At 38.1% G+C, this 72,089-nt stretch overlaps 2 protein-coding genes across 7 annotated transcripts in view; both read right to left on the bottom strand.

The window, feature by feature from the left end:
- Positions 1 to 20,186: 20,186 nt before the first annotated feature.
- LOC121375967 (guanylate cyclase soluble subunit beta-1-like) lies at positions 20,187 to 57,682 on the bottom strand. The gene is made up of 8 exons (XM_041503712.1): positions 57,247 to 57,682; positions 56,203 to 56,276; positions 36,864 to 36,964; positions 34,945 to 35,917; positions 33,266 to 33,503; positions 32,111 to 32,254; positions 31,080 to 31,234; positions 20,187 to 21,064 (listed from the first exon to the last, which is right to left on the bottom strand). The coding sequence occupies exons 1-8, from the start codon at positions 57,247 to 57,249 to the stop codon at positions 20,899 to 20,901; spliced, it is 1,854 nt and encodes a 617-aa protein (XP_041359646.1). The 5' UTR covers positions 57,250 to 57,682; the 3' UTR covers positions 20,187 to 20,898.
- Positions 57,683 to 65,880: 8,198 nt separating this feature from the next.
- LOC121374137 (transcription initiation factor TFIID subunit 1-like) overlaps positions 65,881 to 72,089 on the bottom strand; it is an 83,311-nt gene continuing 77,102 nt past the window's right edge. For all 6 annotated transcript variants that reach the window (XM_041501093.1, XM_041501091.1, XM_041501097.1 and 3 more), the window contains 2 exons: positions 70,494 to 70,593; positions 65,881 to 69,682 (listed from right to left, as the gene is read on the bottom strand). In XM_041501093.1, the coding sequence (XP_041357027.1) occupies positions 69,303 to 69,682; positions 70,494 to 70,593 (480 nt within the window). In that variant the 3' untranslated portion in view covers positions 65,881 to 69,302. The remainder of the gene's footprint in view (positions 69,683 to 70,493; positions 70,594 to 72,089) is intronic.

Genomic DNA, 72,089 nt, shown 5'->3' with positions numbered 1-72,089 from the left:
TGAGATTGGAAATCTATTGACATGTCCATATCCACTGAAGGTTCAGGCACGCCCTTCCTGGACTCAACCTCTCACTTCGCCAGTGGCCAGTTCCGGGACGGGAGGAGTCCATGATTATAAAGTGTCAGTCTCTGTGACGTAGGACCAGCCTCGGTGGTGCAGTGGTTAAGACACTGGACTACAGGCTGGTAGGTACAGGGTTCGCAGCCCGGTACCGGCTCCAACCCAGAGCGAGTTCTTAAAGGAACATTCCTGAGTTTGATCCATTGTAAGATGTTTCCGACTAAACAAAATATTTCTACGATTAAACTTAACCTAGTACTAATATTAGAACGATCAGAAACACGTTTAATATACCGCCACTAATATTTCATGCAGAAAAATGTATTTGATATGCAATTACAATTGTTAAAAAGTCTCTGTTGGTCGATAAAAAGAGAGAAAGGTTTTATTTAACGACGCACTCAATACATTTTATTTACGGTTATATGGCGTCAGACATATGGTTAAGGACCACACAGATCTTGAGAGGAAACCCGCTGTCGCCACTACATGGGCTACTCTTTCTGATTAGCAGCAAAGGATATTTTATTTGCCCTTCCCACAGGCAGGATAGCACAAACCATGGCCTTTGTTGAACCTGTTATGGATCACTGGTCGGTGCAAGTGGTTTACACCTACCCATTGAGCCTTGCGGCTGTTGGTCGATAAAACCTTTAAAGATGTAGCAAACTCAGGAATGTCCCTTTAAGGGTTCAGTGGGTAGATGTAAGGCCACTACATCCTCTTCTCTTTCTCACTAACCACTAACCAACTAATAACTAGCTGAGATAGCTGAGGAGTGTGCCCATGACAGCGTGCTTGAACCTTAATTGGATATAAGCACAAAAATAATTTGAAATGAAATGTGACGTAGGTTTGGGAGATAGACGGCCGTTGCAACCTGTTGATTACGTCATTCTGTAAGCAAAGGCAGTACGTGATACTACGTATAATTTTATATCAGCTGAGAAGGAGTGACACCATGTAACAAAAATAAAATGCAGTGAATTATATAATAATTATATTAAAGGGACAGACCATAGTTTTTAAACACTACAGCATATTTTTTACTATTAGATCCGTCTATGATCACTGAAATCAAACATTACTTATATTTTATTCTTTAGTTTATCCATTTCCGTAGAACCGAAGTGTTTCTGGTCATCCTGGTGTTTGTAGTTCCGAAAATAGCTATATATATATATATATATATATATATATATATATATATATATATATATTTAAAACGCACGTGCGTCTGAGAAGTAGCGCTATATTGATTCGAGTTCTAGTCTATTTTTAAGGATATTTCCCGTTTTAACGTCACAGACTCTTCTTTTACTCTATTGTAATTTTTATCCAAATGAGTTACAGGTTTGTAAATTAACTAAACTTAGTGTTCATTTTTTTACGGGTTAAAACTACGGTCTGCGCCTTTACAATTATAAGACATATTCAACTAGAAAATATTTCTGGGACTCGTCCTTTTGTAGATGGTTTTTGTGACACTCGTCTAAAAAAATCAATCCTTGGAGCTCGCTAAAGCTCCCAATTGTTACTTAATATCATAATGTTCTTTGACATCATTCAACTCTGGTATTTACGGGAATCTAAATATTGTTACATCGTACTGAATTAAGAAGGTGGCGGTTTGGGACTAGGAATTCCAAATTTTCCTCTCTTATTTGCCATTGTCAATCTTTCTCTTTTTTTTTTTTTTCTTGTTTTGGGTTTATTTTTAGGGGGATTGGGTTATCTTTTGAATGGGTGGGATTTTTTTTTGTTATGATTTTTTTTTAGTTTGTTTTTGTTTTGGTTTTCCTTTTAGGGTGTGTTGTGGTGGTTTGGTTGGGGGTTTTTTTGGGTTTTTTTTTTTTGGGGGGGGGGGGGGGTGGGGGGGGATTTTTTTTTTTGTAGTTGTTTAGTTTTGGGAGGGTTTTTTATTCTTTGTCTCTTTTTTTATTCTTTTTATTTTTTGGGTGTGTTTGGGTCGGTGGGAGCACTAGTTGGCAGTGACTGCATTAAAATATACAAACATATAATAAGTATAGTGATTATAGACATAAACCCGTTGAGGATTAATTTATTAGCCTGTATCATACAGTCGTGTTTCTATATATATATATATATATATATATATATATATATATATATATATATATATATATATATATATATATATATAAATGACAATGTTCACAACGAGATTATCATGTCGATAGAGGCTAAACATTAGACACATCGATTACCATAAGCTATATTTGTTTTTGGAAACGATGGTGTTGTCATGGCAACCATTCTATACGTGATATTAACATTTCACTTCTACATAGTACATCGAGTGTAAACATTGCAATCCCGGGGTTAATGGAACGCGTTTGTTTGTGAGTCGGACGGATTTGGCAGCATAAAATAATGGCGATGTGAATCTTCCTTCTTTTTGAGGATTATTGTCCATCTTCGTTATTAATAAATCGATGTAATTAGTTACAGCAGCGAGCGTCAATGATTTTTTTTGTAGTTCGTCTCACAAAGCATTGTCTAATCTAGAGATCGTTTGACATCGAAATATGGAGATTGCTTGCCATTGAGATATAGAGATCATTACATATCTCACAATGAGTTGTTTCAAAATGTATCCAACAAGCAAATGCCAGTGAGAAACGTCTTAAAACAACGAGTTGTGAGATACATGTTATTATTATTATTAATATCATTATTATTATTATTATTATTATTATTATTATAATAAAAACAACGAGTTGTGAGATACATGGTATCATTATTATTATTATTATTATTATTATTATTATTATTATTATGTATTTATTTACACTTGATGCGCAGCACAGGAATAGACGTTAACAAATGCGATATATTGCAACAGTGACAACTTGCGACCAGTCTAACTTAAAATCCCATGTATAGAGTCGAGCCAAATGGTTTGAAGAAATATGCAAGGATTGTTGGTTGCGGTTATATAATTTTCTACTGTTTCATTTTTAAAGGAATATATTTAGTAATAAAATTTGTTGATGATAATTTTACAAATGTTCAAAACAGTTTAAATGTATACAGTAATCCAGAAGTGTAAGAAAATTTGAAAAATACTCACATCGCAAAATGAACTTTTTAAAAACAAAACATTTGGAACATCACTGTATTATATAACCGCTATGATATTCCAGGAAAGTGAAAATAGAATGGCAACATCGAAACGAAAGAAAGATTCTTGAAGTATTTACAAAACTTAAAATTGTTTTTGTATTTTGTTTCATCTTTATATTATAAAAGTTTTATTTTATTTAGAAGTATTATAGTAAAATCCTGCACATTTTTTGTATTGGGAATGAGACTAAACAAAATGCGTCAAGTTATTATTGCGTCGATGTCTTCGCCGCATTTTTCGCATTAATTACTTGCTCGCATTAATTTCATGATTTACAGTATTTATTTATTTATTTATTTTATCTCACTGCCTCCTTTCCATTCTCGCCTTTGAATTCAAATCTCATTTCTTCCCGATCTAAAAACTCCACCTATCTTTCAACTTCTTTCGCTGTCCACCTCCACATCCCAGTCCTTGTCTCTCCAATCACAACATGTGCTTGTCTTTTGTGACTATCCGCACCACACGCCTGCCATTCTATAGTCTGACCACTTCGGAGAGATACATGGTATTTAATGGATACAACTGCACTGTGTGATAACACAAATCTCACAAACTATTCACTCCAACTTCATGACATAAACTGTTCAACCATCCTCCACCTTATTTAGAATAATATTCGAACACATGGATCTCATTTCATCTTATTTGCATAATGCGTTTCCTCCAAGACTATCAAAATTATCAAATACTTGATGTCTAATAGCCGATGATTTGAACAAAAACCAGTGTGTTCTAGTGGTTTAAAAATAAAACAAAGTTTTACCTTGGTCGTGTTATGTTAATTACTATTAACTTTTCTACTGACTATGCAACTGTCTGCACATGTGTGTATTGTATGAGTATTACATAACTCGTTCCAGACAGTACACAACAACTGGTATATCAAAGGCCCTGGTATGTGCTATCATATATGTGGGATAGTGCAATTTAAATACCCCTTGCTACTAATGGAAAAAAATAGCAATTTGTGAAAATATCAAATGCCTGTTATAGAACACACTGGCAATGAAACCGCCATGACGTCATTCCTTCCTGGTGTTTCAACTGAGGTTTAACAAAAATACAAGCATTAAAGAGAGACATCACTTCAGTTCCTGGAAAGTCAGCTTTCGCGGTGTAGTCTAAACAGAGAGTATAAAGTCAATACCTCCATACTGACATCTCGTAACGTGAATAAACTCAGTATCTCTATACTGACATCTCGTATCGTGAATAAAGTCAGTACATCTATACTGACATCTCGTAACGTGAATAAAGTCAGTATCTCTATACTGACATCTCGTAACGTGTATAAAGTCAGTACATCTATACTGACATCTCGTAACGTGTATAAAGTCAGTAGCTCTATACTGACATCTCCTAACGAGTATAAAGTCAGTACCTCTATACTGACCTCTCGTAACGAGTATAAAGTCAGTACCTCTATCCTGACATCTCGTAACGAGTATAAAGTCCGTACCTCTATACTGACAGCTTGTAACGTGTATAAAGTCAGTACCTCTATACGGACATCTCCTAACGAATATAAAGTCAGTACCTCTATACTGACATCTCGTAACGTGTATAAAGTCAGTACATCTATACTGACATCTCGTAACGTGTATAAAGTCAGTAGCTCTATACTGACATCTCCTAACGAGTATAAAGTCAGTACCTCTATACTGACCTCTCGTAACGAGTATAAAGTCAGTACCTCTATCCTGACATCTCGTAACGAGTATAAAGTCCGTACCTCTATACTGACAGCTTGTAACGTGTATAAAGTCAGTACCTCTATACGGACACCTAACGAATGTAAAGTCAGTACCTCTATACTGATTTCTCGTAGCCTGTATAAAGTTAGTACCTCTATACCAATATCTTGTAACGAGTATAAAGTCAGTACCGCTATACTGACATCTCGTAACGAGTATAAAGTCAGTACCTCTATACTGACATCTCGTAACGTGTATAAAGTCAGTACCTCTATACTGACTTCTCGTAACGTGTATAAAGTCAGTACCTCTATACGGACATCTCGTAACGAGTATAAAGTCAGTACCTCTATACTGACTTCTCGTAACGTATATAAAGTCAGTACCTCTATACGGACATCTCCTAACGAATATAAAGTCAGTACCTCTATACGGACATCTCCAAAACGTATAAAGTCAGTACCCCTATACTGACATCTCGTAACGAGTATAAAGTCAGTACCTCTATACTGACGTCTGCTAACAGTATAAAGTCAGTACCTCAATACTGACATCTCGTAAAGAGTATAAAGTCAGTATTTTTATACTGTCATCTCGTAACGAGTATAAAGTCAGTACATCTATACTGACATCTCGTAACGTGTATAAAGTCAGTACATCTATACTGACATCTCGTAACGTGTATAAAGTCAGTAGCTCTATACTGACATCTCCTAACGAGTATAAAGTCAGTACCTCTATACTGACCTCTCGTAACGAGTATAAAGTCAGTACCTCTATCCTGACATCTCGTAACGAGTATAAAGTCCGTACCTCTATACTGACAGCTTGTAACGTGTATAAAGTCAGTACCTCTATACGGACATCTCCTAACGAATATAAAGTCAGTACCTCTATACTGACATCTCGTAACGTGTATAAAGTCAGTACATCTATACTGACATCTCGTAACGTGTATAAAGTCAGTAGCTCTATACTGACATCTCCTAACGAGTATAAAGTCAGTACCTCTATACTGACCTCTCGTAACGAGTATAAAGTCAGTACCTCTATCCTGACATCTCGTAACGAGTATAAAGTCCGTACCTCTATACTGACAGCTTGTAACGTGTATAAAGTCAGTACCTCTATACGGACACCTAACGAATGTAAAGTCAGTACCTCTATACTGATTTCTCGTAGCCTGTATAAAGTTAGTACCTCTATACCAATATCTTGTAACGAGTATAAAGTCAGTACCGCTATACTGACATCTCGTAACGAGTATAAAGTCAGTACCTCTATACTGACATCTCGTAACGTGTATAAAGTCAGTACCTCTATACTGACTTCTCGTAACGTGTATAAAGTCAGTACCTCTATACGGACATCTCGTAACGAGTATAAAGTCAGTACCTCTATACTGACTTCTCGTAACGTATATAAAGTCAGTACCTCTATACGGACATCTCCTAACGAATATAAAGTCAGTACCTCTATACGGACATCTCCAAAACGTATAAAGTCAGTACCCCTATACTGACATCTCGTAACGAGTATAAAGTCAGTACCTCTATACTGACGTCTGCTAACAGTATAAAGTCAGTACGTCAATACTGACATCTCGTAAAGAGTATAAAGTCAGTATTTTTATACTGTCATCTCGTAACGAGTATAAAGTCAGTACATCTATACTGACATCTCGTAACGAGTATAAAGTCAGTATTTCTATACTGTCATCTCGTAACGAGTATAAAGTAAGTACCTCTATACTGACATCTCGTAACGAGTATAAAGTCGGTACCTCTATACTGACATCTCGTAACGAATATAAAGTCAGAACCTCTATACTGACATCTCGTAACGAGTATAAACTCAGTACCTCTATACTGACATCTCGTAACGAGTATAAAGTCAGTACCTCTATACTGACTTCTCGTAACGAGTATAAAGTAAGTACCTCTATACTGACATATCGTAACGAATATAAACTCAGTACCTCTATACTGACATCTCGTAATGAGTATAAAGTCAGTACCTCTATACTGACGTCTGCTAACAGTATAAAGTCAGTACCTCTGTACTGACTTCTCGTAACGAGTATAAAGTCAGTATTTCTATACGGACATCTCGTAACGAGTATAAACTCAGTACCTCTATACTGACATCTCGTAACGAGTATAAAGTCAGTACCTCTGTACTGTCGTCTGCTAACAGTATAAAGTCAGTACCTCTATACTGACATCTCGTAACGAGTATAAAGTCAGTACCTCTATACTGACATCTTGCAATGAGTATAAAGTCAGTACCTCTATACGGACATCTCCTAACAAGTATAAAGTCAGAACTTCTATGTTAAGACGCCAAAATGCCTGTTGAAACAAGACAAAGTAGTTTCATTTCTTATTGATATTTAACTTAAAATACGTTCAAATGTGAAAGTCAAAAGCGTATTTAGTAAATACAGAACGCCGTGTATTTTATTCTAGTATTAGTAGTAGTGGATTTCTTCTCACTAACTTTATGATGCAGCTAACGTTTTACTTCTTATGTTCTTCTTGGTGAACGTAATATTTTTTTCGTATGCAGTTTGATGCGTTAACACCACAATACTGCAGAACTACATCGGGGCTACGCGTATGCTTCATAGTAAACCGATAATTTATATACGTTACGGCATAAGCAAAATCTCAAATTCAGGCTAAAATTATACTGATATTCGGATAAAATGTGCTAACCAGGGCCCCGTTCCACGAAGCGATCTTAGCACTAAGATCACCTTAGTGCATAAGGTAGCTATGCACTTAAGGTGACCTTAGGGCTAAGATCAATTTGTGGAACGGGGCCATGATACCTTTTTTTTACCGTGTATTTCCATCATTCTACCCTCAGAATTAGTTGTAATCCATGTAAAAATGTCTAGTGATTCGTCTGCAACTCTATTATGGCTGTTTGGTAGTAATGCGTTAAGGGACATGCAAATCAGATCAGAACGAATAACAGACTGGAACATGACTGAAAGCGGTTATCGCCGCGCTTCGTCAAACACTAGGAGACTGAGAAAGGGACCCTAATGCTACGTATTTGAATGCCAACAAACGCGAAGTGCAGATCTGTGTTCACTAACAAGAAATACGTCAAAGAGATGGATGCTGGTGCAAAAGAACAGCAAACATAATTCGCCCTGAGAGACCGCGCAATTTCCGACGAGCCTGATAAGGAAATGTCTGTGGAATTGAGACATATTGGCAGCGTCATGGCGAACAGACCGCAGGTCAATCTTATTTCACCGGCGCTGCAGCTGTAAAATACTGCATGAAACGAGCACAGTGCAGGATTGAGTTGGAAGGCACGGCTATACAGAAGATGTTTTGAAAGACAGTTTTTGTTTCAATTGTGCATTTTTTCTTTGCTATTTTACTCTCTTTCTATCCCTCCCTATCTCCATTTCCCTGTATGTATATATGCTACAGTGAATCTGTGAAACCAGTCATTACGTGTAATGCCTAAATAAATCAGTCACAGGCACTTCTCGAAATGACTGATACATGGATTACAACTAATTCTGAGGGTAGAATGATGGAAATACACGGTAAAAAAAAAGGTCTCTCTCTCTCTCTCTCTCTCTCTCTCTCTCTCTCTCTCTCTCTCTCTCTCTCTCTCTCTCTCTCTCTCTCTCTCTCTCTCTCTGTCAGTCACTATCCCTTTTACCACCCACTCATCCAACTTGTTTGAAACCACTCCAGACTAATCTAGTTAAAAGCCTGTTTTTACCGAGCCATGCTACTACTGCTGATGTCGGCTCACTTACACTAAAACGTACACACCGAGCTGATAAAACTATCCGTCTTCAACATCGCTTCATGACACGAACCATAGAACGTCATTTCCGGATGATTGAAGAACCAATCGTTCGTGCTCATTCCATCATCCTCTTAAATTAAAGTGTATTAATTCTAAATCTCCTGTCAAAGGATGTGTAGTTTTTAGTTTTTAGTTTTTAGTAAATAAATGCAGTTTTTGTTGCTACATATTAACCGGTGTTAAATGATTTAATGCCGTTAAATGCTCTTAACAGTTATTTTAACTAATGCGAATTTGATTCGAGAGACGAACATTATCAGTCATTATTCACTGATTTATTTTTAACACATGAATAAAATACCTAAAGTAAAACATATTTGTTAGTTATAACATCTTTTGTTCATAACTTTCATTTCAGAAATCAAGATAACAACGATCATGCCAAGATATTGGATTTCGGACATAAGATTGGTAGGTACAGGGTTCGAAGCCCGGTACCGGCTCCCACCCAGAGTGTTAAAGGAGACCGGACACCAAAAGACATGTAGTGTGTAATGGATTAAGTTAGCGTCAAAGACCGCATTACTCTAACGCCCAGGTCGCTGCGAGGCACCGGTCAGCTGCGCGCCTTAGGTTTGGGGTAAAAACAGAAGTGGGCGGGATTATGCATAGATCTGAGCGAAAGCGAGGCAATACGTCATCGGTGAGAGTTACCAAGTAATACCGGTACACGTGTTGATTCTTTGGTTGTGTCTCCAGGTTTATCGGAAATTTAATTTACAAGACAATTAGTGTTATTATATACTGTCGACATAATTCTATGATGGTTAACTGCGCAGTGTTTAACTGCAACAGTAACAGCAATGCATCCCAAGAAATGGCCAACATCATGGTTTCGATTTCCAAAAAACCGAAAGTTGTTTTAAAACATGGACGCATTATTGTCGTCGAACGGGCTTTACACCAACTAAATACAGCAGGTTATGGTACATTTACAATGTGAAAATTAAAACAAGTATGTACTTAAGATATACATTAATAAAGGTATTGCAATTTGTTCAAATACCAATATTTAAACTTCACATTTATTTACCTATAATTACCAAATTAATTTTCACCGACAGCCCATAACGACTCCATACTAATGTCTCTTAATCTAGTTGGTTTGTTAACCTCATAACAAAACACCTTCAAAACGTGAATTATTACGTTAGTTAACAATGTTTATCGTCAGTTCAGTATATTGTCTTTAAAATTAAAATGCTAACACTTTGGCAGGAACAACATATGTACTCTGGCCAGTTTTAAAGCTAATGTCGATTATTAAAGCATAATAAAATTGTACTTTTCAATGCTTTCTGTATGTCATATTAAAAATACTCTACACCAAATAATTGTTTTAATACCTACCCTGGGTTTCTGCTAGAGGGTGCGGAAGGTAAACTTACATGTATGTACTAAAAAATCTCAGAAATTAATATATATAAATAATGTTTTATTTTTTCGATAGATTATAGTGCATGAAATAAAATGTGCAATAAAAAACATTTCAAACCTATAACCACCCAATATACTCCTTTGAATATATTTAGTTTTTACAGGCCCGTAGGAACGACTTTGGGAGGTGGGGAGGGGGGGGAGGGGCCGGACCGGGTATAAACTCTACATCAGATTTTGGTTACAATGGCAAAAATTAATGTGATTTAAAAAAGCTCACAAGTAGGGGGGCACCCCCCCCCCCCCCCCCCCCCCGTACCCTCAAGTTATTTTCTGGCAGAAAACCTGGTATCTTTGACAGAGGTTGAAACAATTGGTCGTCTAATTTTCGACTGTTACCATAAAATAATATAATTAATCACTTTTGGCATCTAGCAATTTAAAGCAAAATTAACAATAATTACCACATGGAATAAGCATCATATATTATTTTGTTTTACCTGTAATATATTTTCATCAGGACTTCCTTCTTCCTCCATGAATGATTAAAGAAAACAACACTGGATATATTGTAATTATTTTTATTTTATTCCAATATATAACAAATGTGTTTTATGTCAGTATGTGGAGCAAACTACCTGAAACAGTTGGTTTGAAATCATGATTACAAAATCCTAAAGAACTGGTTCCTAACCTCACCCTCTACATATTATCTACATTTGTACAGACCTGTAGGAACGATATTTGAAGTGTGTGTGTGTTGGGGGGGGGGGGGGGGGGGGGAATACAGTCTCTAATGATGGATACAAACTAGATTTTTATCTTTATATCATCTTTATTTATGCAGAGTAGTGAAAATTTAAAACATACATTTTCATCCTAGAGTGTGTGATGGAGAACAAGCCCCTAGGCCCGCCCCTCCCCAGTTCCTACGGGCCTGTTGTATTTTATATTAATAAATACAAAGACTATATAATAATATTGTCAATATTAGTTGTAAAGTGATTGTCAGTATGTGGCAACAGTATAATATTTTCCAACATTTCTGTGTTTCTGTACCCGGCTGTGGACAGTTTCGGCAGACTGGTAACACATTTTCTTAATTAAAAATACACGGTTTAACCAAACACATTAAAACTTGGAGGATAACTAGTTAAGAGAACAAAGTGTTTTGTTAAATTATTATATCTTGCTTTGGTGAGGAGGGGACGCTTTTTGCAAATTTGCGAAATCGGCCTATGGAATATCCACTGACGTGTCATATTTACATCTAGATGCTGAACAAGATTTATGATGAAATATTATTACATTTTGTGTGCTTTTCTTCTAATTAGGTCCATTTGCTTCAGTTTACATTTAAAATATCATAACAAATTATGTTTAAAAAAATGCTTGTATGCTAGTCTATGACCGTGTGGCTTCCTCGTCTTCGTCGGCAGTTGATTCATCCGAATTTTCGTCTAAGACATTTCCAGGATTAGGGACAAAGTCTCTGATAAGTGGTTCAAACTGATACGGTTTGATGCCATTAGCACAAGCTGGACACAATTCTTCGTCACTCGAATCGCTAAGTTCGTCCATGCTGCTTGGTAGTTTCTTCAGTTTTCCTCTCATCGATGACGTCACGGGTCTAGCTCATCAGTTTTCGACAGTTTCCGGCAAACATCGGAGATCGGCGAAAAAAAAACCCAACCAAGACTGGCACGCTTAACTTGGTCAATAAGGGGAGCGCGGTTGTTGCGTATTGTAGTTTATGACGGCAAACAAATTCATTACGACGTATATATGATTTGGTGTCCGGTCTCCTTTAACGACTCAGTGGGCAGGTGTAAGACCACTACACCTTCTGCTCTGTCACTAACCACTAACAACTAATAACTAACCCACTGTCCTGGACAGACAGCCCAGATAGCTGCGGTGTATGCCCAGGACAGCGTGTTTGAACCTTAATTAAGCATGAAAATGAAGTTGAAATGAAATGAAATTAATTCAGCCTTCGGTATATAAAAGCTATGCACACGCCATGTATGTATAATAATGCGAGGTTTGGACTGTATGATTGATGATGATACGAATAATAGGCCGAGGTCAAAGACGGTTTAAAAGCTAAGACTGGTTCTCGTGGGAGGAAGGCGGCGTAGTGCACGTTAGAACCAGGTGTTTATACTGACTTCGCACGGTAATTCGCTTGTATATTTATGTAAGTTTAGTGTACGTCTTCCATCACTGACAACAATTAAATACAATCAGAACACGGTCACATTTATAATTAATAGCGCGAACTGGCGATAAGGACATTCCCTCGTAAAGTCAGCGTTAAACTGAAGACAGGAAGGACAGTGTCCAGTTCTGATTTGTTAGAATAATGAAATGATTTTCTTTATTGGAGTAGATAATGCGACATCAGAGACATAGGGAGTTATGTGAACATAAATCAGCAATGAACCCAAACACAGAGTAAGTAAACAAATAAATATTTTATCCTGGGTAAGTTACGTGATTGGGTAAAATGCGTGTTTCCGTCACTGTGGTAGCACCTCGGGGTAAAATGCGTGTTTTCGTCATTGTGGTAGCACCTCGGGGTGAAATGCGTGTTTTCGTCATTGTGGTAGCACCTCAGAGTAAAATGCGTGTTTTCGTCATTGTGATAGCACCTCAGAGTAAAATGCGTGTTTTCGTCATTGTGGTAGCACCTCGGGGTAAAATGCGTGTTTTCGTCATTGTGGTAGCACCTCGGGGTAAAATGCGTGTTTTCGTCATTGTGGTAGCACCTCAGAGTAAAATGCGTGTTTTCGTCATTGTGGTAGCACCTCGGGGTAAAATGTTATGTATTTTAATCACTATGTTGACACCTCTGGGCTCTATTAATATGGCACCGCGTGTGTTCTGCATCCTGCCTATCAGTGGAATAGTTTTCACCTGCTGTGCGTAAGATCCATTAGTGGGCTTGGTTTTTCTCGTTCCAACTAACGCCTCATGACTAGTACATCAAAGGTCGTGGTATATACCTTATCAAATATCCTTGCTCATTTTCGTAGAAATAGCACATGATTAAATGCCCCAATAACTGTAATTAGACACGAAACATTCATCATTTAAGACGTACTGAGTGGTTAAACCAGCATTCCTCTTCTGTCGTTTACCTGGTTTTCACGGTGCTGCTGCAGAACACAACAGAACAGAACAAAATTTTATTACGCTCAAGCCGTAACACAAGAGCATATGAGGAACATACAATGACAATAGTTTACAGTAGCCAGACGGGCTTTACAGGAGATAACAAGATACTGTAGTTGAGAAATAATTTAATGATAATGTGCATGGATGGAAGTGTTCACCTCTTACAAACGTATAGCATCATTATCATTTCACTGGTGTTCATTTCATAAGCCAACACCGTTTTGTTTCAACAGTATTTCGTGAATATTGTTTCTTTGTATTTTTTAAAATATGATTTTGCTTTAGACTCTGGATGCGGTGTTTGCATTCAAAACAAATCACTGATCAAAACATGAATAATACAAATCAAATAACTGTTTTGAAAATACCAAATGGCATCAGTGGGTCTATTATAGGTACTAGTCGCAAGACGGACAGTACATACCATGCACCGATTGAAGTGGGAAACCAACATTTCTTTATCAAACAAGATGGGTCGATCCTACGAGCCAGCACATGCCTAGTGAGCGCTCAACTACTAGCGTCAAGCAAGAATGAATGAATGAATGAATGTTTAACGACACCCCAGCACGAAAAATACATCGGCTATTGGTTGTCAAACTATGGTAATGCAAACAAATAAAGCGACGATCAACATCAATATAAAAATTCAAGATCCGGACAAAAACATAGTGTAAAAAACTGTGCAAAAACACAAATATCACAGATAGATACTGACTTTTATTCAAAATTTTAATTGTATCCCGAAGAAAACAAGGGGATTTGTGCTGTATTGGCCATTCTCAAAGAGAATGTTACACCCCTGCACCACGGTGAGGTTACAGCACGCGCAGGGGATCGCCCCTCGCTAGAATATTCTCGTTTCATTGACACGAATACGCCATCTTGAAAGCAAGTTGTAATTTAGCTCTATAGGTTTTGGGGGGCTTTGTTCCTTCCACAAACAAAACTTTTAAATTACTTTCTTCAGAAAAACTTTTTTTCAGGTCCTTGAAAACAGCAGAAATAACATATGGCAAGTTGAATAAACCGCTACATGGCCAATTGAAAGTGGAAAGTAAATCATGATTATTTCAGTGGAAGCCAAGATTTCCCTGGGGCGTGCTGATTGGGTCTCTGTGTCACTGTACCATCTTCAAGTATGTGTACTTCACTTCGAAAAGCCGTTGGCACTGTTGCTTGTCTCTGGGTCGTGGTGGTGGTAGGGGCGGGGGTTCCAATCCCGCCAGTGTACAATTTGTGTTTTCATCCACACCATGTATCTTTGTGCTTGTGTACATTTACTGTTCAAGCACGCTGTTGTGAGCAGACGTGTATAATATGTTTAAACACTCAAGCAACCTGAACGCCAACCATACCACCAAACTAATGTTGACGTTGTTCGAGTACAGACTTTAAGATGGTGTAGCGTTCAAGTCATCGGACTTGTTGCTGGTAGGATGGTGCATATAAAAGAAACCGTTAATGTGAAAATGCAGCAGATTTCCTCTATATGACTCTATGTCAGAATTACCAAATGTTTCACACCCAATAGCCGATGATTAATAAATCAATGTGTTTTAGTGGTGTCGTTAAACAAAAACAAACTTTATGTGTTCATTTAATGTTCAAGCAAGCTGCTGTGGGCACATGTTTTAATATGTTGAAACACTGAAAGCAACCTGAACACTAGCCATACCACCAAACAAATGTTATGTTGTTCGAGTACAGACTTTATGGTGATATAGTGGTTAAGCCATCGGACTTGATTCTGGTAGGTATTGGGTTCTCACCCAGGTACCGGCTGCTGCCCTGATCAAGTTTTAACGAGCATGGCCACTACACTGACTTCTCTCCCACTAAACTCTAACAACTAACCACTAACCCACTAGCCACAGTTCTGGACAGGCTGCCCAAATAGCATTCTTGAAATTTAATTGGACATAAATACGAAAATAACTGAAGAAAAAACTATATTAAGTTATTTGGTTGTTACCTTTTATGCCATGGGCATATAGTTAAAGGTATTATTTTAAATTTCAAAGAAAAAGTTATAAAATAATTTTGGGAGAAAGCCGCCATTAGACAACTTTAATATAGCACCTTTAAAGCCAATAAGAAAGTTGAAGACCAATCTAATTAAAATTAGCTCCACTATTACATGTGGATCTAACACCAGCCAGTTGGAACTCATGTCCACAAATCAAAACCTTACTTGCAGAATCCTGCCAGTGATTTAAAACTAACAACACTGCGTAGTCCCCAATGTCCAGGTAACATTTCGTCTGTAAATAATATTTTAAATATTGACCAATCATACTTCGCCTTTTATAACGTTATTTGGGAGCATACAAATTCTAAAAATATCGGGCGAGTCTATTTTAGTGGCCGCAGTACAGCGAACCATACCAATACGTACGGGGTGGGTTATCAGTCTTCAATTTTACATTAAAAATTATTTATTTATTTATATAAAAAAAACTAACTAAATCAGTCTTCAGTTTTACATTACAAATTATTTATTTTATAATTTAAAACATGTTTTAAGGCATTCGTAACTCACACAAAACATGTCGTATACCCTCAGGATAATTCGGAATGTTTTCAAATTATTTTTAAATCACTGGCAGGATTCTGCAAGTAAGGTTTTGATTGGTGGACATGAGCTCCAACTGGCTGGTGTTAGATCCACATGTAATAGTGGAGCTAATTTTAATTAGATTGGTTGAAGACTAGGGCACATTTTCGAAGCTATTTAGCACTACGATATCGTAAAACAACCGTTTAGCGCTAAGATCGCTTCGGAAAACAGGACCCTGATCACAATTGTTTTGTTTTTTTAATGACGCTAGAATGCTAGCTAACGTTTTCTTTGACAGCTTTTTGTTATATTAAAATTACAATCGCTGTCTCACGCTGATTATGTTTAAGAAACTACGATATCGTAAACTAATCGTAAGGTATGGCATGCGTCGTTGTGACTTCATATCTTACGACGGTTTTACGATATCGTAGAACTAAGATAGCTACGAAAACCTCTAGCTTCCTCTGGGTTCAGTTTTAAATGCTTTAGCGATGTTCGCGCTAAAATCACCGTATGCATTTAAGATGATTTTAGCTCTAAGATCGCTTCGGAAAACAGGGTCTCGATCATTAAACATTTTTCAAATAACGCTAGAATGCTAGTTAATTTTTTTTTTCGACATCTTTTTGTTACATTAAAATTACAACCGCTGTCTCACGCCGGTTATGTTTAAGAAACTACAGTAACAGAAAATAATTTTATTTTAGATATGCGTTTTATACGAAAGAGAAATAATACGTACTTCGGGAACTTGGGTCATTGACCTTTAATACAACCACCAGCCAACGCCTGCTCCGTGACCAGACTTTCAAATTGGGTTATCCTCGATTACTTCTGTCAGATATGAATGATGTATTATACATGTTCTTAATTTTCACTCATTTAGTACGAGATGCTGCGCCTTAATTCGCCGATCAGTGCAGAAAACCATACAAAACTGCATGTTCTGTTGCGTTTTATGTTTATTAATATCAAAAGTAACATGTAAAGGGTCTTTATACTTGTTTCATATTCAACGTGGTGTTTTGTCTGTTCTTTTTCTTGAAAAATTCTTAGCTTACTGCTGTCTGGACAAGGCACATACCAAATGGAGTCTTCTGGTCGTCAGTGTTGCCAATGGTAGTGTCAGCTATTTCGTCTATAGAACGACTGCTACTGTACCTCAATATCCAATAGTACCTTTGTCTTTCGAAGATGTTCTTTTTCCTGACTAGGGACGGGACGTAGCACAGTGGTAAAGCGCTCGCTTGATGCGCGGTCAGTTTGGGATCGATCCCCATCGGTGGGCCCATTGGGCTATTTCTCGTTTCAGCCAGTGCACCACGACTGGTATATCAAAGGCCGTGGTATGTGCTATCATGTCTGTGGGATGGTGCATATAAAAGATCCCTTGCTACGAATGGAAAAATGCAGCGGGTTTCCTATCTGTGACTGTGTCAAAATGGTCATATGTTTGACATCCAATTGCCGATGATTAATGAATCAATGTGCTCTAGTGGTGTCGTTAAACAAAACAAACTTCTTTTTCCTGACTCGGGGTGGGACGTCGCCCGGTGGTAAGATGCTCGGTTGATGCGCGATTGATCCATAGCTCTCACTAGAAAGAACTTTATTTTAGCCACGTTTACATAATATGTAGAGTATTTCCTTGAAATTATTCAAAATGGGCTAATTTAAAGAAAATATTTATTCACTTAATGCTAAATGTTGTAGGGTGTATACTACCAAATCAAATCCCATAGATGACAATACCCGCAGCGTATCAATCGACATAAACGCCACGGATATAAATACTACCACCCCTCACCCTTAAAGTGAATCAGAAAAAAATGGGGGTCAAGCTGCTCATTTCTGAGATAACTGGTAGCGTCTATGACTACCCTAGTTCCGCACAAAATTTGAGTATTTTTTTACAGGTAAACCATACATGTTTCAGGCCCAAGGCAACCATGTTAATGTTTGTGTTTAAAAACACTATATGCAATATATCAACCAAACTATGACCCATAAAAATCAGTACTACAACCCCTACCTCAAAGTATTAACTGAAGAAAATGGTACTATTCATGGCTCATTTTCGGTATAACCAGATGTTTTTACAACACCCCTAGTTTCGCACAAAATTTGAGTACTTTTCAAGCATAAGGCTACTAGACACAGTGGTACTAGATGAAGTAAATTTGCATACATATTTTGCCCAGATAAACTATTTTGTTTACAACCAACACACTTAAATTTATCACCAATCACAGGACTTGTAGTGTTCACTTCTCTATCAAAAGTTGGGTGCACCTCGAACTTTGACCCAGCCGAAAGTCATTTGGTTTAGTACTACCTGTAGCCATTCGATATACAATTAACATTTGGCTAATTTCACAATACACGGCGTGAGCTCGGAGTCGATCGAGGTCCATTTTGTCATTTCTCCTTGGTATATAATGTCCTGTCTGTGGCATGGTACATATAAGATATCCCTTGCTTCTAATCGAAAAGGGGACAGCATTTAGCTCAGTCGGTTGAATGCTAGCCAGAGGTGCTTGCGTCGCAGGATCGAACCACCTCGGTGGATCCATTCAACTAATTGGGGTTTTCTCGTTACAACCAGTGCAGTGCAACTGGTCAAAGGCTGTGGTGTGTGATTTCCTGTCTGCGGGAAAGTGCATATAAAAATGCACTTGCTGCTAATGGAAAAATGTGGCGGGTTTCCTCTGATGACTACATGTCAGAATTACCTAATGTAATCCAATAGTCCATGATTAATTAACCAATGTGCTCTAGTGGTGTCGTTAACAAAACAAATTTCTGATCTGGGAGTGGCAGTCCTTCTATATATGAAGTAGGACGCATGTATGTCTGAGAGTGGCAGTCTTCCTATAGACGAATCATCCAACAGCGATTCGTGGCAGCAGCGATGATCTTATCAAAACGTTGGTTACTCTGCCATAGTGCAAGGAAACCATTCTACACTTGAGAAAGCTCGTTCTTGGATTTTGTGATTGTGATGAAAGCACGCAACACTTTTTAATTATCAACGTTTTCATATTTATTAGCATTTTCATATCTACTGTCTTCGTTTCCCCAATATGTTACGACACCATATATATTTCTACGGTATACTCCCATTTCCAGTATGTTAGGTCAATATCTACCTTCCCCTAATGTCTTAGTAGATTGTACTTCACTATCTACGTTTCTCCAGATTTTATTTCCATGATAAAGTTTTAATTTCTGTAGTTTATGGAACATGCACCATAATTATGAATAGTATACGAAGTAGCATCCTGAATTATAGCTAGCACTTTCTGTTCTTCCGTTTACTGAACGCGGCATTGTACTGCGTTAAACACAAACACGTTGCTTATAGAGGCCAATACTGAGGAGAGGGTTATCTTCTTTTAAAATGTCTTATTATTATAGTCTAACGTTCCGACAGTGCTCTTTATAATAACACACTATTAAACTTGTTCTAGGTTTGTGTCTGATATAAAAATGAGCCACATTCACACCAAGCAAAACCCATGATTCTTTTCGACAAAGCTGTGATTGTAGAATTAATTAAAAACCGTAACAAAAAGACAAGCGGCAGTTTCATTGAACCCATTGACATCCACCACAAATACTAAATAAAATGTCTACGTCTCCAGGCCAGACTAGACTTTGTCGTAGAGTAGCTGTGTGTTGCTGCTACATATGCTAGATTTTGACTACCAGCTGTCAAGACGGAATTTCCCGACTCTGACCTCTCAACTTCTATGACTGTCCAGTTGCTAGTCTGAGCGCTCTTACAAATCGGTTTTTGTCGATAATCGGAGCGCACCCGTCGTAAGTTGGAAGTGGATACAATTACAACGCAACTGTCGAGTTGGCCAATTCCGTCGTGACAGTTGACAGTCTGAGCCTACCACTACACAGACAAAAGGGAAGAAAGCAGGAACGGCTGCAGAATGTTTCTAGGTAACGGGTATAACGTCAAAAAATAGCATCCATGACATTATGCATTATATAGTTGATTTTATGGCACTTTGAAGTTCGGGGCAGGGTGCACACTTCCAGGCGCTCGTGCGCGCGCACACACACACACACGCACGCACACACACACCTAGATCGGCGCCTGTAAAATGCGTCTTCTAGTGTGGATGGATGACCTTTTGAACTCCAACACTTACGAACATGATATGTGCATCCCATCATGTTTCAAATCTATTTTTCGTTGTTCAGTAGTTATGGTAAAAAGATATGGTTATTTTTTAAACTTTTAAACTTAATTTACAGGTTTTAAAAACGGCATTTCACGCCAATAAAACAATACCATATATACACTTAAAACTGTTTATTAAATAATATAACACAATGGTTTTAAAACAAGTGGTTTTCTGACAATTAATGTCTAAGCATCGCTACGGTAGACAGTAAAGTAATGTAAATACGTTACTTCTAAAACTAGCTTTAGTCAAAATGTAAAGCTATGTAAAATGTTCCGAAAAGACAAACCAGGACGTTCCATGTTACACGGAGGGTTTTTTTCAAACCGTACAAGTGTTTTTGCTGCGTACGAAAATTACTGACCTTTGATAACTTTATTCTGTAGACTTTATTTAATTTACGATTTATACATTCGTCTACAAAGTAGGTTCTTAATGCACGGTAATGTTAGCGACACGTAATACTGGATACCCTCAGAAATACGTTCTAGACATGTATATTTACCACGCTACAAATAGTTAAGCTTAGCAGTAACATGATGGCTCTGTTAAAACATTAAATGCAGATTCCACGTCCCTGTAAAGACGAATATAGTCTCGTCAGAGGCGTGTACAGGAAGCACAAAGCTTGTAGTCTTTCCGCTCACTTATGACGGAAGGGGGTGGGGGGGGGGGGGGGGGGGGGGGTATTATTTTTCTATTGAGCCTAGCGTTAAATTCATGTGATATGATTGGTGACGATGGCAAGCAGTTAAATTATTATCATGCTCTTGCCCTCCTTAACACGCCGCTGTCCGTCATTCTTCCTTTTTGCCACGGATGTGGTCACCGACTGCCATCAACGTCACTTCCGTTACAGGAGGAAGCCGGTTCCCCGCGGCGGCGCGTCAGTAGGTAGCACATCATGGGTTCGGCCTTCCCCTTCATCGTGACGCCGCCCCGCTCAGTGAACTCAAACGACGGGTCGCTGCACTCTGGCGTCAGCAGGCATCTGTTGGTGAAACGGAACTCAAAGTTAAAGTTTGTTTTGTTTAACGACACCACTAGAGAACATTGATTTATAAATCATCGGTTATTGGATGTTAAACATTTGGTTATTTTGATGTATATAGTCTTAGAGAGAAAACCTGCCATATTTTTTCCATTAGTAGTAAGGGATCTTTTATATGCACCATCCCACAGACAGGATAGCACATACCACGACCTATGATATACCAATCGTGGTACACTGGCTGGAACAAGAAATAGCCCAATGGGCCCACTGACGGGGATCGATCCTAGACCGACCGAGCATCAGGCGAGCGCTTTACCACTGAGCTACGTCCGGTCTCTGCAACGGAACTCGGTCAAAACATTTCAATTTACAAATTTTCAATGTACTTTAGAAACGCAAAACAACAAACGGAAGTGTAACACCCAAACAAGGGTACGTGTATATGAATCAATGAACTTAAAGTACATTATTATAAGTTATTTATCAACACAATAGTAAATAAAAATCATATGACATTTTACTTATTTATCCAAACTAAGTCGATTAAATACGCATTTATTAAGACATAGTCGATTTCACTTTTGGGAAAGGAAAGGAAATGTTTTATTTAACGACGCACTCAACACATATTTCATTTACGATTGTATGGCGTCGGACATATAGTTATGGACCAGACAGATATTGAGTGAGGAAACCCGCTGTCATCACTTCGTGGGCTACTCTTTCCGATTAGCAGCAAGGGATATTTTATGTGTACCATCCCATAGATAGGATATCACATACCACGGCCTTTGATGTACCAGTTGTGGTTCACTGGCTGGAACGAGAAATAGCCCAATTCACTTTTGGGATGACATTTTGTAAGTAAGTTCTAATACACTGGCTTGTGGTTGTGGATGATTGGAAATCGCAGTTGGCGATCTGTTTGCTCTGTACTATTCTGCTGAATCGATAAGACAGCAAGTCGTACACTGTAGATTACTAGCCGGGAAACGCCGTCAGCCGAGCGTCGCCATTGACTTCACTTGAAGTAGTCTCCATTTCCGGTGATGCTTTCATCCAAAGTAGTATTGTGGATATAAAGACTCGGTGTTAATTAAGTATTTGTTTTTGTCCGTGCAATGCATAATACATAGTGTATAAATATATACTTAGTATATATCGGTTTTGGTCATTGTCTATGTCAGTAAAAGCCAAGAGAAACACGTAAAATTCCGTTGTTTTCGAAAGCAGATATGTAAAATATTGACCTCACACCTAACATCTATGAATTAGCCTCATTTACACATTTGGTCGGGGATTAATAAGAGAGAAAAAATTCATTAAAGATTCTCAAGATCGTTATTAAACGAGAGCCTTGGGACTATTACACGAGCGGATACCGGAGACACTATGTAAAACAGACCTGAACAACAAAAACTGCAACGGAAGTTATTAACAAGAAGTCTCTGAGCTCATTCCTCACGTGTAACTTGAGCAGAAATTTCTCAATTCCAAACTCATGGTGTTAAGCAATTAACGATTCTTGTCCAACATGGAATACTGAACTGCTGGTAATTGGTGCCTATTTTAGTTGAAAAAAAAGAATTGGTAATGACACATAATTGTACATGAATGTTGAATCTATAGTGTATTTCTGCTGCAGGGTTTTATCTTGTAGCGTGCAGAGATCGGCTGGCTTGTATCGATATTACTGTCTGACATAGAGATGGAATGCTGAACGTGGTCGTAGTTTTGTAATTACATATGACTGAATTATCATCGTCGTCATTGCAGTCGATTTTTTACAGGGTCATTTCGACATGAAGTGATGGCTTCAAATCATCATTGTTTATTCAGTTAATTCATTACTTAGGTACTATAAGTGTTTTAGACATTGTCTTTAGCTCGTGTTTAGTTATTTTTGCCATGGAGAAACGTAAAACGATTATCTGTTTCAATATGTAACTCTATAACCACAATTTATTTGTTTTGCACGCGTCGAACGACTTTTTGTTGCGAGTATTGATTTGAATCTATGTCAACGTCAGAGGTACGGGTTCATGATTATCTCCAGTCTAGTGTGTTTTGGGTCTTCGGGAATGCATGTCAAACGATGTGAATCTGTTTGGCTAGCTAGACACTCAGCTACTCAAGTACTCGTTTGACGGCTGGATCACTTAGTAAAGAAAGAAAGTCCTTATGATAAGACGTATTTCTGAATACACTTAGTAGTATAATACGCCGTTACCGGCCTTGGTGATGGCGTAGTCTTTAAGCCATTTACCTTAAGAACGGTTAGTGCTGGGACGCGAAGCAGTACCTGCCCCAACACAGAATGTTTGAACAGCACTGTGGGAAGGTGTATTACAACTCCCTTGTCATTGACAACCCTCAATCCACTACCTTATAGCATGAATAAAGTTTCTGCAAGATGAATCTTAGAATTGTTATTGTTGATTCAAACCTATTTTTGATGTAATTTCAGAAAGATCTAGAACGAGTTAAAAGACATTATATTATTATCGTCATGTCTTATGAAACCTGCTTTATCATTTTGATTTCAGTAATAAAATTGTGAAATAGATGCACCATGAATAACCCCCTTTAAAGAAATGTAAATGCAAAAGTTCTAAACTTAGGAAGACATTTTTATTATCGATTACTTGAGAAATGCAGCACGATAAACAATTCTTAGCACCAGGTGATAAGCTCAATGATTGTGACGTGTTATTACTGGTAAATTCGAAGGAGAGCGGCAGAGAGATGCCATACTTCCGCATGACACTGCGCTAGCTAACATACCTCGTTTCATTTTCTGCAATAATTAAAGTAATTTCCAAAATTTCCATCGTCTTTGTCTTTGCCCACGCATCGATCGCAAACCAAGAAAAAATCATAGCGAAGTTTACTCGGAAAGACTGCCACGAAAGTGTTATAAATACTGTATCCAAAACGATGAGACATAAACTGGAGCTAGCAATACATCAACACTACACACACACGCACGCGCGCCAGAAATCAATCAAGAAAGATCAGGATAACCACGAGACCAACTCTGACTGCTAAAAAAAAACCCAACTAATTCTACGTCAGACCAGGACACAAGATGAGGAGATCAAACAGTTTCTGTGTCTGCAAGAACTAAATGTCTTCACGCTCCGCGCACTCTTAGACTTAGTTTAGAGTTTACACAAAAATCTCAAGAGGAAAAACAGTGTTTTGCTCCCGAAAGAAAAACATTGACAGGCTATCGAAAACAGAGCAGCACCAAACTAAATCCATAGAGGTACACGGTGTCCATATCGATGGTGATAAAACATCTGACATAGCTTAAAGGGATATTCCTGAGTTTGCTGCATTGTAAGATGTTTCCGACTAATAAAATACTTCTACGATTAAACTTACATATTAAATATTTTTTTCTTGTTTGGAATATCAGTGTCTGTATATTTAATGCGTGTCTAGTAGTCTTAATATGTGTAAGAAGCCCAAACTGGATACTGTCTTTAAATAATTTCGTACGTACGAAACATTTTTTTTTTACAAAAATAAAATGAAATTTAACCTAGTACATATATTAGAACGATCAGAAACACGTTTAATATACAGCCACTAATATTTTATGCAGAAAAATATATTTGATATGTAATTACAATCGTTAAAAAGTCTCTGTTAGTCGATAACATCTTAAAAAGTGCAGCAAACTCAGGAATGTCCCTTTAAGAAAAGGTAGGTCGGCTTTCTAAATGCATCTGAGGTGGATACTTTAGCAAATGAGCTACAGCTCACTACGTAATACGGTAAGAACTTCAATGTTACACGTATTCTAGACGTGTTGTCAACATAAATATCGAATTACACACGTGATGTGCAGTGATGTGATGACACACTCATTAAACGACATATCTGCTATTAGATGCGTGTTTCTGATCTGACTGATCACCAAGAGCCAGCCACCAGATATGTCATTAATAACAGAACAGTGATAATTTAATACAGATACCCAACAACTGATGTGCGTGTATATAATTATTCGGTTTACAATGGTTAATTAAAACTACTCCAATTTCACGATTCCACGATACAATTCCGATGAATACGACATGTGTTGTGTACTCAAAAATCATGACAAAGGTCGAATATAGAATTTCAAACATAAATCTTACATATTATATAAAAGTTGTATTATTTTCTTGTAGCTGCTGTCACTGTTGTCATTGTGTGTGTACTTGGATGCAGTTTATTATTAGGTTTTGTTTTCATACTTTTATGTTTGTCCACTTTTATATGTTTTGCCATGTTCTTTCTAAACCTGGAGGTAGACAGGGATAACATATATCTACATCGATTTAAGACATCATTTTAAAACTACCTGTATTATATCGTTCACTAGAAATCAGTGCTTACTGCGCGCAACTTTCATAAATGGCATACTCGTTTGTTTACGTTTTTCTTCATTTGGCGGTAGATCTCTATTTCCGCTTTTCAATTTCAGTACAGACATATTACGCTCAACCATCTCTGTCTCGCCAAGTCTGTATTATGTCGATATATCTCTTACCACTCACCGCCATTTATGTAGTTAACATTTTATTTACTATTTTATCAGGATGTGAGAATGGAATATCAGAGACTATTTTGCATGAAAATTATTATGTACTTGTGTGTGTTTGTTTAGTTGTTTACTGATGACTAAATAGGTCATTGTCTCTTTTTTTCGACGCCATATAACCATAAATTAAAATGTGCTGAGTGCGTCGTTAAAAAACACATTTCCTTCTGCATTTCCATTACCACGCGTTTTACTATTTACATCACAAAAAAATCGGAGTGTTGTGGAACAATACTTCGGAGATGTAATGATACGAAACACTGATTGTTAACTTTCATATCAAGATTTTTTTTTCATTAAGTTGTCCACCGAATATCAAACAATCTAGTTTTTATGACGTGATCATTAAATATTTTGTACTAGAAATCAAACACAACCCGTTGAATTTAATGAGCTTGTCATAAAAAAAACCGCTGATCATATGAAAATCTTTGTTTACAATGATCTGTGTATGATATATAAGACAGTTTAACGAGGTGGTAATTAAAATACTGGTACTAGAAGTAAGACACGAACCGACTTGTCTAGTGCGTCAGGACGGAAAGACATTCTGGCGAAATTAATGACCTTCCAGGAAGCGCTGGCGGTGTGGTCAAAGCGGTCTGTGCTCTGCTCAAACATCTCATACAAACTTGGACTATAATGCAGAGAAAGCCGCTCACTGTCGGCCATTAGCTTCGTCAAACATCTCGTTTGTTCCCAGTGAAAACAGAGAAAAAAATAATCCAGCGTAATTGTGCCAATTTTGATGACTCCCATCACGGAATGTGCGTTCAAGATATTTGATTTTGCTTTCTCGGTTGTTTAACAAGTTGGGAAAGCCGCGAAGACGTGTTGTTAAGTCACTCGTATTTATTCGCCGATACGAGATCACGTGTTGTATGGCCGCTCTGTGGAATAATCACAAGTCACCAAGAAAAATATATCGGAGGGAATTTACTTGTTTCGAGCTCGTCCTTTAACGACGTTAAATACCGTTACGTCAATGACTGTTTCCGATTGTAAACGTCAAACACGACTTCTCAAGTTAACGATGTAATTAGATCGCTAGAAGTTTACAAACATTTGTTCTATTTTTCTGGCGTACATCAATGTATAGTAGTCGAATCTTAGATTACTAATACTGTATCTTTAGATCTCGAAATTTAAGAGGTTTTTTTTTGTTTCTTTATTCTGCTATTTTTAATATCTAACAACAGACACGTACAAATTTGTAAATTATTTTAGTTACATTCGGACGTAGTTGATTCATGAAACTGCCTTTCGGGGGTGGAAACGGAAAATATAAAGCCCCCCCCCCCCCCCCCACACACACACACACACTATGTAGCCTTCCTCGGTGGTGTATTGGTTAGGTCAATGAACTACGAGTTGTTTCCTTCAAAGTAATGGAGCAGATTTAAGAGAGTGACCATCCAATATATCGACATCCGTTGATGGTTTACGAGAAATGGGTTGTGTCTAGAAAGCGTGATGACGTTAGTTTGAAACCACCTCGGTGGATCCATTCAACTGACTGGTCAAAGGCCGTGGTGTGTGCTTTCTTGTCTGTGGGAAAGTGCATATAAAATATATCTTGTTGCTAAAATGGGAAAATGTAGCGGGTTTCCTCTGATGACTACATGTCAGAATTACCAAATGTTTGACATCCAATAACCAATGATTAATAAATCAACTAAAAAAAACTTCTTTTTTTTTAATTGATCAACGTATAATTCTTATTCAGTGTGGAGGTTGGTAGTTGATGAAACTGTTCATCTTGATTCACTCAAATTAGTTAATAATAATCACAATAATAACTCCAATGTATTTCAGTGTACATAGAAGTGTTTTAGAAGTGTTTTATTTAACGACGCACTCAACACATTTTATTTACTGTTATACGGCGTCAGATATATGGTTACGGACCACACAAATTTTGAGAGGAAACCCGCTGTCGCCACTACATGGGCTACTCGTCCGATTAGCAGCAAGGGATCTTTTATTTGCGCTTCCCACAGGCAGGATAGCACAGACCATGGCCTTTGTTGAACCAGTTATGGATCACTGGTCGGTGCAAGTGGTTTACACCTACCCATTGAGCCTTGCGGAGCACTCACTCAGGGTTTGGAGTCGGTATCTGGATTAAAAATCCCATGCCTCGACTGGGATCCGAACCCAGTACCTACCAGCCTGTAGACCGATGGCCTGCCACGACGCCACCGAGGCCTGTCTTCAGTGTACATGTATCACCGACTGAATCTGTAAGTTGCTACTCTTCGCGTTTCACATTAGATCTTTATTACAGGAAATGGGCGGGGCTTAGCTCAGTGGTACAGTGATCGCCTGATGCGCGATTGATCTAGGATCGATTCCCGTCGGTGGGCCCACTGGGCTATTTCTCGTTCCAGCCAGTGCTCCACAATTAGTGTACCAAAGTCCGTGGTATGTACTATCCTGTCTGTGTGATGCTGTATATAAAAGACCTCTTGCTGCTAATCGAAAACAGTAGCCCATGAAGTGGCGAGAGCGGGTTTCCTCTCTTAATGTCTGTGTGGTGCTTAACCATATGTCCGACGCCATATAACCGTAAATAAAATGTAATCAGTGCGTCGTTAAATAAAAGTAAAGTTTGCTTTATTCAACGACGCCTCTAGAGCACACTGATTATTTATCTTATCATCGGCTATTGGACGTGAAACATATGATCATTCTGATACTGTTTTTAGAGGAAACCCGCTGTCGCCACATAGGCTACTCTTTTACGACAGGCAGCAAGGGATCTTTTAGTTGCGCTTCCCACAGGCAGGATAGCATAAACCATGGCCTTTGTTGAACCAGTTATGGATCACTGGTCGGTGCAAATGGTTTACACCTACCCATTGAGCCTTGCGGAGGCGTCGTTAAATAAAACATTTCTTTCCTTATTACAGGAACTAGTAATTTAGACATGTCCTGCTATGTGCAATGAATATTATAATAAATATGGATAGAAGGTTAGGACTGAGGTGAAAGCTGGAAATAATTATCGCTTGTACGACTTGACAATGGTCATCTGATACTGTATAACTGAATGTCAACGATATACATTCCCAGTCTGGAGCTCCACGCGGTAAGACGTGTTTGTTTCGCTTGTGCACACTGCACGTGCTTTCGTGTACTCGACTTGGGGGTCCTTCATTTCGTTGTTTTTGTCAGCGAAATGAATTTTCTACTGGGATGTATGCGGCCATTGGAACTGATTGAACGCTGGAACGCTTCTCGTTTCGACAGCCTGCACCACCAGGTTGGATTCTTTTTTAGCGAGATTCCTTGCCTCCACGTCATTTCTCCGTCTGACTGTCGCCTTGTTTTTTTTCGTGACTCGTATGACGGCCATTCTGCAGAACGCCACGGTTGTTCGCGTTTAGTCTCTACATGTCCGAGCCTGTCCTAGCAGCACTGGAAGATTGACCGCCCCACTCTAAGAAGAAATAGGAAACGGGGTCGGCCCCTACTACTCTTTTCTAGACTTTACTTTGTTTTATTGTGATACCATCTCGTATCCTCCGGAGTCGGGCCCGTCCGCACCACTATACCAACCCATGACGACTGGACTATACCCTAGTCTGATACTCTTTCTCGTTCAGACGGATCCGGCTTCTAAAGATCTGTATTTCAGCACAGCACTACACCTTCAACGTCTATCGACTGTCAATCTAGGGGTTTTCTTGACGGGATGCAACCCATCTCGTCCCTTTAAGCTGTGCACCCAAACGGCCTTAACGAGGCCACTCGCGTGGACATATCGATCGGACTTTAAACTTTTAGATCTGCGTTCAAAATTTTATGTCGTAATTACTTCTACTTTTTTTTAAATATTATTAAATAGTCCGATCCTCTCTTCTTTCTCTTATTTAATTTTGGACTGTCCTTCTAAAATGCTCCAAATTATATAAATATTCGGCCGAGCAGTCAATTTTTTATTTTGTTTGGCTTGTAACCTTTTTATTTATTTTTTATTTTGCTATTTTCAAAATTCTGCCCATTTTCAACCCCCCCCCCCTATTTCCTATAATTAGACTGTCCAAAGTTTTGTTGATGAATACGAAGAATAAAATATGTGCATACATTAATAATGAAATGTGATATATACAGAGACAGAAATATTCAATATACAAATAACCATCCATTCGATCAGTCCATTTTCGCGTGGTCGTGCCATCGGTTCCAGACCGTATGTCATCTACCTAGACGCTGAACTCTCCAGAGAGACTGTCAGACTCGTAATTAAATACTGCTGAGTCAGGTCGTTTGTGTACATTGATCAAGATCCTCTGTCTTCCAGTTCAAACGGGTTCATCATATCAGAGAAAGCAACTACGTCAATACACATACTACTCTGTGATTATAGAGATAGTTAGTAGTCTACTGCTTTAATGATTCCTTTAAGACAATGTGCTGAAGAGTTGACATGAAGTCGTGTGCACTTTAATAACCCTATTTATAGTCCTTTCCATAGAAAACGCCTTTTTTCATACTATGGAATTTACTACAAGTTATTTATTTCTGAGCCTATTGTTTTCTAAATTGCACACAAAAATTGTATTGTTTTGTTAGTTTCAAAACACTTTTACTTTTCTTATAAGGTCAAAGCAAACTGAAATTATTTACAAAAAAACCTATTAAAAATTGTGGGATAATGGGACGGAATATAGTATTACATCAGTCAAAATGAAATGTAAAATAATAAAATATTTAAGTTGCAAAACAGAACGTTAGGGTCCGTTTCATAAGTGCTTACTGCATGTACCAACGGAACAGAATAAATGTATTATAAACATCAGCTACCAGGCATACATAACTAGGCTACGCCCCTCCTCTTCCGCCTCACGTATTTTTCAATTGGACATTGATAAAAGAAACACACATTACAGGTAGATGTCACTGCAAATTATTTCTACATCAGTGTTAATATTTTGAAAGCGTCCGGTAATATCTTTACAAGTAATAGAATCCGTGTACAAGATAAAGGTTACTAATCACAAAAGTGTGTACGGTAATTTATATTATATCTTGTTAAGGACCTCGAATGCGTGTACAGTAATTTGTATTATATAGTTACTGACCTCAAATGCGTGTACAGTGATTTATGTTATATAGTTACTAACCTCAAATGCCTTTACAGGGATTTATGTTATATAGTTGCTGACATTGAATATGTGTACAGTGATTTAATTTATATAGTTACTAACCTTGAATGCGTGGAAATTAATTATATTATGTAGTTACTGACCTCGAATGCGTCTGTAGTTATTTATACAACATAGTTACTGACCTCGAATTCGTGTACAGTGATTTATATTATATAGTTACTGACCTCGAATGCGCGTACAATGATTTGCATAAAGGTTAGTGACCTAAATTGCGTTCTACATAAACAGTATAAACGTTAGTGACCTGTAGGCGAACTCGGAGACGTTGATTTGACCCTTCATCCCCGTGGTCTCCGTCCTGCTGGTGAGGTTGACGGTGTTGCCGAACAGACAGTAGCGCGGCATCTTCATACCTATGACGCCGGTCACCACCTTCCCCGAGTGGACGCCGATTGTTATCTGAAACAAGGAGAAAACTCTTCACTTTATAACCTGTAGTGATTTCATGATCCATAAGGCATATAATATATTTTAAATAAAATATGTCGGCTACAGTACTAAGTCCACGGGGTAGGAATTGGAGTGCAGATAACGTCAACTCGGACTAGGTTGATGACAGGTATGTCTGTGCCGCAGGACGCTTGGAGAACACGCTACGTCGTTCATACAGTGTATACAGTGGTCCTGTGGTTCATACTGGCATGGACGTTAAAAGCCAGTTCGATTTATTTATAAATGAAATGAAAATCAAGTTAAAATGAAATGGATTCGGGTTTTTTCAAATTAATCATTGTTGATTGTAAAGGGATAATTATTTCCTAACTTATTTTCTTATTGTTGACTATTAAAGTGTTAAAAATATATTCAGAGGTTTTTTTCTGGCTATCGACTATTAAAGGGTTAAAAATCCACTCACAGTTATTTTCTGGTTGTTGACTATTAATGAGTTAAAGATCTACTCACGGTTATTTCTGGCTGTCGACTAGTAAAGGGTTAAGTATCTACTCACTGTTATTTTCTGGTTGTCGACTATTAAAGAGTTAAAGATCTACACACGGTTATTTTCTGGCTGTCGACAAATAAAGAGTTAAATATCTACTCACAGTTATATTCTGGTTGTCAACGACTAAAAGGTTAAAGATCTACTCACGGTTAGTTTTTGGTTGTCGACTATTAAAGGGTTAAAGATCTACTAATGGTTATTGTCAGATTGTCGACTATTAAAGAGTTAAAGATCTACACACGGTTATTTTCTGGTCGACTATTAAAGGGTTAAGGATCTACTCACGGTTATTTTCAGGTTGTCGACTACTAAAGGGTTAAGGATCTACTCACGGTTATTTTCTGGTTGTCGGGATCGAAGAGGTCGTGCATCTTGTCCATCATGTCGAGCGCGAGGTGGGCGATGCAGCGCGCGTGGTGGACGCACGGTTTGGGCAGCCCGCTCACCGCCATATACTTGTCTCCCACCGTCTCCACCTGCAGCACCATCCACAAGAAAAAACAGTCTGTTTAGTGCATCATAACACATTGGCTGATCACTGGCCAACAGTGGTTTCGTACTGACTAATACATGAAAGTCTTGACTGGAGGCTTTAGTCACATCTCGCCCATACAGATATAATAGTATTAAAGCTGGAGATGTGCTCAGGGCCCGTGCTTATAAATATTTTGTCTAAACTGAAATCTCTAATAACACGACACACATACCATTTGTATGGCGTTGCTGAGGCGTTAAAGAATCACACTATGTTAGTCTTAAGTCTAGATTCGGAAGTGTTTATTTAATAAAAATCGTCAAATGATATTATACAAAATGAGAAAAGAAACGAGGTATCTGTAAAATACATATTTCCATAGACACACCGTGACCCTTTATATACCATTAGTGTGACACTGGTAAGAATGAGAAATAATCTAACAGTTCAGTCCACCCGTCACATTCATCTCAAGCTAAAGCTTCTCTACCGAGCCAAATCATGATTAGTAACAGGTATAATTACAGGTAAAACGTCATAACGTAACGTCTATATCAGTAGGAAGACTTGACATGCAAAGGAGAATGCTGATAAGTCTTGGGTTCGCATCCCAGTACCGTTTCCACGCAGAGAACGTTTTAACGGCTCAATGAGAAGGTGCAAGGCTTCTCTCTCGCTAACCACTATCATCATGTCCTGCTTATATCCATTAATTAAGCTTATCGCACACTGTCGTGGGGACACACGCACACCTTAAGCTCTCTGGGTTGTACAAATGCCATACAGTCCCAAGTGAGAGCCGGTACTGGGAGGCGAACCCTGTACATACAGCTTTAAGGATACAACACTCGTAGACTACAGACCTTAAATATGTCTGGATTAGTCTTGGGATCGAGCAGGACTACAGACCTTAAATATGTCTGGGTTAGTCTTGGGGTCGAGAAGGGGTCGAGCAGGACTACAGACCTTAAATATGTCTGGGTTAGTCTTGGGGTCGAGAAGGACTACAGACCTTAAATATGTCTGGGTTAGTCTTGGGGTCGAGCAGGACGTCCATGCGGGTGTACACGGTGTTGAGGAGCTCGACGATCTTCATGGCGCCGATCGCGTCCGAGTGTTTGGCGCAGAACTGAGTGAAGCCTACGATCCCGCTGAACAGCAGCGTCACCATGTTGTGTTTCTGGGCGGGGACAGGGAGATGGTGGCGGAGGTCGTCGGCCACGGAGGGAGGTAGAACGGAATACATCAACCTGGAAATTAAAGCAGCATACTGTTTTATTTATATCAAGTGACCATCTGCCACGGAGGAAGGTAGCACAGAGGGAGGTAGCTCGGTGATTAAAACAGCATGCTGTTTTATTTATATCTAGTTATTTTATGTATATCTGCCACGGAGGGATATAGCACGAAATACATCAACCTGGAAATTAAAGCAGCATACTAGTTTATTTATATTTGGTGATTAAAGAAAAAAAACATGAATGCTTCTCAGCACATTTTGGTTTCTAGCATTCACATATTTCTCCACCCTTGGTCTAGAGAACAAGGTAGGCAAGCCGTGTCCACCACATAGCTTACTACTTCCTAATAGCAACAAGATATTTGTTTTATACAACATTTGATATACCAGTCGTGGAGCGAGGAAAGCCATTTCATTGAAATGGCCGATCTGAAATTTAATCTCACTTATGGCTGGCGTTCTGGCACTGAACAACAGCGCCCTTCTGAGGCCTGATCAGTTTATACACAACCGGTCTGCTCCTGGCTATTTAACAGCTATCAACTAACATGTATCATATAACCATAAAAAACCCCCACAACAAACACCAATAATTTGGTGAGGTTTTTTACAAGACAACTTAGACATACTAATTTTCAAAGCAACACGATGCCAGGACTGTGTTCGCGTTATTTGAGTAGATTCTAGCTTAGTGGATTACAGAGTCATCTGGTCAAATTACTTTACAAATGACTGGGAAAGTTATTTAAGCATTTATGTCGCACGCGTGGATTAATTATTTGTGGGGGTGGTAAAAGGAAACCAAGTGTAGTTTTTCACCTTCCGCTTGTCTGTGGTTGGGGTTTTTTTCACCGTCACAACCACTGCCCCACGACTGATATATCAATGGAATTGGTATGTTTAAGAGAAGAGCATATAAAAGATCCCTTGCTGCTAATGGAAAAATATAGCAGGTTTCTTCCAGGACAAAGAGTAAACATTTACCAAATGATTGAAATATCCAATAGCCGATGACTATAAATCAATGCGATCTAGTGGCGTCGTTAAACGAAGTTAAAGTTTGTCTTGTTTAACGACACCACTAGAGCACATTGATTTATTAATCGTCGCTGTTGGATGTCAAACATTGGGTAATTTAGGCATATAGTCTTAGAGAGGAAATCCGCTACATTTTTCCATTAAGGACGACGACAGTCACTTTTTGGACCCTTGTTTTGGCTTCGTACACAATAAATAAAACATATCCAACGGTAATTTTTTTATATGATATATTTGACAAAAGGTAGCAAGGGATCTTTTATATGCACCATCCCACAAACAGAATAGTACACACCACGACCTCTGATATACCAGTCGTGGTGCACTGGCTGGAACGATAAATAGTCCAATGGGCCACCGACGGGGATCGATCCTAATGTCGTTAAACAAGACAAACTTTAACACGTGTTCACCTGTCGGTCTTCTTCTTCTCCTCCTCCAGCTCTCGATACTTCTGCTGCAGCTTGTCCGTGAGGAACTCGAGCTTCTGCGTCAGCTTGTACTCCACCTCCCAGTGCTCGGACAGCAGCACGAGATCTCGCGTGGCGTCGTGCAGCGGGATGTCGCTCAGGTACAGCGAGCGCCGGTTCAGGTCGTCCAGGTTCATCACGCTCGGCGAACACAGAAACAAGATGGCGTTCGACTCGGCGATGTGCACCATCTCGCCTTTAAGACGCATGCGCGAGTCTTCGTGCTCCGTGGACAGCTTGTCGTGTAAGGTACGGAGGACGTAGACTGTGTTGATGTGCGAGAGGATGCTCTGGAAGTTGAACTCCATGTGAGGTCGGATCATGTCAAAGAGTTGGGTGATTTTGTAGGTTTTCATCCCCGTCTCTGGAATCACTCGAACAATGGACGACCCGGCCTGGATGATGGTCAGGTCGGGGCTAAACATTAAGTGGAAAGGAAACGCCCTGCAAAAGCTAGCTGGGCTCATTTTTGGTTCCTGTGATAAAATATGTTTTTCGTATTTTTCTATGTTCGCGTTTTTAGCTTTCTTGCTGGGTGGATTTTTTTCAATGATGGCGAACTGAATGTGATCGATGCCGTCTTCTTTACCCAGTATCTTCTCGACGTTCACCTCAGAATTGTGCAGTTTTTTCGCCACTGCCTTCACAATGCCAATAACGATGTGCTCAAGCCCTGGTCTCTCCGAGTAATAGTGAAGGATAGTGGCGCCATCGCTTTCCCGTTCGGAACACCGGAAGGAGGGTGCGCGCATACCCGGGTAGATGGTGGCCAGATGGTCGTGAAGAGCGTCCAGGTTCTGTAGGAAATCTCTCGTCGTCGACCCGAGAACCTTGAGGATTTTGTCGTATCCAGACTCCTCGCAGTAGTCGAAAAACATCATCCCGAACATCTCCAGTATGTCGGCGGCCGGGATTTCTAAAACATGTGTAAGTACAATTAAACTTCGTTATCTCGATATTGAAGGTGCTGAATCAACAATTTCGAGATATCGATGGTTTATGATAAGCAAAATAGTTGTTGGTGAAAATGATGCCAGGAGATAGTGTATCAACTTTGATATATTGGATTCACGACGCTTGGCGTTTGTGTATCTAAGTTTAGTGGTTAAACTAGTTTAAATGGGGGGGGGGGGGGCTTTCTTTGGCAAGGGGGGTGGCAATCTTTCAAAATTACGTGTTAATAATAAGCAAATTTGCATGTACGCACTATAGTCTAGCTAATATTTTTAAATATAAGAAACCAGAATCAAAACCTGGTTAGAGACGTTTTGATTTAATAACTGTGTGCGTGCGTGTGTTCATATGAATGAATGGATGGATGCGTCTGTCTCTGCGTCTGTGCCACCGAGTGCGTGTGTTCATATGAATGGATGGATGCGTCTGTCTCTGCGTCTGTGTGACCGAGTGCGTGTGTTCATATGATGCGTCTGTCTCAGCGTCTGTGTGTCCGATTGCGTGTGGTCCTATGAATGGATGGATGCGTCTGTCTATGCGTCTGTGTGACCGAGTGCGTGTGTTCATATGATGCGTCTGTCTCAGCGTCTGTGTGTCCGATTGCGTGTGGTCCTATGAATGGATGGATGCGTCTGTCTCTGCGTCTGTGTGACCGAGTGCGTGTGTTCCTATGAATGGATGGATGCGTCTGTCTCTGCGTATGTGTGTCCGAGTGCGTGTGTTCATATGAATGGATGGATGCGTCTGTCTCTGCGTCTGTGTGTCCGAGTGCGTGTGGTCCTATCAATGGATGGATGCGTCTGTCTCTGCGTCTGTGTGTCCGAGTGCGTGTGTTCATATGAATGGATGGATGCGTCTGTCTTTGCGTCTGTGTGTCCGTGTGCGTGTGGTCCTATCTGTGTACGTACTGAGGACTTTGTTGGCGGCGCTCACCAAGTCGTAGGACACGGAATCTTCGTAGACATGTCTGACGAGGAAGTGGCCATCCATCACTAACCCAGCTTCCTTCCTGCAAGATCAAAACAAGATATCCAGGTTGTGTGGTACTCAACATGTGTAAATAAATACAAACCTAACATCACATCCCAGATTCTTGGTTATCTACAAACATGTATATATAAAAACAAATTCTACCGTATTAACCCTTTGTAAACTCTGGCTTAAGCGATGTGATGCATATTAACCACAGAACATTTATTGTAGTCTACACAGTGTAGAGTTGAAGGGACGTTTTCAAAAGAAGATTTGTTTTGTTTTATTTATACTTGTATGGTATGACCTAAAACTATAGTATGCCACATCAAAACATGCACAACTCAGAATCGAAGATGTTATGTGGGTGTATGAGACTGTGGAATGGGTGTTACATGAAATATCACGTGATAAAAATGGAACAATATGGTTGGCTGTCGTGCCAGTTACACGCTAGAGCGTCGTCTCAACGAACTACAATACAGTACAATATTCTAAACAGAATATCGTAACCTACAATAAACTAAATTAAGATATTCAAATACATTAATTACACGAATATATATATATATATATATATATATATATATATATATATATATATATATATATACATTCCTAATTACATACATACAATTTACATGTCCACTTAATGACAATTTAGTTGTGCTGTAGCGCTGATAAAATAATGCAACTGTCAGTATAATGAAATAACCCGCTCACAAATTATAGCTTTTAGTAATGCGATTCTGAAATTAGCTGGCTATTGACTGTTGATGTTAATGATATGGTTTCATATGTGTATCTGTATAGTCAATTAGTGTCTATTGAACTCGAAATCGGTTCTAGTGCAAAGACTTGAGTATCTTTTCTATTTCTGCACCTAATGTGAACCCTAACCATTGATACCGCATTATTTTGATATATGTCAGTGACTGCGCCACTGGTCATTTACCCGTGCTTGTTATTAAGTCATCTCCTGACTAACTAGTATTGCAAAACAAGTTATATATTATATTACAGTGGAAATGTAGGCGAAATAGACTTATTAACCTACAGAGACTCTTTTTGTAGTCTATAAATCAAACAAGATGCAGACACAAATGTATTTCTGGAAATTGCCTTCATTTTTGTGTTATTTTATACATACAGCCGTTTGGGGTTGTTTTGTTGTTGTTGGGTTGTTGTTGTTTTGTTGTTGTTGTTGTTGGGGTTTTTTTTGGGGGGGGGTTCGGTTGTTGTTGGGGTTTTTTTTTTGGGGGGGGGTGTTTTGTTTGTTTTGTTTGTTTGTTTGTTTTGTTTTGTTGTTGTTGGGGGGGGTTTTTGGGGGGTGGGGGGTTGTTTTGTGTAGGCTTGTTTTTTTCTTCTTTATTATAACGAGGATCTTCCAAGGTCAAAACTAAGGTAGATTTTTGTGTGTGTGGGTGTTTGTGTTTGAGTGCGTGTTTTTGCTTCTGTAATTTATTCCATGGGGTGTACACTCCAGCACTCACCCCCCAAACCCCCCACCCCCGGTTACGCTACTGTGTAATAGCATCTTAACACATAGATATATCTCATTGCAGGAGTATGACTTCAAGTTAGATCCGAATGTACCGTTTAACATGTTTCATCAAACCAGCCGCCCATCCCTTCCAACATCCTTCAGCAACATTCACATAAATAAAATGTTTACGAAAGTAAATTATAGTATACAGAATTTATTACATGTACCTGAGTGCAAATCACGATACCATATTGCCAGTAAAACGTGGCTGCTGACGTGGTCTTTACAGCTTACGAGCAAGCATTAATGGTTTAGTGAGTGTATTTGCTCTCTCTCTCTCTCTCTCTCTCTCTCTCTCTCTCTCTCTCTCTCTCTCTCTGTCTCTCTGTCTCGCTCTATATATGGGTGTCTCTCTCTGTCCCTCTCTCTCTCTATGGGTGTCTCTCTCTCTGTCGCTATGTGTGTGTCTCTCTCTGTCTCTCTGTCCCTCTGTGTGTGTGTGTGTGTGTGTGTGTGTGTATGTGCGTGTATTAGAGAGAGAGAGAGAGAGAGAGAGAGAGAGAGAGAGAGAGAGACAGAGTGACAGAGAGACAGAGACAGACAGAGAGAGAGAGAGACAGAGAGACAGAGACAGAGAAGGAGAGTTTGTATTTCACACAAATCAGCCGAAATTACAAATTAGTCCTACCTTACGAATTTTAAGAAAAAATAATAATGCATTAACTAGGTGTTCATCAAGTAAATGAAAGTACCCTAATCATGTACTTTATTTCACAAGTAAAATAAACAAATTGGGGGGGGGGGGGGGGGTAACATACAGGGAACAAAACGGGGAATAACGTAAATCGGTAAGGATTCTTCTTTCTTAATTAAATAATATCTTGAGTAAAATGTGCTGGGAACTTGCTTTCAAATCATTAGATACTAATATGGCAAGATACACACACGCTGCAGTTGATCAGCAAAGAAAAATATTGTTCTGAAATCAGAGTTATCGCGCGGTGTAACTTCATTAGAGGCATGCCAATCCTTCAGCATCGAGTTTCGTATTCGCTCAGCTAGCTAAAGCGATGTCTCACAGTACGATTTAAGTACTGCAATGGACTTTTTTTCGCAAATTACTTAAAGCGTAACTCTCGTATGGAAGACGGTGTGCGTTCTTTGTCCTCCATTACCAGTCGTATTTTTTCTACCAATCAAATCGCATGTTCCAGATAGCACGCTAGTCTACCAATCAAATCGCATGTTATAGATGGCACGCTAAAAATCACGTAGAAACTAATTTTTACTGATTGTGACAATTTTTTTCAGCGACGAAAGTTGGTGAATTGGACATGAGGGATGGACAACAGTGAATAAATACGTGCCATCCATTAAATCAATCAAAAATGGCAGCAGCTGGTTTCGCCTCCATTTCTCATCAACACCCAGACACGTAGCTGGTGTGCAACACAATGTGTCGAATCCGTGTATGTCATACAGAAGTCTTTTGAATAACACACGTTAAATACAGGTGATTACAGCCACAAAGGTACAAACACCCCCAAAAGAAAACAACATCAACATATTCGGGAAATAACGCAATTAGCACATTGTATTTGTAATCTACCATTCATTGGCAACTGTTGGTCACGTAGCTACGTAATTTATATCATTACGATGTTGTTTTTTGTTTTAGTTTGGTTGTTGGTTTTTTATGTTCCAATTAGCCATAAGTATCGGAACATAACATAAACCGACGAATGGGTGCTGGGGTGTTACAGCTGAAGGCCACTGGCGTTAAGCCATCGGACATAAGGCTGGTATGTACAGGGTTCGCAGCCCGGTACCGGCTCTCACCTAGAGCGAGTTTTAACGACTTAATGGGTAGGTGTAAGACCACTACACCCTCTCCTCTCTCACTAACCACTAACAAACTAACAACTAAGCCACTGTCCTGGACAGACAGTCCAGATAGCTGAGGTGTGTACCCAGGACAGCGTGCTTGAAAATTATTTGGATATAAGCACGAAAATATGTTGAAATGAAATGAAGCTGAGGGCCAGTAGATTATTTTCAGAGTTGAGGTACAGTGTTCTCAATACCACCTCGCCCGTTTTGCGGTACCCATAACACTGTATGCGGCATTGTAAGATGTTTCCGACTATTTCTACGATTAAATATATTTTCTTGTTTACAATATCAGTGTCTGTATACTCGATGTGTTTCTGGTCGTTTTAATATTTGTAAGAAGTCCAAATGGATTTTGTCTTCAAATAATTTCGTACGTACGAAAAAATAGTTTTTAGGAAATAAAATAAAATTTAACCTGGTACAAATATAAGAACGATCAGAAACTCGTTTAATATACAGCCACTAATATGTTATGCAGGGAAATATAATTGATATGTAATTACAGTTGTCAAAAAGTCTTTGTAAGTCGATAACATCTTAAAAATTACAGCAAACTCAGGAATGTCCCTTTAATATTTATAGATATTTATATTGACCGTGATCAGTGACAGTATTAAAGGAAGGAAATGTTTTATTTAACGACGCACTCAACACATTTTATTTTCGGTTATATGGCGTCGGATGACAGTATTAGTACTTACAGCTATTTATACCGACCGATCAATAATATTACTTTATACTGACAGATCCAACGTATTCCCTGACCTTGGTGTCAGGTTTGTATACTAGCGTATTGTTTACAGAACTGTCTACACTTTATAAAGAGCATTGTAAAGCTCCATGTCCACCTGCCCAGCTACGCCGTGCGTCAGTCGTGGTTCTCTCGCATGACAGGTTTAAGCGAGTTTGAATTCTTTACCGTCATTAATGTTTTATAAGGACGGTGGTCAAGGTGTTTCTCCTGGGATCACACGTCACAAATCGCCCAAACCTGATGGATGTCAGTCTATATTCTGTCCGGGACGGTTGTAAAGTGGTAAAGCGCTCGTTTGATGCGCGGTCGGTTTGGGATCCATCCCCGTCGGTGGGCCCATTGGGCTATTTCTCGTTCCATTCAGTACACCACGACTGGTATATCAAAGGCCGTGGTATGTGCTAACCTGTCTGTGTGATGGTGCAGATAAAAGATCCCTTGCTGCATTACGGAAAATGTTTCATCTGATGACTACGTGTCAAAATTACCAAATGTTTTACATTCAATAGCCAATGATTAATTAATCAATGTGCTCCAGTGGTGTCGTTAAACAAAACAAACTTCTTCTTCTATTTTCTGTTCAGTTCAGCTATTAAAGTAATACTCTTCAGTAACAGTATTCGGTGGATTCGGTGGTTGGTTAAGTGGTTGAGTTATTGGCTGTGTGTCCTGGGATCGCAGCACAATACCGGCTCCACCCAGATCGAGTTTTAACGGGTCGTTAGGGAGGTATAAGACTACTACACCCAACTTTCACACTAACCACTAACAACCATTAACCATCTGTCCTGGACAGACATTCCAGATAGCTGAGGAAGTGTCCCGAAACAGCATGCTTGAATCTTAGTTGCATATAAACACGAAAATCAAGGTAAAGTAAAGTCAGGACAAGCAGATTAGAGATAGTTGCAGCATCAGTATTGTTATTTAATTAAAATATTTAAAATTATTTAATTACTTCACGATATGAAGTTATTTACAACTTCAAAGAACGCGTGCTTGTTCCTAAGTAACACAGACTCCAAACCCCTGTTCCATATTAAGCTGTCATACTATTTATTTCCGATGTTGACTGTCAGAGCCTTCAATTAGACCACTCCGCCTATACCTCATTCTGTTAGAAAACTAAGTGTAATGTGGGCAGTCTATGCGAGGAAACTCTACGATACTGTTAGTGTTAGTGTTAGATCGTTTTCAAACACAATTAGCATGTTATGTTTGAAATATTTGTCAATATAAATCATTTCTATATGTTAAGTCATTATGAACTGAAATTCAAAGTATTTATGACTGGTATCACTGTGCTGTTTTGAAGTGAAGTAATTATTAACCTTCATATTATAACGAAACAGATAAGATTGAGTTTTACATTCAGTCCGTGTTGACCCAATCGAATGTTGTACATACAGATCCTATAGCTGTGCAGAGTTAGGGTTATACCGATCCTATGGCCGTAAAGGGTTATGGATATGCAGATCCTATGGCTGTACAGGGTTAGGGTTATACATATCCTATGGCTGTACATGGTTGGGTTATACAGATCCTATGGCTGTACATGGTTGGGTTATACAGAGCCTATGGCTGTACAAGGTTAGGGTTATACATATCCTACGGCTGTACAGGGTTAGGGTTATACAGATCCTATGTACATCGTTAGGGTTATGCAGATCCTATGGTTGTACAGGGTTAGGGTCATACAGATCCTATGGCTGTTCAGAGTCATGGTTATACAGATCCTATAGTTGTATAGGGTTAGGGCAACTTAGGGGTATACAGATTATATGGCTTTACAGGTTTAGGGTTATACAGATCCTATTTACATCGTTGTGGTTATACAGATCCTATGGTTGTACAGGGTTAGGGTTATACAGATCCTCTGTACATCGTTAGTGTTATACAGATCATATGGCTGTACTGGGTTAGGGTTATACAAGGTTAGGGATATACATATCCTATGTACAGGGTTAAGGTTATACAGATCATATGTACATGGTTAAGGTTATACAGATCCTATGGCTGTACAGAATTAATGTTATACAGCTCCTATGGCTGTATAGGGTTAGGGTTATACAGATCCTATGGCTGTACAGGTTTAGGGTTATACAGATCCTATGTACATCGTTAGGGTTATGCAGATCCTATGGTTGTACAGGGTTAGGGTTATACAGATCCTATGGCTATACTGGGTTAGGGTTATACATGATTAGGGTTATGCAGGTCCTGTGTACAGGGTTAGGGTTATACAGATCATATGTACAGGGTTACGGTTAAACAGATCCTATGGCTGTACAGGGTTACGGTTATACAGATCATATGGTTGTACTGGATTAGGGTTATACAGAGCATATGTACAGGGTTAGAGTTATACAGATCCTATGTACAGGGTTAAGGATATACAGATCCTATGGCTGTACAGGGTTAAGTTTATACAGATCATATGGATGTACATGGTTAGGGTTATACAGATGCTATGGCTGTACAGGATTAGGGTTATACAGATCATATGGCTCTACAGGATTAGGGTTGTACACATCCTATGGATGTACATGGTTAGGGTTATACAGATCCTATGTACAGGGTTAGGGTTATACAGATCATATGGCTGTACGGGGCTAGAGTTATACAGATCCTATGGCTGTACGGGGTTAGAGTTATACACGTCCTATGGCTGTACAAGGTTAAGGTTATACAGATCCTACGGCTGTTCAGGGTTAAGGTTATACACATCCTAAGGCTGTACAAGGTTAAGGTTAAACATATCCTAAGGCTGTACAGGGTTAGGGTTATACAGATCATATGACTGTACAAGGTTACAGTTATACAGATCCTACGGCTGTACAAGGTTACGGTTATACAGATCCTATGTACAGGGTTAGGGTTATACAGATCATATGGCTGTACGGGGCTAGAGTTATACAGATCCTACAGCTGTACAGGGTTAGGGTTATACATACCCTATGGCTGTACATGGTTACGGTTGTACAGATGGCTGTACGGGGTCATGGTTATACAGATCCTATGGCTGGATAGGGTTACGGTTATACAGATCCTACGGCTGTCTAGGGTTAAGGTTATACAGATCCTATGGCTGTACACGGTTAAGGTTATACAGATCCTATGGCTAAAGCAAGTCAAATAATTTTTGGACTTGATGATGATGGTTTGTGTGGATGTGATAACTACATAAAAGAAAAGGAATCAATAACTGACTAAGAAAATATCACACACAACAAAATATTCCTCTGGGGTTCGCATTTATAAGGGCGAATTTCAGCTAAAAGTAACCAGAAATAACTCATTCCTGTAGGAATACGTTTTATGTAGGAAAGTCCCCTGAACTGAAAATGTTTTATTACACTTATAAGTGTAACCATATCCGTCTTTTTGTATTTTTATGATTACTAGGATTGTTCACTCCAATCGACCTCCAGCCAGGAAAAATGAACCAACGATTAAGAAATGCCATAAACTGTTGACGCGGTAAAAGATGGCCATTGATACACAGAACTGCCGGCGGACCCAGTCGCTCCAGCAAGCACAAACTTCCGAAACAAAATCCGATCAGGTTCGTGAAATTCAATTTACGAAGGAACCCAAAACTCATGACAGTAGATTCTGTTTTATAAATCAATAGTTTCTTTAAAATTAAGTAAAGAACTGATGATAGTAGATCCTGTTTTATAAATCAATAGTTTCTTAAAGATCCAGTAAAGGGGCACTTAGCCGCTGAATCAAACGTGATACAAACAGTAAAGATCTTGCCGTGCATGAACATACAAAATATGGACCAGGAAAAGTGCAAAAATTAGATAACAATATTAATCGCTAATTATACATTAACTTTTCATTAAGTTTTCAGCGCTTGTAAAAAAAAAATCTGTTTAACAACACCACTAGAACACATTGATTTATTAATCATCGGCTATTGGATGTCAAACATTTGGTAATTTTGACATATAGTCTTAAAGAGGAAACATTTTTCCATTAATAGCAAGGGATCTTTTATATGCACCATCACACAGACATGATTGCAAATATACCAATCTTGGTGCACTGGCTGGAACGAGAAATAGCCCAATGGGCCCACCGACGGGGATCCATCCCAGACCGACCGCGCGTCCAGCGAGCGCTTTACCACTGGCCTACGTCATGCCCCTAATTACAAAGAGGTTTATTGGAATCTGAACGACAAAATCATTAACATTTTCAAAATTGTATCTGTCTTTTCTGCAGTTGAAAGAATATTTTGACAAAAGTACGATTGTTATCATTAGTCACTGTGTAAGGTTTCGATATTAAGAAGACTGCCACTTTTCAGGATGATAAATCCTTACTATTTCGCCTATAAGAGGACTGCCATTTCCATTAAATATTTGTTGATATGCACTCGTGAAGCACATTACAGACAGTAATAATAGTATGTGTTCGTGAATAAAACCAAATACAAAAATGTTGGTGGGTTCAGAAGCAAAAACCTGTGTGAAGATGTGGTAATGTCTATCCTTAGGCTAGAACGTGAGTAAGAAACTCGCCACATAAACTACTCCTACCAAATAACAGCAAGAAATCTTCTATACGTACTTTCTTACACAAAATAATACATACCACATCAATTAATATTCCAGTCTGGATGAGAAAAACAGGACATAACAGATAGCGATAGCACAAGTTTAAAGCAAGTGTTCTAACACTGACCTACACCCAGCCATTCTGTTTGAGATGAGTTTTAAGAGTCCATATGACCCATTTACCAACTGGTGAGAAGTTCCTGCAATAGAGTTACTTCTGTCTCCACCCTCCAGCCACCTGGTTCAGTCACACCGAACTACACCCCGCCCCCTCTGATTGAAATTAATTTTAAGGGTTCACGTAACCCATTTGCCAAGATGTTCCTCCACTATTACAGTCTTCTGTCTGCACTCTCCAGCCACCTGGTTCAGTCACACGCCATTACTCTGTCAGATCACTTTTAGCGCCAACAGGCAGCGCTTCCTTGACGAGTTAGGCAAATATGGATTTGCAGAATGGATCGAAATTGAGAGGTTTTTATTACTTCAGAAAAAGGAAAAGAGTTGCAGAATCTATCTATTTCTGTTATTAGTGGTTCTCGTTTTTATATTCCGCCTAAGAATGTAATTGTCATGAGTGATTTTTAGCGTTAGTAATTATTTGCTTTTACTCGCGTGTTTTTCTTAATTAAAGATAACGCGTCTCACGTTTTTATGACGTATTTTTGTTACTTTAATGAAACACTATCATTTGCGGTATTCCGTTTTGTAAAATTCCGTCAATATACACTTTGTGTCGGTGTTTTTACTGGTGGGTCGCTTTGATCCTGTTACGCTATTTTTATTATTATTTTATTATTATTATTATTTTAATCTTGAATACAATTAATTGGTCATTCATTCTGTGGACGTGCTAAGACGGGGGTGGCCATGGAGTTAATGTCAAATGCCATGCGATTAGGTGCAGTAGGTTCGAATCTCGTCAACATATGCGTTTATTATAGCCAATTAAGGTTCGAGTACGCTGTCCTGGGCACACATCTCAGCTATAAATAAAGTAAACGAGAATTACTGCCTTGTTTTATAAAAGTCTAAAAACAGATCACAGTGTTGAATATGGACAGTTTGTTTGACAACATATACGAAACGCTATCGAAACTGGATTACGAACTGGAATTAAAAATATATATATAATTCAAGCCTGATCTTTGTGGGTACATTTTCCGAATAAGACACACATAGATGCCCATGAAAATTTAAGAAAGAAAATAAAAGTCATCGTGATGTTTGTAGCGTTATGCCAATTTTCAGACACTGGGCTGAGTGATTTAATATTTTGGTACTTTGTACGAAGATCATTTCATGTTTATTGCTTGCTAACTTGCACAAGTAATTTGATGTATAAAATTTACCGTTCTAGGGGCTATGTATAGAGTAGTTTTGTTTGTTGTTGGGGTGGGGTTTTTTGGGTTTTTTTGTGTGTTTTCTTTTTTGGGGGGGTGTAGAAGAGAGGGAAGTGAACAATTGAAACGCGGTCGTATAGTTGTCGTGCTGGGTTAATTTAGATGGAAAAAACAGAAACGAAAGCTCGTAGCTGTAAAATAATAAAAAGTTAAAAACTAAAAGGATTGTTTGCTGTCACATCACCATTTATTAAATTATTGGCATGAGTTTTTAGTTAAGAGTATCATGAAAGAAATACCACTCTGATTATACACCCATATATAAAATACGACTGGTAACGGCCATCCATCCTCGACTAATGCACTTGCTATGCTGCGCGTCTCTACTGGTTGTTTGTATTGCGTAAGTTTGTCATGATTAAAAGTCTATTCACGTCAAAGATCCTCATCCATTTAACACTGCCGCTCCTTTCACGTGGATTCCACGCCACTTTATCACATCACTGACGACGTTTCTCACACAGATATGTTCCATATATGTCAGCTAGCGGACTGGGACTAAATCCAAGTGACAGATTTATACAAAAGAGTTCTCAATATTCCTGCCACACGGTGAATTAACCGAAGCTGCTGGCCGCAGATTAGCCGAGGCATGGTGACACGGACTGTCCAATATCGGGAGTACAGGTTGAACCGGATATCCATACAGCTTGTTTCAAGAGCTAGTAATTAGATTAGTCTCTCTCTCTCTCTCTCTCTCTCTCTCTCTCTCTCTCTCTCTCTCTCTCTCTCTCTCCACCACATAACATACTCCCTCTCTCGCTCCCATACTCCCTCTCGCTCCCTTCCTCCCCCCTCTCTCTCTCTCTCTCTCTCTCTCTCTCTCTCTCCTCCCCACCACATAGCATACTCTCTCTCTCTCTCTCTCTCTCTCTCTCTCTCTCTCTCTCTCTCTCTCTGTCTCTCTCTCTCTCTCTCTCTCTCTCTCTCTCTCTCTCTCTCTCTCTCTCTCTCTCTCTCTCTCTCTCTCTCTCTCTCTCTCTCTCTCTCTCTCTCTCTCACGCACGTACACACACATACATACAGACATATACTCGTGATCTTGCAGTGTATTTGAAGAAAGTTGATTAATCCCCTCACCGGAGAATACTATAGGTTTCGTATTCGTCCATCTGTCTGTTTTCCTGACGTTTTTTTTCTTCACAATATTGAGCTGAAATTGTGTATAGCTTTATCATGTACTGTTGCAGATTAAGTATGGTTTTCATGGCGATTTACCCTCTTTTGACAGTTATTCACCGTAAAAATACGAAAATTAGTTTTCCGGACATTCGTTTTGCAATGCCTCAAAATACTGAGCTGAAATTTTATATATAGCTTTGTCATGTACTGATCAGGTTTGACTTTCATGGCAATTTACTCATTTTTTCACAGAGTTATGGCTCCTGAACTTAGGAATGAATGAAGGAATGTTAACGACACCCCGGCACAAAAAATACATTGGCTATTGGATGTCAAACTATGATAAATTGAACTTTGGAGATACGAAAATATGTTGAGCCCGGTAGGGGGCATGTATTGTTTTAGCAGTACTCTCAAAATGCTTGTTAAATTAGTGATTTTGCAGTCTTTGAAGAGAATTAATTAAATCAGTGATTTTTTGGTTTTTCAAGAAAGTATTAAATTAATGATTTCGCTGAGTTTTTTAAAGGAGGGTTTTGTTTTGTTTTTTTCATTTCAGAACTACTGCAGTAGACAATGCATATTAAAATGAGCTTGACAATACCAGAAATAACCTCTGAATTATATTCTGTCTCCTTTACTAAATATCAGCTACTATTGTTTTTTGTTATTCGAGAATCAATGTCTTTAACACCACAACATGAACCCTAAACCCTGTCATACAAAAACATCATCCCACTGGCCGGCTGGTAGTCTCAAATCAAAACACTAGAGAGGCTCTTACCAAAACATACTGGAATTAATTCTTTGATTGATCATAGGGTGTTATCGCATATTCTGTGGACAGCAACAAACTGTTAACAGTTTGCTAACATCTCAGGTGATATGAGAATGGAATGATTCAAACGATTAATACTCCGTTGTGACAAGCGTTGCCAGCCCAGGTGTAATGCAACATTTAATTCTTGCAATCCGAATGACAAAATTGTATTCCGTAATCATTTCTCAAGGCAGAGTTGAAATGTTGTTTAGGCAAAGGCGCGCATGCTCCCATCATCCACTACCAGGTGCTCGTCTTTGGGAGGACCGCCACTCTTAGGATACCTGTAACATGATGTTCCATGGTCTACTATCAGTTCTTCGTTCTTAGGACCGCCACTCCCCTGGAAGACCTCTAACATGTTCCAGGTTCCACTATCAGGTGCTCGTCCCTAGGAGGACCGCCACTCCCCTATAATACATGTTCCATGTTCCACTATCAGGTGCTCGTCCCTAGGAGGACCGCCACTCCCCTATAATACCTGTAACATGTTCCAGGTTCCACTATCAGGTGCTCGTCCCTAGGAGGACCGCCACTCCCTATAATACCTGTAACATGTTCCATGTTCCACTATCAGGTGCTCGTCCCTAGGATGACCGCCACTCCCCTATAATACCTGCAACATGGTGTTCCATGGTCCACTATCAGGTGTTTGTCCTTAGGAAGACCGCCACTCCCCTATAATACCTCTAACATGATGTTCCATGGTCCACTATCAGATGCTCGTCCTTAGAAGGATCTGTAACATGTTCCACTATCAGGTGCTCGTCCCTAGAAGGACCGCCATTCCCCTATAATACCTGTAACATGGTGTTCCATGGTCCACTACCAGGTGCTCGTCCCTGGGAGGACCGCCACTCCTAGGATACCTGTAACATGATGTTCTATGGTCCACTATCGGGTGCCCGTCCTTAAGAGGACAGCCACTCCCTATAATACCTGTAACATGGTGTGCCATGGTCCACTATCAGGTGCTCGTCCCTGGGAGGACCGCCACTCCCCTAGGATACATGTAACATGTTCTATGGTCCACTATCGGGTGCCCGTCCTTAAGAGGACCGCCACTCCCTATAATACCTGTAACATGGTGTTCCATGGTCCACTGTCAGGTGCTCGTCCCTGGGAGGACCGCCACTCCCTTATAATACCTGTAACATGGTGTTCCATGGTCCACTATCAGGTGCTCGTCCCTGGGAGGACCGCCACTCCCCTAGGATACCTTTAACATGATGTTCTATGGTCCACTATCGGGTACCCGTCCTTAAGAGGACCGCCACTCCCATGTAATACCTGTAACGTGGTGTCCCTGGGAGGACCGCCACTCCCCTAGGATACCTGAGACATGATGTTCCATGGTCTACTCCTAGGATACCTGTAACAGGATGTTCCATGGCCACTATCAGGTGCCCGTCGTTAGGATAACCGCTACTCCCCTAGGATACCTGTGACTTGATGTTCCATGATCCACTCCTAGGATACCTGTAACATGATGTTCCATGGCCACTATCAGGTTCCCGTCCTTAGGAGGACCGCTACTCCCCTAGGATACCTGTGACATGATGTTCCATGGTCCACTATCAGGTGTTCGTCTCATAGGAGGACCGTCACTTCCCTAGAAGATCCGCAACAGGATATTTCACCCCTATACAGGAGGATCTTTGTTTTTGTCTTTTATGACCAATATCCTACAAAGTCTCAAGCGGGTTAAGGTCGGGGCTACAAGATGGCCAGGCGAGGGAGTTGCAGAAAACCAGTGACAACCCGAGATCTGTATGATCTCACATTATCATCGATGAATATAGACCTAGTTTTGAGTGAAGGTTTGTCGACATATGTCTTCTTTGTACTTTTGCCCATCAATGTTTCCATTTACAGTAACAAGATACAACTTGCCATCTTAATACTTGGAGACGTATTCCCAAATCATTATTGAACCGCCTCCAAAAGGTATTGTTTTAAGAATGCTCGTAGGTACATATGTTCTATTTTTGACCCTGCAACGAAACACGTCTATGGATGTTTCATTGCTATCTCAGAATCGAACTGTTAGCGAAAGGATTCTGCCTTATTAGCCTAACAAGATCCCCGTCCTTCATCACAGTCGTAACTTGGTCTTCCGGGTCTCTGACGATCTTTAGTGTCACCTGTTGCACGGTGTTTCCGAATAAGTTGACTTTATGATGGTGCCCAGTGAGTCGACCTACAGGACGTGCCTGCATTCATCATATCTGCCAGCCAATGCACCACGACTGGTATATCAAAGGCCGTGGTATGTGCTATCTTGTCTGTGGAATGGTACATATAAAAGATCCCTTGCTATTAATGACAAAAAATGTAGCGAGTTTCATCTCTAAGACTATATATGTCTAAATTACTGGTACCAAATGTTTGACATCCAATAGCCGATGTTAATAAATCAATGTGCTCTAAACAACACAAACTTTAATTTTTCATCATGCCTGCTATGTGCCACCGTTCAGCTTCTAATATCTTTCTTCTTACCATTCCTTGATAAACATATGTATATCATTTCAGCAGTAAAAACAATGACATTATTACAATATCCCTTGAAACATATAAATATACCATACTTGACTTTTGACTTTTAATCAACAATACAAATGTACGTGATACATGTGTCTTCTAGTAATACCCGCAGCTACATTGTATGTATGGAAGTCAATCTAGGACATATCACAAATCAATTTAGAATCTTCGCAACTTTAAAATTGGTGGTGCTTAACGTTTTTATGTGTATGTATATATATACACGCACGCACGCACGCACGCACGTACGCACGCGCACACACACACACATGAATACTGGTCAATGTATTCGCAATCATAATCTATTACTTTCAAGTTTCTTGTAATCGCTATTCCATTTGGGCTACGCTAACAATTAATTATGCTAGTGTTACTTAAAAAGCCACAATTGTACTGGGTATCTATAGCCACAGATGACACAGCAACAATCTCGGAAACCGCTCTTTATTTTCTAAGCTTATTATATGCTTCTCGCAACAAACGCCTCCGATTTACAACAATCCCTTAATGCCTTTTCACAATATTGCAATAAATGGAAACTTAAAGTTAACGTAAACAAAACTGAAATAATAATTTTTAATGATACTGCTAATGACTACAAGAAGGTATTTACATTAAGAAACCAAACACTCGAAAACGTAGAAGAGTATAAATATTTTGGGTTAACTTTTACCAAACTAAATAGGTTTTAAATAACCAAAAAAACCTGCTAACACAAAAGGCGACAAAAGCAATGTACTGTATCCTATCAAAATCTAAAGACAATAACTTTTCAGTTGAATGTAAATTAAAATTATTTGATTCCATGGTTGTCCCAATTCTTTTATATGGATGTGAAATATGGGGCCATGAAAATATTGATATTATTGAAACTATTCATATTACATTTTCAAAACACATCCTACCAGTAAGGAAAGGAACCCCTCTATTCATGATATACGGTGAACTTGGAAGAAAACCCCTTAAATTAATTATCCAACAAAGGATGATAAGTATCTGGGCCCGAATTGTTTCTGGAAAACAAACAAAAACATCCTTCTTATTGTATAAACTAATGTTGCACGACTCTAACACGACTCTAACATATCTGGATATAATTATAAGTGGATAAAACACGTGAAAAATATATTTAACCAACTAGGTATGACCAGTATTTGGATGTCACAAAACATTTCATCTATACCACTAATCATTCATCACGTTACATTAAGACAAAACGATCAGTACCCACAACAATGGAATAGCGACATAGCTTCATCATCAGGGTAAAATGTATACCACATTTAAAGAATATCTAACATTAGAAAAATATATAATAAAATTACCACAAATATCCTGGACTACGTTACTAACATTTAGAACATCAAACCATTACTTACCAATCGAAACAGGACGATGGAACAACACCCCAGTAGAAAGCAGACTATGTACACTATGTAACAAAAATGACATCGGAGACGAATTTCACTATCTACTTACATGCTTTTTCTTTAATAACTCCCGCAAAAAATTGTTGAAGCTATATTATTATATCAAACCCAATATGCTGAAATTTAAACAACTAATGACAAATGACAAAATAAGTCTTCTAAACAAATTTGATGGAATCCTTTCGATTCCATCCAGAACTTTTATTGCAATTTTTACGTGATACTGAATTTTATTCTAAATTTTAATACTATCTATCTGTGATATTTGTATTTTTACACAGTCCTTTACACTGTGTTTTTATTTAACTGTTGAATTTTTATATTGATGTTGATCATCACTTACTGTTTGCATTTACCATAGTTTGACACCCAATAGCCGATGCATTTTTCGTGCTGGGTGTCGTTAAACATTAATTCATTCATTCATTCATTTATTCATTCATTCATTCTAAACAAATGATGCAAATTAATAAAAGAAATTACGGATAAATTCGGTAAACCTTAAAAAGAATTGTCTCCCAAGCTTATGCTGCCTTATTCCGACTAGTCCTATCCATGTTTGCATATATAGAGATTATTACTATTAGAAGTATATTTCATTTTGTATTATTATTATTATTAGAAATATTTTTGTTTTGATTTTATACATATAAATTTTCTCCTGTAAACCTCATCTTGTCACTGTCATATAATTATTGTTAATGTACCTCATATGCCGCTGATTAGCGGCCTGAGTGAAATAAAGTTCTGTTCTGTTCTGTTTTTTAAATGACGAATAACACATTAACGGTTTTGATTAGTCGGATGGCAGGTCATCTCAACACATTAGCTGTGGTTAGATCTACTGACGGAAACTTAAGGCCTGTAAGATCTAGTCAGAGTTTTGCGACAGCTATCAACGCTAACGTTCAACGTTCGTGCACACAAAAAAAATCTAGCGGCGTGTTCCTCTCTGTCTGGCCTAACTCTGTCTGATTTAGTTAGAAGAGTTTTCACACGGCCCGCACCTACTCTCATTTTTAACGGATTCCTGATCAAGGAAGCGATAAAAACAATACTACACCCTTAATGGTTGCGTCTTATGCTCCTTGGGAATGCCAGATGGACTTCGTTTCCAATAATATGTGAACAAGGCAGCAATAAAGCTTGTCGAGATTCTGTAAGTCCGGTTTGGAATTTGCTATTATTTAACCGGACGACAAGTGAAATTGGCGGGTCATTGTTTATCGTACATTGGCTCTTAACGGGCAAATTGAATTGTCTCAAACTAACACTGTAAATAAAGCGTGATACGTGTATTATCGAAAGTCGCCGGGTAACTAGTATAGGCGCACGGGCTCCTAATTTTGTTGGGGGTGTTCATGTGTTAAAAAAGAGAAATATTAAGCACTGATATATTTACCTATGTATTGATATATTAAGATAGTATAATGCACTGATATGTTTATTTATGTATTAATACATTAAGCCTGAATAATTCTAATATATTTATCTATGTATTGATACATTAAGCTAGAATAATTTTAATATATTTATCTATGTATTGATACATTAAGCCAGAATAATTCTAATATATTTATCTATGTATTGATATATTAGGACAGAATAATTCTAATATATTTATCTATGTATTGATATATTAAGACAGAATAATTACAATATATTTATCTATGTATTGATATATTAAGCCAGAATAATTCTATGATATGTTTATCTATGCATTGATACATTAAGCCTGAATAATTCTAATATATTTATCTATGTATTGATACATTAAGCCAGAATAATTCTAATATATTTATTTATATATTGATACATTAAGCCAAACTAATTCTGATATATTTATCTATGTATTGCTATACTAAGACAGTATAATGCACTGATATGTTTATCTATGTATTGATACATTAAGCCAAACTAATTCTGATATATTTATATATGTATTGCTATACTAAGACAGTATAATGCACTGATATGTTTATCTATGTATTGATACATTAAGCCAGAATAATTATAATATATTTATCTATGTATTGATACATTAAGCCATAATAATTCTAATATATTTATTTATCTATGTATTGATATATTAAGCCAGAATAATTCTAATATATTTATCTATGTATTGATACATTAAGCCAGAATAATTCTGATATATTTATCTATGTATTGATATATTGAGTCAGAATAATTCACTGATATGTTTATTTATGTATTGATACATTAATCCAGAATAATTCACTGATATGTTTATCTATGTATTGATACATTAAGCCAGAATAATTCTAATATATTTATTTATATATTGATACATTAAGCCAAACTAATTCTGATATATTTATCTATGTATTGCTATACTAAGACAGTATAATGCACTGATATGTTTATCTATGTATTGATACATTAAGCCAGAATAATTATAATATATTTATCTATGTATTGTTACATTAAGCCAGAATAATTCTAATATATTTATCTATGTATTGATATATTAAGCCAGAATAATCCTAATATATTTATCTATGTATTGATACATTAAGCCAGAATAATTCTGATATATTTATCTATGTATTGATATATTGAGTCAGAATAATTCACTGATATGTTTATTTATGTATTGATACATTAATCCAGAATAATTCACTGATATGTTTATCTATGTATTGATATATTAAGCCAGAATACTTCTAATATATTTATCTATGTATTGATACATTAATCGAGAATAATTTTGATATATGTATCTATGTATTGATATAGTGAGCCAGAATAATCCACTGATATGTTTATCTACGAAAGGCTGTATTAAGCCAGTATAATGCACTGATATGTTTATCTATGAATTGATGCACTGGTGAACGTGCTGACGATGATCGACAAGTCTATGGATGAATATTCGACTGGAATGATAGATGAAGGGGTCATCATGTGGACAGATGGGCTGATGGATGGAAACAAGACAAGTTAGCGGTCGGTTTATCTACTGCACAGACTGATCGAGGAACCAATCAAAACAAAACAAAATGGAGAGGAAAAAAACGACACTATAATAATAATAATAATAATAATAATAATAATAACAAAAGAACACCGAGAAACCCAGGCAAGACTTCCGAAATTTCCAGCATTCAGTTCATTCAGGGTTAGGTTTAGGGTTAGTGATAGTATTAGCATGCATGCTGGAACGTTCAGAAGTCTTTTAACCCTTTTTAACTTTGTCACGGTTTATACAGACAGGAAATTTCGACTTACTTTATTTCTTCCCATGTTTCCTGTCCAAAGTTTCTGAGGACGAGCAACTCCAAGGCGTAGTTGACGAACCCATACTGTTGAAAAGAGGAAAGGAAAGACATGACCAACACAGTTTAAACTACAACTACAGGCAACTGCGAACTTGGACTGGAAAGTGTGACTAGAAACCCGCCACCGCAACATAGACTGTCCTTATAGTTTAGAAGCAATGTGTCTTTTTTATTCTTTTTGTTTGCAGCTTTCAGCATACAGGACAATACATATCATGGCCTTTGATACATCAGTCGTGGAGCACTGGTGGAAGTAGGAAAAACCCAAATGGGTATATCCACACACACACACACACACACAGAGAGAGAGAGAGAGAGAGAGAGAGAGAGAGAGAGAGAGAGAGAGAGAGAGATCCCAAGACCTCATCCTAAGACCTCCTCTTGCTGCTCTTGGAGAGACAATCTCTGAGTAGATAATAAACCAATCAAACTATTAATTACTGATCATGCTATCAAGAAATTTCTAGACTGTATCATGGCTAATTAGATCGATCATTTAAATAGACGTTGAATGCTATTGACCCTGGCTCGGGAAACCAAAACCTAACTAGCCATGTAACCATTCCGCCTTGCCGTCAGGAGTGGTGGTAATATAATTAGGGTCATGGCTAACGTTTGTCCGCGGTGTAAGGTTGTGGAAATAATCAACTTATAGAGGAATTGCTACTGGAAGATATCAGCAGAAGCACATGTGCACTGTCATCGTCGGGTGTAAATTTGTAATGCATGTTTTTGGTGTAGGCGGGGGGGGGGGGGGGGGGGTGTTCATTAACAAATCAGTATATTGGCAAGAACACATTTAAAAACAAAATTAATCTGATGGTCTGTTGAAATTTTTATATCAGTGTGCAATGATTTATTTGAGGCGGAAGAGGCTACCTTCTGAAATTTACATCCTCTCACCATCCTTTTCACTTTAATAATGCATGCCTTTGATTTTATTGATTTTAAGAGTAAAACAAACGCAAAGAAAATAAAATCGATGTATACTCACCATCTTGAAAGTCTAATGTAGTACGATTAACACGGTGTTTTCTTTTCCCACCATATCGCCGAAATTCCGTTCACTCACAATGTTTGCTTTTGAAACTATCTACTATTGTATATTCGTTCACTGTCCTGTGTAGCACTTGGAACTCAAGGGCGCAGTGATGTGACCAGACCTGTCGAGATTTGAGGGCGGTGTTAGGGTAATATATAGCCCACCTTTCAGTCTTATTCTCTCCGCGGGATTATTTGTAAACACTCGAGAACCAGGTACCCTCATTTGTTTATATTCCAGCTATTTCAGGTTTCCTTTCAACGTACCAGCCGCATCATGGCATCATTTGCCAACGAGCACATGCACAATTGCGATTAGCTTCTTGTTTAGTTGTTCTGACAGGTTATTAATGAAGTGCTGGTCCAGGTTTCTTGTCTTGCTGTAGCAGTGGTTGTTTATAATTACAGTCGTGCGGTCAGATGACCAAAGCTCGGTGGCGGGAAAGGCCACGTCGTGATTGCCGCGTTTTAGCACCAATAGCCACGTGGGAAATACGAGGAAATGACATATTGATTGCTACTTGATGGCGCTGAAACGCGACAATCTTAACTCGGCGCGGCATCGAGCCGACCGACAGTTAAATGGCAGCTCTAGGATTCTTTTGTTTGCTTCGCTTTTGCTAATACAGATAACTCAATAAGACCTTTGGCCACGAAACTGAAATGCGTTAATGGTAGCTTCGGGGTAATTTACCATCAGCCGTTCATATTTTCCAAACATGTGTATTAAGAGTTTAAAGTGGTATTGTTCCCTTATATCGTCTACTAATGCAAGCCACAAATAAAACTATCTCCTTACTAAATTCATATATTTCCGCTATTAGACCCACACACAGAACAGAAATAATTATACAGCAGCTAGACCTTAAAGCCGCACACCCTAGTTCCATCCAGCGAAAATAAATTATAATTTGGTTAATCTACAAACCTGTAACACACTTAGATCACGTTTTTATCAAATGGAGTGAAAAAGCAGGTTTTATATCGATAAATACCATGGGAATCCCCATGTCCCAATTGCTTGAAATAATTTTGAAAGTTTGTATTCTGATGTCACCGGTAGATGTCGCTCGAAGCACAACAATACCTACGTCACGACAAATTTCACAGACTTGGGGTGCGTTCTTTTCACCTCTCCTGGACATGTTCCAACTGTTCTGTCCTGGTTGTATCCCCTCCAGATATCGTAGGACTTAGCAAAATTATTGGTTTTAAGGGTTTGTAACGTTTTGTATTGAGATACTTACTTGTCTGAACCTTATTGTTACTGAAAATGTTCACGAACTGTGAAGAAAAATCATGTTCCAAAACATGATTATAAACCAGCACAGAATAATGTATTATCTCTGGGTCAGTATCACTACTGTAACATCTTGTGCTTAATTGAATGCTTAAGGAAGGCTTTTGGACTGGTATGTATATTCAGCGATATATAATGCACATTACTGCTTAATATCAACAACTATATTATTATATTTAATTAATAAAACGGTTAAATGTGACGGCTATTGTTCCATTCCAGTGAATACGCCATCTGGCGAGCTGGTGGTTACGTAATATTTAACGTGTAACGTCAGAAATGAGTCTTAGAACTAGAGAAACAAAATCTGCCTGGTTTTTGCGGGATAAAAAAATGGTCATGCATTGCAATGTCCTGTAATAATATACATTCCGGTAAGCCAGCAATAAGTATATATTATTTTTCAATACAAAATTTAACACCATTGTCAAAGTGGCTACATAACAAGTCGAAATAATTATACAATGTTTTGTCCTTGCATTAACCTACGTACTGAAATGATACGCGGAGTGTTTTCTGAGTTAATTGGTCTATTCTGTTATTTGCCTCTATCTGTGGCAGGTGTGTCTTTGATTGGTAACCAGACGAGCCAATTACTTGACGCTGTCTAGACACAACAATACATACCGGTATTGTGTCATATTACCTGTCGCCCCTAAAATGGCAATGGACATGGCTTATTACTGTAAATAGTTCTGTCAAACTATTAAGTAGACTTTCCCATCTAAAACCACAGAACAGACCAAAATTATCACCTGGGTATCGTGGGTTGTCGTTTCTGCTCCAACGTAGCATACCAATAGCATACCTAATAGTGTAAATTTTTCTTTTTAATTATTTAACGTTTAACTCTTCCTTTAAAGCTGTATCCTAACCATCGGCCTCGGTGGCGCCGTGGTTAGGCCATCGGTCAACAGGCTGGTAGGTACTGGGGTTTTAATCCAGATACTGATTCCAAACCCTGTGTGAGTGCTCCGCAAGGCTCATTGGGTAGGTGTAAACCACTTGCACCGACCAGTGATCCATAACTGGTTCAACAAAGGCCATGGTTTGTGCTATCCTGCCTGTGGGAAGTGCAAATAAAAGATCCCTTGCTGCTAATCGAAAAAAGTAGCCCATGAAGTGGCGACAGTGGGTTTCCTCTCAAAATCTGTGTGGTCCTTAACCATATGTCTGACGCCATATAACCGTAAATAAAATGTGTTGAGTGCGTCGTTAAATAAAACATTTCTTTCTTTCTTTCTGTATCCTAACCGGACGCGAGTGATGCGTTAATATTTATATCCTGACCAGACGTGACCATAACGACAGTTTTCATTTTGACATATTGACAGCTGAAGCCGCCAAGTAAAACTTGTCTGATTGGTTAAAATAGTTTTGTCGCTCTTGTCGTGCAATTCCCATTGATATTGTGTCGCGCGCTCGACTACATCAATCTGTCGCACCGTACGCGTGCGGTTAGGATGCAGCAATTGAAATGAATGGTTTCTAATAAAGATCGCTCGCGTCGCCCGATTGCCAATTGCCATATCCTAACTGCACGCGTACGGTGCGACGGATAAATATGTCTGGAAAAGCTACATCCTAACCGGCCGCAAGCGACGCGAGCGATTATTTTAGAAATCATTAATTTTAATCGCCGTATGCTAACCGCACGTGTACGGCGCGACGAATAAATGTGTCGCGTCGCACGCGTCCAGTTAGGATACGGCAATTGAAATTAATGATTTCTAAAATAATCGCTCGTGTCGTTGGCGGCCGGTTAGGATACAGCTTTAGGATACAGCTTAAGAGAATATGTGAGTGGGCGAGTGAAAGGATGGATGGATTGATGGATAAATGAATGAATGAATGAATGGTTTTATGCCACCCTAGAACAGTCTAAATCTCTTAAACATGTATCACCAAACTTCCCATTTCTCAACTCGTTTTATGTTGCACCGAGTGAACTGATACTCTGATATATTACACAATGTCAATGATGAACTATTAATATTCTTTTAAGAGCCAGATTTAGTTATTTGTACATTTATTTGTGATAATGTACTACGAATTAATCGACCCCATATATTATATTTGCATAAATAAGTCGTCGGCAGCTAGATAGGGCCCTCAGAGACAATATCCGCCTAGCATATAACGTTACGTAGTGTTAACGAGATCCAAATTCTGTCGCCCGCCCTTTAAAGATTTTCTTCTTTTTTTTTTCTACTAGTAAATTAAATTATGTGGTTGTTATATTTAATGAGCATATAACAGAGATATGTTTACATTTAAAGCAACAGTTAATAAGTTAATTTGGCGGGAAGACCCATTATGCAATTTGACATTGCATCTTTTAACAGTATTTCCAATGGCAACTGATTTGCTTTAAGGGAACCTTGAAAAAAGCATTACACAGTCATTATTGAAAATGACAATCAATCCTCATTATTTTGGTTTAAAATAAAATAAAACGTAATATATTATAATTCAAATGTAATTACAATCTAAGTTCGAGGAATATAATACAACTTAAACATAAACACTTTATTTTCTGGATATTTTATAATTATATTATTATTATTATTGTTATTATTATTATTATTATTATTAGGTCCCCAAGCCTTTTCGGCTGGGAACCTATTGTTTTTGCTGGGATTATTATTTATTTAAAAAAAAAAAAATTTAAACCGTCTATTTTGTAATTTTCTAAAACAAGGTCTGGACCGATTTATCTGAAATTTGCACCAGGTCGTATTTTAAAAATGTGTGTATTGGTTATGTGTATTGGCCTCTATCGCGAATTGTATTTATTATTATTATTATTATTATTATTATTATTATTATTAAACAACTTGAAATAATGAAAACAGTAATTTAAATATTCAAATTAACTTGAAGGGACTTTCCTGAGTTTGCTGCAATTTTTAAGATGTTATCGACTAACAGCGACTGTAATTACATATCAAATATATTTTTCTGCATAAAATATTAGTGACTGTATATTAAACGTGTTTCTGATCGTGCTAATATTTGTACTACGTTAAATTTCATTTTATTTCCTAAAATATATGTTTCTAGTTTGGGCTTCTTACAAATATTAAGAGGACCACAAACACATTGATATTCTAAACAAGAAAATATATTTTATATGTAAGTTTAATCGTAGAAATATTTTATTAGTCGGAAACATCTTACAATGTCCCCTACGCGTGCTGTAACTTCACCGTGGTGCAGGGGTGTAACGTTCTCTTTGAGAATGGCCAATACAGCACAAATCCCCTTATTTTCTTCGGGATACAATTGAAATTTTGAGTAAAAGTCAGTATCTATCTGTGATATTTGTATTTTTGCACAGTTCTTTACACTGTGTTTTTATTTAAATCTTGAATTTTTATATTGATGTTGACCATCATTTTATTTGTTTGCATTACCATAGTTTGACACCCAATAGCCGATGTATTTTTCGTGCTGGGGTGTCGTTAAACATTCATTCATTCATTCTTACAATGCAGCAAAGTCAGGAAGGTCCTTTAACAGAACTACCTAGAAGTGGTGAGCAGTATTTTTCCGTTACAGTTTGATCGGGACCGTATTTTAATCAGGCGCCTGTGCAGACAATTGTACAGGTGGTCTAGACTGCGACTAGCGAAGTTTTAGGTCATTCGGAAAATATATTTTACAAAAAGAACATTTAGTTGGAGCAATTATATGGACACCCGCCCGATCCCCATCTTACTAAACATCCGAAGGGGACTACTTGTGTTCGAACAGAATTGGAGACTCAGTCTGTTATGAAGTTTCTTGTGGTTCAACCTCGAAATTATAGTATTTTCATTTATTTTCACTTATTTTCGTGTTTGCATCCAATTATGGTTGAAGCACAATGTCCTGGGCATATACCTCAGCTATCTGGGCTGTCTGTTCAGGACAGTGGGTTAGTTGTTAAGTGGTTAGTGGTTAGTGAGAGGGAAGAGGGTGTAGTGGTCTTACACCTACCCACTGAGTCGTTAAAACTTTCTGGGTGGGAGCCGGTACCGGACAGCGAACCCTGTACCTACAACCCTTATGTCCGATGGCTTAACCACGACACCACCGAGGCCAATATTAAAAACGAGGAATGTCTTAAAAAATAAAATCCGCAAAATGTTTGGGTATGGCGCCATACCCGTTTTACCCTCTGGCAGAAACGTTGACTTTAGAACATTTCAAAATATCTGTTAGTTTGTGAATACTACCTTTGAGAATACTTATACTAACTTTCAGAAGTATCCATTCAAATCTCTAGAAGATAAAACCTTTACATTTTCTAGTGTTAAGGGGGGGGGGGGGGGGGGGGGGGGGGAATGCAATCAATTTATCACAATGTCATGTTGGAACGAACGACAACTCACAGACAACTCGCAGAAGTTCTACAGCATTTTTTAAAATAATTTATTTATTCTTTAATCCTTGTTATGGTCTAAGTTGTTAGACTCACGAACCGTTTACCCTGTAATTTTGATATTCTTGAGTTAATTATTCAAAGATTATATACGGGATCGATTAACTTGTAGTTGTTGATCATAAATACATATAAAAATGACGAACACTTGCGACTTTGATAATGAACGTGTAGGTAGTACTAAACCAAATAACTTCCAGCTGGGTCAGAGTTGAAGGTGCAGGGAACTTTTGATAGAGAAGTGAACACCACAAGTCCTGTGATTGGTGATAAATGTGAGTGTGTTGATTGTTAAAAAAAAAAAAAAAAAAAAAAAAAAATGTAATTTTATTTCATCTAGTACCAACAAGTCAAGTAGCATTGTGCTTGAAACATGTATGGGGTACTTGTAAAAAAAAAAGTACTCAAATTTTGTGCGGAACTAGGGTAGTCATAGACGCTACCCGTTATCTCATAAATGAGCAGCTTGACCCCTTCTGATTCATTTTAAGGGTGAGGGGTGGTAGTATTTATATCCGTGGCGTTTATGTCGATTGATACGCTGCAGGTATATATGTTACTATTGTCGTCTATGGGATTTGATTTGGTAGTATACACCCTGTAAACGCATGACACGTGTCTGATGATATCTAGATGTGAAGCCTTGAAGATCTTGCAGACAAATGATGCCCCAACATGATCATTAATCATGCCAGTGCACTGAACGTATTATATTCCATATTTAATAATGCACTTCAGCATGACACTGACCAGATCCGTTTGAACATCGTTGTTCTCAAGATAATCGTGTAATCGCAAAGTCCGTGTGTTGGGAATCAGTCTCTGGGGTCGAAGTTCTAAATCGGACCAAGTGATAACCGTGTGAAAGGCGAAGTAGGCCAGTTGCGATTTATTCTCTGGGGTCCACCTTACAAATCATTTTAGCGGGCCAAGACATAAAAGTAGAAAACTAAATTAGCCTACAAACCGACCCTAACTTAGTTGATCAAACCGAGGCCAACTTAATAGGACAAATCCAGGTCAACTTAATTGCTGTTTTCTACTGACGGATGGGTGCAGGTGTTGCAGTCGCCCACCCCCCACCCCAAAAAAAAAAAAAAAAAAAAAAAGAAACAAACAAATAAACACACACACACACACACACACACCCTTTATAAATATACTAGAAGGTTCAACTTTTTGTCTAGCTGGAAAACTATAATATCGCGATCCAATTTTCACCCACCCCCGCCTCCTGAGTTTTTAGATTTTAGAATACGGTTCTGGCATAATTAACTTCAAATTATTAGTCATACCTGTATACTAGTTTCGTTTTCTAATGTCTCGGCTAACCCTCGTGGTATGGCGCCTTTAAAATTAGAAACGGGTAGATATAAAAATTTGGAGATTCACAAAATAATCTGTTTTAACTGTCATCAGTATGTAGAATCTGAAGAACACGTTCTTATTCACTGTCCTCTTTTTGATGGCATTAGAGTAGATCTTTTTAGAAAGGCAGTAACTGCTGTTGTAAACTTTAATAACCTTTCAGATAAAAAAAAATGTCATACTTTTAAGTCACACGGATAGTTAAAATTACAGCCAAAAATTGCCATCTTTTATTACGTCTTCAAAGATTTTTTTTATACATGTAGATAGATAGATAAATAAATACATACATACATACACATACATACATACACATACACACATACACACACACACACACACACACACACACACACACACACACACACATTAGTTTTTTTTAATTCATATAAATACAATTCTTTTTAAATATTTCTGATAGTCTTTTAATAGTTTTAAAGTCTGTTATAACTCGCATAGGAGTGTCTTGTGCACTTTCTATTGCTATAGTATTGTATTATTATTGTTGAACTCTTGATTTTACTTTAATCTGTATACAAGGTGAGACGTAAATGAATAATTTGTCTGTTTGTAATATATGCTCTATGATGTTATCACAGGAAAAGCTCAAGAGAATAAAATAGGACTCTTGGTGTATTTTATTTGATTAGCGCTTTGCATTAAAGTGCATTCTCTCAATTGACTGTTGACGACCCGTTTCGTATTTACAATTCGCTTCGTCTATCTGCTCAATCCACACGTTTTCCCGTTACCACTTTATTCCAGTGTCAATTTGTCTGGCTGTGCCGATAGAAACAACAACTGTTTTCTAACACTGCTCTGGTATGACTGATGTCAGCAAGTGTCTGCCAGAGATCATATTTAATGTTTAACACATGTTTAACACATGTTTAACACATGTTTCTGGCGGGGTTTTCTGGAGGTGCAACAGTATAAAGTATGTAACGGCAAACAAACATTTGCGGATGCACAATGGCCATCAAGAGAGAGGGAGTGATTGCAAATTAATTAAATATGTTGTTGTGTCACACAACTGAAAAATCTCTACAGTTAAAAACTTTGTTTTGTTTAACGACACCACAAGAGCACATTGATTAATTCATCATTGGCTATTGGATGTCAAACATATGGTAATTCTGACAGTCATCAGTGGAAATCTGCTACATTTTTCCTAATGCAGCAAGGGATCTTTTAAATGCACTTTCTCACAGACAGGTAAGCACAGACAGGTAAGCACATACCAGTTGTGGTACCCTGGTTGGAACAAGAAAAAACCCCAATCAGCTGAATGGATCCAACGATGTGGTTCGATTTTAAGATGCAAGCACCTCAAGCGATCACTCAACCGACTGAGCTAAACCTCGCCCAACCTCTACAAAGACTGAGCTAGATCCCGCACGCACTATATCTTCGGCGTATTAATACAAACATTATCTATTAATATATTATTATGTTTACAAAATCAAGTCAGATAAGCGATAAACAGCACATTATTCATCATGAACATAATTTGTTTTATTATCCGTAATAAACGCAAAAACATACGTTGTCACAAGAATGTCATTCAGAGTTAACAATCCTACAAACACACGTCACAACTCAGATACACAACCTGAAGACATCCAGCTAGTGTGGGTTTTAGTTTTACTATCAAAATAACTACATCACAGCAATAAACGAGTAGATGTTGTTTAAAAAATAAATATCTCAAGTTTAATTTTTGCCTCATAATATACTAGTAACATTTACTAATGAAAAATACAAAGACAGCTACAGTTGCAATAAATTGTGTGTAATCGTGTTTAATACCACATTTATGTAACAGTGGAGTAGCAGCCTACTTCTAAGGGTAAAAATTAATAACGTTTTTTTTTTAAATACAATTTCTATGGCAATGAGTGATGTGTGTAAACTACATACTTTCACGAATTGCAAAGTTGTCACACATCACGACTTGACATAAAAATCTTAATCATAAAAACACCATGAAATGGTTTATTTATTATATACAACGTTTCTACTTTTTGACAATATCTTCTTCTTTTTTAAAATTTTCTCTTGTTCTATCGAACACACCTAACGCTATGGTATATTAGTTCCTTTGGAACTTTTGGAGATCATTTACTCGACCATGGAATTTTTTTAAGAAATATGAATAAAAATTATCTTTATTTAATTATTAAATTAATAATTATTTAATACTACTACTGTGCAAACATACCTGACATTGAGTGACAAAGCGATTGTCCAAAACCCATAAAAACAAAACTTGAATCGAACTAGAAGTTATACTTTTATTTACATACAACGATGGGACACTGTGTTATCATCATTTAGCTTTGTACTCATCAGTTTTATCATAATTGCACTTAATTTTTTTTTTATAGGTACATGTACAATTGTCTAAATTACATTTTTTTAAATGTTCAAATATGATGACATGCATTGGTAATCGACACTGACCTCAATAATTAAAACGTAATAATTTACAAGGGCGATAATTAAATAATGAATTTGTTCATAAAAATATAAATATGATTTCTATATTTTCACTAGCTAAAATACAGTGAAAATATGACTTTTCACCGAATGTAATTTTTATGGTTTCTGTAGATCTATATATTTCATAGCTATCTATATAATAAACATTTTAATGTGACGCTGATTGGTGCCATGGTCACAACTTGTAACCAGATATTAACACACAATGAATGTGGATGATCTAATCTAAATAATTAAATAACAGAAACCCACTGGAGCCTGAAGCTTTAATTAAATGTGTAGTGAGGTGAACCATTTGACAAGTTGTGATGAGTGTTTTACACCACACTCGTATAGCTCTTATTCAAACTGTTATGACATGCAGTAAGTTTGATCATCTCCCTGTTGACAAAGATTTCAGTGCAATATGTGCCAGCACAAACAGCCTAAGCTTTAGAACATATCAGTATGAACTTATGGGGTAGTTCAAGTAAACATAATCTTTGATGACAGACTTATTGGTTAACACTGGAATAGTAAATACTACAGATCTTCATATATGTACAATACAAAGTCAGTAAATTGACAGTAAACATCAGTGAGAAGCCCGAACCAGCAGGCAAGTCATAGTCTCATACTAAATAAACTTTAGAAACATGTTCCAAGGATGATACAATTTCAAATGAACAACTCGTGATTTATAAACTGTAACTTGATGTCCTGTCCGAGTTTTGTACCAAATCAATAAACAAAGTGAACAAGAGGAAAATAGTTTCGTGGCCTCACAAAGTGAGAGTTTCATCTTTCTAGTGATAAAAACATATTTACACTTGAGTACAATACTGTTATAACATTGTAGATGACTCTAACACCTTGTCACACAAAGTGATGGACTCCATTTTATCGTTAAACTCGAGTACAATACTGTTATATCACCATAGATGACTCTTAACATCTTGTCACAAAGTGATGGACTCTATCTCACATTGTGACAGAGCTAAAGAGAGACAGTAGGTCCACGTGTCAGTAACTGAATAAGATGTATCATTCGAGTCATGAAGTTTGTGTTAAGATGTTTAACAAGATGTATCACTCGAGTCATGAAGTGGGTGTGTTAAGATGTTTAACAAGATGTATCGCTCGAGTCATGAAGTGGGCGTGTTAAGATGTTTAACGAGATGTATCACTCAAGTCATGAAGTGGGCGTGTTAAGATGTTTAACGAGATGTATCGCTCAAGTCATGAAGTGGGTGTATCACTTGAGTCATGAAGTGGGTGTGTTAAGATGTTGAACAAGATGTATCACCCAAGTCATGAAGTGGGTGTGTTAATATGTTTAACGAGTTGTATCACTCAAGTCATGAAGTGGGGGTGTTAAGTGTTTAACAAAATGTATCACCCGAGTCATGAAGTGGGTGTGTTAAGATGTTTAACAAAATCTTGCTCTATTACCATGCTGCAGATATGATCCCAGATTCTCAGACTTTCTTCCACTTTATGTAACAATGACTCAGCCTGATTAAACAATAGTCAAATGACACAACACATTGATTTCTTCCAGGAACTGATCTCACATATGGTTAACACTTGGAACATCCTCCAGCAAGTCATGTATTTTTATCTCGTAAACCTGTTTTGGTTTACAGTTTGTGAATATGTGCACCAACATATACCTCATCTTTCTGCAGCAGTATACAGTCTCTTCCGCACTTAAATCATTCAACGAGAGACGATCCACTCATCTGATTCAGCTGTAAACCTCTTTCCACCAGCAAGTTGTTATCAACAGGCCTAATTTTTTGTCAAACTCTACTCTAATAAACCTATTTCGTCCAATACAGGATTATCTGCATGGACATATACTTCATCTTTGTCTTTAAGTCAAATGGTCTCCTGTAAATGCCAGACCTCTTCCAGTGTGCATGAACAAAAGCCATATATACTGTATCAAGTCCGACTCGTTTTCATCTTCCTCCACAATGATATCACCACATACCAGAGGGTGTGACAAACCCAACTTCTTTGTGCCCAATGTCAGAACTGGATTCAAATGCCATAATTACTATAAGGAAGGCAATGCACAATTTGTTGGTTTTTTCCAGATATATTCATCCAAGCTGGTCTTATACAACAAATTGCCTGCAATGATATTAGCACTATGGGGGTAATAGTGAACATTTCTTCTTGTATTTCAGGATTACTCATCCAGGTTGAAGACCAGGGCACGTGCTTATAACACTTTTAGAGTCCAGACTCAATCTCTAATGATGTCACACGCATAAAATTTGTATGGCGTTGTCATGACATTAGTGTCTCAGACTCTATTAGAATTCTTGAGTCTAGACTAATAAGCACCAGACCAGACGTTGACTGAAATGCCTTAAGCACCATGAAGGTAACAAAGCAATAAATGACGTTGTCGTTTTTTTTCCTCTCAGAAATACTCGTCGAGGTCAAAACCTTCTCCGGTCTGGTTTTCGGTGGCAGTCTGCGTCACGTCGTCCTCACTGTCAGACTCGGACACCTGCAGGTCGTGGTTAATGTCTGACCCCTGGGCCTGTGCCTCCGTTGCCTGTGCGGCCAGCGAGCTGCTCATGAAGAACTCCGTCGGGTCGAAGCTGTTCTCGTCGTCGTCCATGTTCGGGGCTTGAGCATCGCCGCCCACCGGGTACTCGTCCATGTTCGGGGCCTGAGTGTCGCCGCCCACCGGGTAGAAGTTGTCGTTGAAGGTGTTGTTGTAGTCGTGGGACTCGTCATAGAACTGAGACACCTCCACCGACTCAGTCTGCTCATCCTCGCTCTCACTCAGCTTACCTGCACACAGAACAGAGGACATGTTATTTATGTGACAAACGTAAATTAAATAACATGAATTCCACAGAAGTATATGTCTCATCTATCATAAACGTATTAAATGTCACTGATATTTGTATCCTTAAGATGTTGCAGATTACTGCAATCTGGCAAATGTTTTTGTTAATTTTTATTTTCTGTTGTCCACCGAATAATATTTTCTTTTTTCATTACTCTTCAAGCTTGGAACTTTGCTTCATATACATATCTACATGTACTAATTATCTTTGGAATAAAGAATTAAACCCTCTGCTTTTGTTATTAAGTGGTAATTTCATGATCTCAGTAGCAATATCAGAATCAGTTTATTCACCGAGACTGAACACGTGCAGTGACTTGCCATATACAAGTGCCGACCATTATGTAAAAATTATGATGATAAAAAATTTTGTAACAAAAATACAAAACATATTAATATAAATTCAATTAGACCAATTGATACATTCAGTAACAAATTTGGATTTTGGGTGACATTTAAAATAATAAAAAATTCACTTAAAAATAAAAGAAGCCAAAAATGCTTTATATAAATATTTACCTGGAAACCAGATAGGTCTGGTATAAAAGTATTTATTTAAGTATGAAATTCTAAAAATATAAAATGAACATTTAATTACAAAATGGATTTCATCTTCAATATCTCTGCCATTACACATACTACAAAGTCTATTTTCCTTTAGAACATTACAATGCCTCCCCACTTCAATAACCAGTTTATGAGGAGCAGCTATGTGACCACGGCTCCTAACGCAAATAAAGTGTGGTGTGTTACCAATCACATCCTCTTCATTTTCCTCTTCTTCGTTCTCCGATGCTGGCATCTCGTGTTCCATGTCATCTTCATTCTCATTCGCAGAGCTGTCCATTACACCCTGAAAACAACAAAATACTCATTATTACACCCTGCAAACCAAACAATACTCATCATTACACCCTGAAAACCACATAATACTCAACATTACGCCCTGAAAACAACAAAATACTCATCATTACTCACTGAAAACAACACAATACTCATCAATGTTACACCCTGAATATCACACAATACTCAAAATTACACCCTGAAAACAACACAATACTCAACATTACACCCTGAAAACCACACAATACTCAACATTACACCCTGAAAACCACACAATACTCGTCATTACACTCAGAATATCACACAATACTCAACATTACACCCTGAAAACCATACATTACTCGTCATTACACCCTGAATATCACAAAATACTCATAATTGCACCCTGAAAACCATACAATACTCCTCATTACACCCTGCATATCACAAAATACTCATAATTGCACCCTGAAAACCATACAATACTCCTCATTACACCCTGAATATCACAAAATACTCATAATTGCACCCTGAAAACCATACAATACTCCTCATTACACCCTGAATATCACAAAATACTCATAATTGCACCCTGAAAACCATACAATACTCCTCATTACACCCTGCATATCACAAAATACTCATAATTGCACCCTGAAAACCATACAATACTCATCAATGTTACACCCTGATAATCACGCAATACTCAACATTACACCCTGAAAACCACACAATACTCAACATTACACCCTGAAAACCATACAATACTCAACATTACACCCTGAATATGACAATACTCAACATTACACCCTGAATATCACACAATACTCAACATTACACCCTGAAAACCATACAATACTCAACATTACTCTGAATATCACACAATACTCTAACATTTCACCCTGAAAACCACACAATACTCAACATTACACCCTGAAAACCACACAATACTCATCATTACACCCTGAATATCCAACAATACTCAACATTATACCCTGATGATCACATAACAATACAAGCAAACCATACATACTAACCATAGATACCCACAAACATTTTATATTATCTACAAAATTTACTATAATACTCAAAAATAAAAATGAATATTGCCACAAGAACATAATGTAAGGTTCAAATATTGTTCATTCTTAAAAAAATATGAACATATTGATATAACACTACTTAACATTTATCAGAAAAATGCTTATTCTATTATAATCTATTCAAACACAAATATATACTAAGATGACACAAAAATCCCTTTTTTCTGTTATATATTTAATGACACAAGTGAACAGGACAGACAAGACTACACAGAACAAGCAGCTAAAGCAAAGCTAAACACCCAAGCATGAAAAAGCTATTAAACACATATTTGTTAACATGGAAAACACTGCAATATACAAAACATGTATGTCAACTTTTGCTTATAACATATCAAACACTGCAACATACCATATGTCTACTGTTTCAAGTCTAAACCTTTTGGTTCTGTTGTATTAAACACAGGCTCATACCTGCCTACTA

Source organism: Gigantopelta aegis, chromosome 6 (assembly GCF_016097555.1).
Source record: "Gigantopelta aegis isolate Gae_Host chromosome 6, Gae_host_genome, whole genome shotgun sequence".
In the NCBI taxonomy this organism is placed as follows: Eukaryota; Metazoa; Mollusca; class Gastropoda; order Neomphalida; family Peltospiridae; genus Gigantopelta; species Gigantopelta aegis.
This window is presented reverse-complemented; position numbering and strand designations above follow the sequence as displayed.

Coding starts and splice junctions, on each gene's coding strand:
- LOC121375967 (XM_041503712.1), bottom strand. Junction 35,918..36,863: donor CGCCGCCAACAAAGTCCTCA/GTACGTACACAG, acceptor CACATGTTTTAG/AAATCCCGGCCGCCGACATA. Junction 21,065..31,079: donor GTCTCCGAGTTCGCCTACAG/GTCACTAACGTT, acceptor TTTCACCAACAG/ATGCCTGCTGACGCCAGAGT.